This window comes from Hydra vulgaris, chromosome 11, assembly GCF_038396675.1.
Source record: "Hydra vulgaris chromosome 11, alternate assembly HydraT2T_AEP".
Classification (NCBI taxonomy): Eukaryota; Metazoa; Cnidaria; class Hydrozoa; order Anthoathecata; family Hydridae; genus Hydra; species Hydra vulgaris.
Window position 1 is genome coordinate 12720001 of NC_088930.1, and position 57500 is coordinate 12777500.

The 57500-nt window shown below is 28.3% G+C and overlaps 1 protein-coding gene and 1 long non-coding RNA gene across 2 annotated transcripts; one reads left to right on the forward strand and one right to left on the reverse strand.

The window, feature by feature from the left end:
- Nucleotides 1-4843: 4843 nt before the first annotated feature.
- On the reverse strand, nt 4844-6532 carry LOC136087192 (uncharacterized). The gene is made up of 5 exons (XR_010641611.1): nt 6144-6532; nt 5572-5666; nt 5283-5448; nt 4990-5162; nt 4844-4911 (listed from the first exon to the last, which is right to left on the reverse strand). It is a non-coding gene; the product is annotated as an uncharacterized LOC136087192 (long non-coding RNA).
- Nucleotides 6533-36501: 29969 nt separating this feature from the next.
- LOC136086858 (MDS1 and EVI1 complex locus protein EVI1-B-like) lies at nt 36502-36846 on the forward strand. Its single transcript, XM_065809352.1, has one exon. It carries the CDS (start codon nt 36502-36504, stop codon nt 36844-36846), a length of 345 nt encoding a protein of 114 aa, XP_065665424.1.
- The last annotated feature ends 20654 nt before the right edge of the window (nt 36847-57500 follow it).

Sequence of the window (57500 nt, forward strand, 5' to 3'; positions counted from 1 at the left end):
ACTGCATTTCTGCATAACAGCATTTGCATGAGTTTGTTAAAGAAAATTCACAGGAAATAAAAATTGCTTCGAATAAGCAGAAATTTTTAATAAGTGCCATTTCGAATAACCGAGAGTTTACTGTATAATAAATAAATAAATATGTATATATATATATTTATATATATAAATATATATATATATATATATATATATATATATATATATATATATATATATATATATATATAATTTATGTATATATATAGTTTTTATATATTTATATGTAATTTATTTATCTATATATTTTATATATAATAACAATAATCCATTTATTTAACCATAATATATGAAAATTTACAATAATATTTATAAACTCACATAAATAAGGTTAGGTGTCACTCACAAAGTTAAAAACTAGTCAATGGAGTGATACCTGAACCTATAACTATAAATTATATATATAAATAAGTTATATATATATATATATATATATATATATATATATATATATATATATATATATATATATATATATATGTATATGTATATATATATATATATATATTTTGTTTTACTTTTTAAATTTAATAATAATTATACTAATTTAATAACATTATTTTTTTACATTTGCTTTCAGACTAAAGATACAAGTTTTGTTTTTTGATTTAGATTCTGTATCTCAATGATATCCTGGCCTATCGATACAATATCCTGTTAATTGTATTTTTATATATTGCATAAATATATATGCAAACACTCACACACATAAATTTTAAAGTAAATATTTATATTTTTATATATATATCTATAAATTGTATATGTTAAGCTTTTTTATATTTATCATTGTATATTACTGTTTGTATTAAAAATTGATTTTGGAAATATTGCGAGGGCTGAGTTCTACTCACAATTTAGTTTTATTTGCCAATTCAATATATATTATAGCCACGTTTAATTACGTTTAATAATATTTTGCGATATTTTATACAGCGCATTTAAGCGTTGATTCAACGTTATATTTCAACTTTTACTCGACGTCTTTGAGTCACTTTAAATTGACGTTTTACTAACAACGTTACAAATCCTTCCAAAATAGACTGCTTTAACAGCGTTTATGCAACGGTTTTTAGGTAACGTTTTTTCAACGCTAAGTTGCGACGTTTATTCAACGCTTTTTATGTAACGCTTTTTCAACGTTTAGTTGCGACGCTTTTGTAACGTCATTTAGTAACGTTTTTTCAACGTTACGCAATAACGTTTAATTAACATCTATTAAACAACGTTACATATATTTGCAAAATCGATTACTTTTTCAACATTTCCGCAACATCTTTTGCGACCGGTTTTCAACGTTGAATCAACGTTGTCATGTTTGCTGGGTCTAAACATACTTGCTCCAAAGGACAATTATAAAATGCTAAATCATGTATTTCGTGTTTACGATAATTGAAAACTTTGTTTAATAAAATCGTTGATAAACCAATCATTGCAGATGTATAATATATCATGAAATTCTTTCACTTTTTCCGCTGAACACCAACAGCTAAAACAAATAAGACGATAGACATCGTATTCTAGACAATCACACATTGCCAAAATACCAATCTCTTCTTTTTGGTTTTCATAAATTTCTATCACTTGATTTTTAGATAAGTCGAGTTTGTTAGAAGCTCTCGATATAATTTCTTCTACTTTTGTTTCCATTTTTTTTCGTAATTTAAAAAAAATCAATATATTTCATATGCCTTTCTTAATTCTACATGAATAAAACAAGAATTCATATTACAAAATACACAATTAGATGAACATTCACATTGATCAATTTTACATAGAGCATCATATACACTCACGCTTTTTACAAATAACATGACTAAATTGTTTATTATAGCCAAGTTTTCTTGCCGCTTTTTCACAAATTTGTGAATCATGTTCGTCTAAAACCCACCATCGCATTGGGTTAAATAACATAAACAAATATTCCTTTTCCATTAAATACTTTTCAATGCTTTTTTTTCCTTTTCCTCAGAATAATTTATAACTTGTACTTCTTCTGGTTTTATTTTACGAACTTCTTTTACAAAATTATCAAATTGTTTTTTACTCATTTCAATTTCTTTACTTGTTTGAAAATCTTTTATTGGATATTCTAACAAGGCAATTCTAAAGTTTTCATACCTAGCATCGTCAGTAATGATAACATAACCACCAACATTATTTTTAACAATATCCATTTCTGCAAAAACGAAATCTATTTTTAATATGTAATCTATAAATAATTTTACAAATTTTTATATAATATTATAATTTTTTAATATTTCGAGTAGTATTTCTTTAATATCTTCTTCGCGAATATATTGTTGAATGTGATCATAATTTCTTTTACAAGATTCCCAAAGATTATAACCAGTACAATTTTCTTTCGAACAAGAATCTGCACCTTGCATTAACATTCGCATTGCTTGAGTATCATCATGAATAACAGCTGTTTTTAACAAAAGTTGAGTGATGAAATTTTCAACATGGAGTTAAAAATCTGACATTTTTTATTATGTTATCTAAAAAAATACAATATAGATTACAAATAAAAAATACATTATTTGTCATCAAGTTTCTTTGATGTGTTCATCGCGTATGCAACTTAAGTTAATGTTGACAACATTAACAAGGTTCTACATATCAAAATGGTGAGTTTGGTGGCATAATAAGTCTATTTGATGGTCGTACCACTATACTATTTTCCATTTTTTATTATGTAATCTAAAAAATATAATAAAAAATTACAATACTTTTATTTTCTCATTAAACCGCACACGTTGTTATTTCTGAAAGTTTTGTTTTCATATCACCATAAATTAATTCTTGGCAAATTTCTTCAATATAATCACTACATTGTTTACAAAGATTATTAGTTTTACATTGACAATGTCCTACAAAATGAACAAGTGAAAGTGTTTCTGACGAATACATCGAGTTTTTTAGCAGCTTGTAATACAATATTTTCCATTTTTTTATTATGTTATCTAAAGAAAACAATACAAATATTGCATCATATCTAAAAATAAACATTTTAATTTCACTCTTAAGATTAATAATTTTTCAGATTCGTTTTGAAAATGAAAATGATTCATTATTTCTTTACGAAATTCAGGAACATTTTTTTCAATATATTCAATAACGTTTTAATAACGTTATTATTTGTAGTAAATAAATTTTATACAGCTTTAATATAAAGTTGTAAAGTTTTAATTCTTTCTTTAAAATGATCTTCCTTAGCATCTTCTCGTATTAATTTATTCATTTCGTCATTAGTTTTTTTTACTTTGTCAACATTGACATTATATTTAACAAAATATCTCACTAATTCATATTCAAAAGCGATATCAGCATTATGTTTATCGAGTTTTTTTCGAACATGATAAATATATTTTCCATAATGACATTTATCCAGGAAATTCATTTCTATTAGTTAACCTAAAAAACAATTACAAAAAAATACAAAGTTAAAAAAATACTAATTATATAAATCAGTTAAAAAAAATTACAAGTTGGTTATATTTGTAAACATAACAATAAAACAATTTTTAATAACTTTTTTTAAATTCAATCGTTCTTCATGTTTTGATAAATAAACAAATTTTTAAAATCGAGAAATTTCAAATCGACAACAGTTTTTATGTATGAAAGCATAGAACTATCTCTTCTATCGAACACTTTTTTTTCCTTGTTAACAATAAATTGATCTTCATCAATAGCGATATTTGATATAATAATCATGTGTGATATTAATTCAGACAAAAGATTACGAATGTACAAATACTTTTTAATTGTCTCATTATTTTCATTGATTATATTTATGACTTTTTCCATTTCGTGTAATATTCCATCTTGCCGATCATTATTTTTTTCAAAATCAGACAAAATAACAAAATGATAATATAATGCTTTAGATAATTTCTCCAAGTTGCTCCATAGATGTTGATCACTAGTATTGACATTTTCACAATGATCGCAAACTCGATGTGGCAATTTTTAATAGTGATATTTTGTATTATATTTCACAATACTTTAATAGCTTCTTCATTCCAGACCCAGACGGCACATCTGGTTTTAATCTCGGATTTAAAACCCGTATAAACACGTGTTTGTTACGATCCAGGCGTAAACCAAAAACACGTGGATTTCACGGGAAGTTTAACTGGAGTTTTACACGTGTTTTCTGAGGTTTCAAACACGAGTATTTTTATGTTTTAAATACGTGTTTTTGAGGTTTTAAACTCGTGTTTTATGAGGTTTTAAATTCGTGTTTTCTATAGTTTAAAACGGACTTATGACATTTACTAAAGTTTCCAAACGGAAACTTTATTTAATGTCATAAGTTAGTTCAGGCATAAGTTTTCTAAATTTATGCCTGAACTAACAGCTGTTCAGCACGGTTTAATGATAAACCAAAAATACGTAGGTTTTGTTAGACACGTATAGCTTTAAACCGTTTAAACCTTTTTTTATATATACTACATTATATTTACGACAATTTTGTTGTTTTATTTTTGTTCTTTAAGGTAAATTATTTTACAATAATACTACAAAGAAAAAATAAACAAAGAAATAAAAAACCAAATCATTAAAAATAAGCTAATAAAAGACGCTTGGCACATGGTTACCATACATAATATTTAATTTCGATTGATCGCCTCTTCCGTCATTATAAAATCTAAAATCGTATAACAATACGCTTTTGCATTTTTACAAACAATTCCAGTAGCATCAAATGTTCTTTTTAATTTTTCTTAAAAGTCGGGTCTCGAACTTTACTAATTCTTCAATTGAGGTAACCTGTTCAAATTTAATTTCATTCAATTCAAGAAGTTTCGTTTGTCTGATTTTTTGGTCGATCTGTATTGGTAATGGTTTTTGATGATTCGCCTTAATCTATTTAAAAAAAAACAACAAGTTTTATAATTAATAACAAAATAAATGATTATCTTAGTCTATTGTTTTGTATTTTACCTAAATAAATGCACTATAAAAAATACTGTTTGAAAAAACCAGAGTAATGATTCAATGGAAGAGTAAAATTGATTTTTTCCTTATTAATCATGCTTGTTTGTGTCTGTACATTTAAACGGAATCGACCCTTCATTCTTCTTTTCAAATTGTTTTTTAGAGCCACCAACTTCAACCTAAATAAGAGACGCCCTTTAAGAATTTATGAAACCCATTAAGAAACATAAATCATCAAATATACTATTGTACTTTTTAAATATTATAAACTTTTAAATTAAATGCAAATAAGTTATTACTTTGGAAAGACCCAGAAGCCCGAGTATTCACAAGTATTTTCATTAGCATTTGTACCAGGATGTAAATCCTCTCTTAATTGATTTTTGCTTATAAATATAGAAATCTTTAAAGGTTGATTCGAAACCATCTCATTTAGGTTTTGTTGCTTGTTAAAGTGCAAATATCCTGTTTTAAGATAAATTAGACTAATATACACTCAAATATAGGTAATAAATATAAATATAAGTTATACATAAATTTAAAAAAACCAAATGCACACATGCACACTGTTCATTAATAGTCACCTACCTTAATCAACATTAATATTATTATCTTCATTAAGTTTCTGAAGTCTTCTTTAAATATATTGTCTTCATCTAGATTATGTGATAACAGTAAAACTCCTAAAAGATAAAATTTGCAAAATCAAAATTTACCAGAAATATTAGTGTCATTTAAAATTTTTTGAAGTTAAAGATAAATAACTAGAGTTTTAATACAAGTATTTTCATTAACAGTTGTACCACGATTAATATTTTTTCTCATCGTCTTTTTCGTTGAACATGTGAAAAACTTAGTAGTTGACTTTTAGTAGAATTAGTAAGATTCTTTTAGTAGATTATAAGTAAGTAGAAGACTTATAGTAGAATCTTTTCAATTTATTTTTTTTTGCTTATTAAAACCCACATATTCTGGTTTAAAAATGTTATATATATATATATATATATATATATATATATATATATATATATATATATATATATATATATATATATATATATACGAACACACAAACAAAACAATAAAAGTTCAATATGTGCTAATGCATATCACTGGCTAGTGAGTCTAAGAAGATAGTCTGCCTGATAAAAGACCCTTACCTTTATCAGCAAAAAAAATATCATTTCTGCAATCAGATAGACTATGCAAGAAATTTTCTTGCTGGCTTCGGCTCATGCCATATTTTTTATACTGCTGACTCTTTTTTGTATCTTCTCAAACAATTAAAAATTAATTTAACATTTACATAATAATTTTCAAATATAAACAATTGATTTACAGATAAGTAAAGTTACTTACGGACAGTATTTTGCAACAAAGTATTACTAGATTTTGCTGTCAATATTGGTAGAGAAAGTTTATTCAATGAAGCATAGGTAGTATATTGGTGCAGCCTCGTAGCTCGAAGACAAATTTAAACATTCAGGAAATAAATTTCCAGCTAAAACTGATCGATATTTTTTCATATATTCTTTCTACTATGCTGAACTTGTTTTTTTCATTTTTGTTAAATACTTATCATTAATAGGATACCCTATAGCATTTAGTACACACACATTTATATAGGAACAACACTAGTATTTTTCAAATATATATAAATAATAACAATACTAATAGTAATAACAATAATACTATTACCACAAAAAATGTATTTTATATATATATATATATATATATATATATATATATATATATTTATCGCAGAAATACACACACATATACAGATACAAATACACACAAATATACATACGCCGAAATACACACACATTTGTGTGTATATGAGTACATATTACGTATACATAACATATACATTTATTTATAAGTGTGTGTATGTATGTATGTATGTATGTATGTATGTATATACGTATATATATATATATATATATATATATATATAATATATATATATATATATATATATATATTTATACATACATACATAATATATAGACTTATACATACACACATATATACATATGAATACATAAATAAACACATACATATTTTATATATGTATTATACATACATATATAAAATATACATTGTATAAATTATATAGATACACAAGTGTGTATGTATATAGATACACGTGTGTATATATATGTGTATATATATATATATATACACATATATATACACACGTGTATATTTATATATGTGTGTGTGTGTTTGTGTGTGTGTATATATATATATATATATATATGTGTGTGTGTGTGTATATACATGCTAATACTTAACAAAAACTGAATTTATTTAACATATAAATATTCTCGACAAATGTTTTCCTGAAAGTTCTTGTTAGACACTCTAAAACCTTCCGAATTATAAAAATGCAATAAATTTGAAAAATCGCGTGCTTTTAGTAATGGTTTTACATTCGTTGCAAAAACTTTTGATAATTTAATGCTCCATTTTTGTAACTGAAAAACCATCACTAAAAACTTAATATCCAAACTGGTTTTTTGGTAAAATATAGTAGTTAATTTCACGGAATCAAAACCCTATTCTTGACACGTGTTATTCTTAGTGTTTTCGGGAGTTTTAAACACGCAACAGAAACCACGCGTAACTTTTAAACGAATTGTGCCGTCTGGGGAGATTCATTTTTTAATAAGTTTGCTAATAAAAAAAATTTTACAATAATAAAAATGATAATAATATCTACAAACACAAAACACTACTATGAAAATTTTCAGCTTTCATAGTTCTTTTTATTAATTTTGAAAAAGTTTTTCTCAAATATTGTCTACATTTTAAAATTTGTTTGTCTTTTGGTGATAATGACATTTTGCATTTCTGCCAATGATAAAAAATATCCATGAATTTGTTACACTCTGCAAATATTTTCGAAAGGACTTTAAATACATGTTGTGTATTTTTATATCGTCCCAATGATAAGACAATAAACCGTCATCTATATCGCGAATACAATTCCTCATTTCTTTTAACTTTTCTTCATTCATTTCACGAATATCGTTGTTCTGTAAAAACTGAATCAAAGCTTGAAGCAAGTTATACATAGCACCGTTCTCTTTATTAATCATATCCTAAGTCTTCATTTTTGCAATAGTTTCCGTATTTTTTTATTTTAGCTAAAAAATTAATTATAATTCAACAGATAAATTATTAAAACTATATTCTAAATCCTGATTATAAGCAATATGAATATTTGCAAAAGTTGATATTGTTTGCGATCCAGATTTGAAATAGTGTGCCATGCATCCATGATTTCATAGCAATCCATTTTTTTAATTAGTTAACTAAAAAAATTTACAAAATTAATTAGTTGTCTAAAAAAATTACTTAGTCTTACATTTAATATACAAATTATTTTCCAATAAATAATTATCAACGTTTGCTTTTTTCATGATATTACAATAACCAAAACCACATCTTTTGGAGGACGTTAAAAACAAATTTTATTCTGAGTAAAAAAATTTTTTTAAATTCGCCATTAGGACCACATATCTTAAATGATATCATGCGGTTTAAAAAAGGCCATTTTCAAAGAACATCGTAAGGCGTAGATCGCATAACAATATACAGACCAACTTCATTTTCATTGCATTCGTGTTTATCACGTTTCGTGTTTACAGTTAATCTCATCGCAAATATATATTTTTTAAAATAAAACGGAGCACTATAACAGGATTTGGTACCACCTTGAAATTTATTATGAAAATCGTTTATAATCCATATTTTATTACCATATCCGTTATCATACAACTCTTCTAAAAGTGAAATTCTAAAATCTAAATCTTTCATTTTTCCATTGTACATCTCGTTCAATACAAGAATCGGATTATTAGTATAAATGGTCATAGTAGGTCTAACATTTTCTTCTTTCTCTTGTTTAATCTCTTTTACTCGCACTCCGTCAGTTTCGATTTCACTTTAAGTTTTACTATGATTATCTTCAATACCACACGCAATAGTGTCTGCCATAATCTTAGTAATCTAAAAAAACTAACAAAGAAGTTACAAAAAAATTATAAAACTATTTTCCTGTCGAACTAAATCCACCATTTCTTTCTACGTCTTTAATCATCCACCATTTCTTTCTACGTTTTTAATCTACAACCATCAATTTCTGTAAGTATTTTTATGGCTTTAAATGTTTTCAAAAATCCCATTTGAGCAACAGCATCTCCACGTTTAATAATATCATCTTCTTTCGAATAATTACAAAGCAACACTTTAATTTCATCTTTATAATCAGCGTCTATTATTCCAGGTGCATTGAATACAACAGCACCATTTTATAAGCAATACCTGATTTGGAATATATTTGTCCTTGTAAATCTGCATCTATTTTATCAATAAATATACCACTACTTACTAAAATAAGTTCGTTCGGCTGAAGTATATAATACTTTGTGCATCCCAAATCAAAGTAAGCACTTTCTTTTGTTTCATAATAAGACCATTCTTGTGTATCTCTTATTTTTTTCATCTAAAAAAAATTATATACAATGTTATATTTAAAAAAAATTAAACAATACATACATTATTTTTGAGTTCAAAAGAATAAACTATATGTTCCCTCTTTTTTCTATGAGAAACAATGCAATTTTTACAAAAACTTAATTTACAGTAGAAACAATTAAAACAATATAAAAATATATTTTCCCAAAGATTACATTGTCCAAACCAATTATAATAAAAATCAAATCGAGTTAAATCGTTTGCATTTAAATGTCTATTAAAAAGTTCATTTGAATATGGCAACAAAGGAATACTTCTATGAAATTCAGTGTCAATCCTCATTTGATAAACTAAATTATCGACATGTTTTACTAATTTTCGATCCTATTCTTCTACGAGTACGGCTTTTTCGAATTTAATACTACCATCGAAATGTTTATATTTTAAATCAACAATTTCCAATCTTGTTCTCTCGTAGTATTGAATTTCAACATCCTCCTTTTTTTTACAATCTAAACACATTTTTTACTCTACCTTTTGAATTATTTGTCAGAAGAAGTTGTTCTTTGAACAAGACATTTTTTTCTCTTTTTGTATGAAAAGGTTGTCATATCAACTTATCCTAGTTCATTAAAATAGAATTAAATTATCAAAGTACAGAGTTTAAAGTTCAAATGGTGTCATCATACCACACTTTGAACTTTAAACATGTATGACATCGTAATACACATAAAATTAACATTCTTCAAAAACTTGTTTTGTTCTAGTTTTTTAATCCCTCTTTTTCAAGCCAAAACAGTATAAAAGGAGCTCATTTTGATTTTGAATTTATTCAAACACAACTGAAAAAATGGAAGCCGATTTTGAAACTGCTTATTGCAATGATAATAACTATGTTAAATTTGCCGATTTAGCAGCAGGAACTTTGTAGCTTGTAGATTTTAAAGAAGAAAAAATATGAAAGATAAACAATATTCTACTGTGCCACTCAAACCTCTTGCTCATTTTAATTATGTCAAAAAAGAATTTATCTACAAACCTAAAAACGATGGATACGAAGTCCTACTCCCGTGGAAATATAGAGACATGTGCAATCTTAATAAAATAAGTAATTTGTTCAAAGGCGAACTTAAATTAACCAAAGATGACAGGAAATTCAAAATTTCTAAAGGAGAAATTACTTTTAATGTTGTGATTAAATTTAATCACAACAAATTGACACAAAAAATGTTGGAATCTTTGATGGAAAGTATGCAAACTGCTCAAAACAGAGCTTATCAATCCATTGCTTATCCTTAAACAAGAATATTTAAAAAAGTCGATTTTAACGGATATACTATTCGTGTGGCAAAAGAAGATGATGAGATTCATATTACAGAATACGATAGATTGTTGTCTGTAGAACCTTCTTTCATCAACACCATCAATAAAAATGGTCAACATAGAAGTTATATTATGAATTTAAAAAAAGCAGGCGATTCGTTAGCTGACAAAGGAACGAGCGAGATGAAAAAAGCTAAACTTGAAGTAGAGGGAAAAGAAGATTAATTTTTTTTGTAAATTTTTTTAATCGAAATAAAAAACCTGTTTTATTAGTAAAAAAATTGTTTTTAAAATAAATTCCTATATATAGAGTTGTAAAAAAAATTCTAGTTCTTTTTTGAATGAGAGAATGACTAGCAAACAACTCGATGAAAGTCTGATCAAAGCAGTTCAACTTTTTTATACTGATAATGAATTACATCCTCTGCTGTATGAATTTCGTCATTTAAATAACACGTATGAAGAGTGGCAAGATATTATATTTTCTTATTTAAAAAAGTTCAACTTGGAAATAAACTTGGAAGAAGAAAAATTTGTTGATTTGTATTATTTTTTCATAGCTAAAGACTATGAAAATTCTCTTCATCTGTTTGAAAAAGCATCTCGTCGATATATGACTTTTGCAGCACAATCACCTTCGTGGATAAATAGCTTGTTTGAAGTTTGTCGTATGATCAATTACGAATTTTTAAATATAACAACGGTGGAAAAACCAATATGAAGAACAAAAAAAAAAATATGGATGAGTTTGTTAAACTTTATAAATTTTATTACAAGTCAACAAAAAGAAATCATAATAAATGTACTTCGTGGAAAAGCAAACTTAAACTGTCTTTGAAATATTATTTTTGTTTCCTTATATGACCAACAAATGGGAATGTGACGACGTGAGGAGAAATTTTAAAATATTAGAAAACATTTATCCTGCTTGCATGCAATAGCTCTATTTTTCGCATCACGAAAAGCTTTTTCATAATGGATATTATACCACTTACACGCCTACACCTATTTATGAATATTTTATAGATAAAAAAGTTCATTTAGAAGGTGATAAAGTTTCTATTTATAAAGCCTTTGATCGCTGCAATTTTCACGATAAAAGTTTTATAGCAATGTTTCCTCCAGCTCAATGGTTTTTTTTTTTTTAAAAGAAACTTTAACATGTCGATCATTTTATACACGATGTTTATACGAAAGTAATTACGAAAACCATAGAGCAGTATCGAGTCAACCTATACATAAAAACTCTAATTTTGCCAAGTATTATTGGTAACACGTAAGAAGGATTATAAACAAGACATTTATTATTTTTTTTTTTTCTATTTCAAAAAGTTGGTATTCAAGTTTGTTAATACGAAATATATTGTCAAAACATTCACATTTGTCTTTTTTTTAAATAGTCATACAATGCATATTATCGCTAATCAATTTGATAAACCCTCTGTAGTCTTCAACACATATATCTGTTTGTACAAAACCATTAACATAATCTTCTAAAAATATTGAAAACATGAACGTTTCGTAGCAAAGACAATGTTCCAAAACATGTGTTTTTGATAAATAATGTAAAAACTGTTTCATACACAACGGTTCGTTGTTCATATAATAGGTAGCATGCATATTTTAGAAAATAGCAATCGATTCAAATCAAAAGTATAAATTTTACTTTGCGTGTCGAATGAGTTCAAAACGTATTTTTCAATATTGTCTCCTTTGTAAAATACGATATTCAATTTCTATTTATTTAACTGTTCTTTTAAGTAATCGATTACAGAACAACAAAAATAGTTTCGGCAGTAAATTTAAACGATGGGTTATAGCCTAATCCGTGAATATAATTAATTAAGTTTTTTTATATTTTTTATCTAAATTATCAAACTTTAGGCATGGTATCACTTGCACGTGAAAATATTATTTATCGTTAAGCGATCTTAAACAAAGTTCTTATACAATGACACCCCCACGCGTGTTTTTCCTTATTTGATATATATTCCATATCCAACTATTACATCTGCAAAAAAGGAGACTTTTTAAAAAAGAAGCGTATTCTTTTAATAAAACAAATAAAAAAGTATAAAAAACAGTTTAAAAAATTTTTATCCAATTTTTTACTAAAAAAAATGAATCGCGTTGATAGCATCATTAAAAAAATCCACAACAATTGCGCTATTTGCGCGCTAGATGAAGTATCTAAAAGAGTCAAACATCACGAAAACAAGTCTTGAAATTCTTTACCCTCATCTGATCATGTAAAAGAAAAACATTAAACAGATAAAAAATCAATTGAATTTCTACAAAATGTTCTTGATTCTAAAAAAATAACACTAAATTCTTATAGTATTGAATAATGTTTTAAAAACAGTCAATTTAAAAATTTGTTAGAAAATCCACAACTCTGCCCTATTCATCTCAAACAGTTTGACGAATTGAAAAAAGAACATGTCGACAACAACTTTATAGCCAAATACTATAAATCCAAGCTCACTGTTTTGTTGCTAGAAAAAGATATAAAACCTACTTTCGATCAAACAGATGGCGATCAAACAGATGGTTTCGTAGAAACCATCTGTTTGATCGCCGTCATTATTCAATACTTTTATCACAAAAATAATACCTACCGTCTCCTCTTTTGATAGAAAAACTAGATGGAACTTTACAAAAGAAATCTGTTAAGAGAAACATTGAAGGAATTGTAAAGGAAGGAACCAGCAACAAAAAAACTTTATTTGTTAATATATTACACGCTATTGTGACAATATTTACTGTGAGTTTTTTTAGTTTAGAAAAATAAGAATAAATGGCTACTGATAAATCTTTGTCTCGTTTTTTTAAAAACTCTGAATTTAAAATTTTTTTTATCGGAGTTTATGCTTTTGATAAACTCAGTCAAACGCAGACTCATATTCATATTATGAATATGAAAGAAATGGTTCTTGTATTATTTACAACAATGAAACTTCAAAAGAAGCAGAACAGCATTGGAGAGCGTTGATCAAAATCAACAAAGCTCATTTATTTTGTTTTGATAGTTTAGGAGAAGAAAGTGTATCACAACAAGTTCTAAACTATTTAGGATTTAATAGGCATTTTTTTGAAGCAGTAGAAGAAGTAAAAACCAACGTGCAAATCAACGCTATTAATATTACACCCGATCCTAAGTAAAATGTTTCGATCTCATCAAAATCAAATTTCTTCGTGTTTTACGATCTCATCAACCATGTTTGCGCAACATCGCCACACATGCGGCGTTATTTTCTTGATCTCATCGAACTGCGTATGGCTTTTTCCGTTCTGTATGGGAACAAAAATGGTTAGTTTTAATTCTTCTGTTAGATTCACTCTAACGAAAATTGGCTTTTCAAAAAACCAAATTTGGTTTTACGGCTTGTCCCAATAAACGAACCAAATTTGAATATCTAGAAAACCAATTTATTCTGGTTTTACAATAAACCAAATTATTTTGGTTTTCTGAAAAACCAATTTGAATATCCAGATAATCAAACTAAGTTGGTTTTCTAGAAAACCAACGCTATTTGGTTTTCTGGATAATCAAAATTGGTTCGTTTATTGGGACAAGCCGTAAAACCAAAACTTGGTTTTTCGGCAATAACGATAAAGTAATATTTTATGCTTCGCACGAAACGCAATTTTCGCATTTATGATTATTTTACATAACTTAACTTCATGAGTTATGCTTAGCAGAAAATTCGGCCAGAGATTACAATTTAATACAAAAACTAAAGTTTATTAATTTATTACCATATTTATGTATATTTTTGATACGTATTTATATACATTATATAAATAAATGGTGTTATATATAAATCGTATTCTATATAAAAATATTTATGTACTATGGAACATATTATTATACTACTATATCATTTGAAAAAGAAAAAAATTATCTATAAAAACAACTAAAAGTTTGTAAGCGAGTTCAATAAATAAACTTGATTTAAAAAAAGGTTTTGAAACAAATTAATAACATTAGTATATTATTGAGTTTATAATTTATATTACAAGTTCATACAACTAGCAATGTTTTAAATGTTGTTAGGAAGTTTACTATTTCGTTCGAAAACGTAATGTTCTAGAAAAGACAAGGTTTTTTGGAGTTTCTTTGGATATGCGATATCAAAAATATAATATGAACAGATGACAAGACAAAAGCCACAAGTTATAGCAGGAACAGAATTGCTTATTGTCACCCCGTCAACTACAAGACTTATTCGTGTTGGATTTATAGCATCTCCCTCGATTTTCAGAGCTGGGGTAGGATAGATTGGATCCTAATAAAGAGAAGCATAATATTAACAAATATTGAAAATTGCATTAGTTAACTTTATTTAATTATATATATATATATATATATATATATATATATATATATATATATATATATATATATATATATATATATATATATATATATATATATATATATATACATATATATATATATATATATATGTGTGTATATATATATATATATATATATATATAAATATCTAATAGCTTAAGTAAAACTGATGATTCTAGTTTTATGAGAATACTTAAATTGTCATTACATAATAAAAATAAGAATTAAAACACCATCGGCGTTTGTTAGTTTGATTTCTTTAAAAACGTTCAGAATAGAGTATCAGTGCCACAACTGTTTTCTTAAATACAAATTAATATCGATCATTGTGTACCAAGTCGTTAAAATCGCATAATACTCGGCAACCATTTTGAATTACAAAATCAAAACTTTCAGTTTACTTTTAACAAAAGTTTACTTTGCTTCTCTCCTTGTACAAATTGAAAAAGCCATTATGCTTATAAATGCAGAAAGTAATTCTTTTGTTGCTTTTGTTAATTTTACCCTGCTTCTCGCATAAGCCACAAGATGAGTGAGTTGAAGTGATTGAAATGAATTCAGTTATACTTTTTAATCATATATGGCAACTATTTTCATCATGCAAATGCAATGAGTCTCCGCCGAAATGTAGCTGCTTATTAAAAATAAAGAAAGTCACCTTTTTGTAATCTTTGATGAGATTTACATTGAGTTTGATCAATGACACATACAATCAAAAATTTTTCCATTAAGGTTAAAATTTTTCATTTTGATGATGTGATCGACATTTTTAAAACATTTTGATTTGTTTCAAATAAATTTTTTCGACAAAGAAATTGATTTTCAAATAGCACATAACCGTTTAAAGCGCAAGAAGAAATCAATAACGATTTAGATAAAAAGCTGGTAAGATATACGCTTTTAATTGATGGCTCACCTGTAAACATTATTAGAAGAGCGTTTACAAACGAGAACTCAATAACCAAGAGTATCAATCTGTAAAACAGTTGGCGCATTAATAAACTTTTCCTTAACAGCTTTTTATTTTTATTCGCTGAAAGCGTTCAAAACAGGTTCACTCCGTACCATATTGGTTATGATTTATAATAATCCATTTTCCGTTCACAAAAAACGGTATAAATTTGCTATATTATCAATAAATTTTAGTAATCTAAATCATTAAATATACTTATAAAAATACATGTATATTCTCATCTACACTCATTAATTACATTGACATTAACAACTCTTCTTCGAATTTACATATAAGTAAACTATATTTTAATAAAGCCTTCCAATTATACTATAAAAAATATGTGATCCCTTTCTAAAATCGCCGTAAAAGATAGCGAAAAGATATATCTTATCGTTTATGTGCAAGAATGACTCGTGTAAACTTTCAGAAAATAGTTTACAATTTGTCAGAGACTTAGACTTATTAATTCTTATTTTTCGAACAAAAAAATGCAGAAACTTAAGTTAATTTTTTCTAAATAAAATTTACGAATCGTTCATAAATGACATCAACAAGAAAAGTAAGTCCAACATCAAAAGAAATTTATCATTAAAACGATGAGTTAACATTCCCCTGATGACGGTTTAGCAAGCATCCGGTTTTTTTTCGAGGTGAGCAGCTACTAGAGGGTTAATAAATAAGATAGATTTAACACTGATGAAAAAGGTTCATAAAATTGACAGATGCTTAAAAATACGAGTTCAAAATATTACTAAAATCAATTGGGACGCTCCCCATCAAATTAGAAATTATCACTACTTTTAGAAAAATCTACATCGCTGTCATCTGAGTCTGAACCTAATTCTTCATCAAGCTCTCCCAAGAACTGAACATTCGTTTCACTTATAGAGTCTGAAATAAAATACCGAAAAAAAAGCTCAGACAACCAATGTTTTTTACTAACTAAAGAGTCTATTTTTTTCAACAATATAGCTTTCCAACCATCATCGAAAAAACTTTGTTCAAGTGATGCTAGATCTTCTTTGTATTTAATAATGGTACTGTTGTAAAAATCTAATACATTCTGCATTTTATTTTTTAACATCTCGATTTCTTCAATAGCTCCACAATTTAATTGATACAACTCATCACATTTTTGTTTAACAGTTATCGCAATCAAAGCCTCTGGTTCATCATTGAGGGTTTTCCTAAAAGCACTCTCCAAATTGGTAACTTCGTCCCAAACAATATTATTTGGTAAAGTATTACTGGGATATAATAAACTTATAGAGTTAAACTCTTTGATTGCATCTTGCAAACGTTTGTTGTTTTTATTTAACTGTTTACTTAGTTTTATAGCTATTTTCTGTCCATCTAAACAAAAGACTAGAATTACTGATTTGTAGTATTGCAATTTTATATTAGCTATAGTATATTATAATATAAGTATATAAGTTTTACAAAACTTCAACTTTTTGTTTTTTACTTTATAACTATTTTAGTAGACAATTTAAATCAATATATTTAGCCAATTAAAAGCTTTATAACATGACCTTGAATGTTAACTTCTTGCCTGCATTTTTTTTTAAATTACTCAGCAACAACCTTTGAAACGCAAAACTTTAAACCCTTTGTAGAATAAAATTTCTCTTTCTTTTATATACTGCAGATATGATGTCCTTAAAAGTATGAGTGGTTGGATCCCAACGAACATTAATTTTTAATTTCTTTGTTGTTAAGTTCTTTCTCAAGTCTGAAATTATGAAATATAGCTTATATTGTATAACTAATGGTGAATATGTTTTTAAATTTTGCTTTATCTTTAAAAATAAAAAATTACCGCTCTAGTTTCATAAAGCTCTCTAAATTTCTGTCATTGAATGCAATATCATTTCTGATAAATTAAAATGTAACTAATAAAACTCAATCAAACTCCTGTAATGTTATGTAACATATTAACAATATGAACAAGATGTGACATTCTGAGAGTTTTGACCATTTCACTAATGGAGATGGGCCATGAGTACAAAGATCAGTTATTTTTCTATTATAATCATTTTAATTAATGAAGGAGGAGGAAAGGCACGGGCTAAATGTCCAACAGTTACATCATAAAATAATAAACAGCATTTTACCTCAACTTCCACCAATCATCCAAAAAAAAAGCATAAGATTCAAAATCACTCACTAAAAATATTACAGATATTTACAAATATGACCATAAAGCTACAAATAACTCAACAAACAGCCTAAATAAACACAATATTAATCCAGATTAGTAATTTATTATTAAACTGAAAACTTTTTCTATTTTCTGAATTCTATACTCTTCCATATTAATTTCTGCTTCTATCCAAGATTGAATAATATCTCTGTTTGAAACTAGTTAGTAATTAAAGTAACTGGTAATATTTATAAATAAATAAATAATTTAAAAAAAGTCATCACAAATTTTATAGAATATAAAGTTACTTTAATAAAATTAATTTAATACAAACTTATAGAATTAGACAAACCATTAACAGATTTTAAAGTTTGTTCAAGTTCAATATTAGTGGTATCTCTAAATTTTAAAGCTGTATCATATCGAGCACAAAGTCTTCTACCTATAAAAATCCACAGATTGATTTCATAGAATAACAGAATATGGTTATTACTTTTATTATCATAATTATTTTGTAGTATTATTAGTATTAGTAGCTGCAGCAGCAGGAGTAGTAGTTGTAGTAGTAGTAGTAATAGTAGTAGTAGTAGTAGTAGTAGTAGTAGTAGACATGGGTGTATCTGAAACTTGCCTAATGCATTAATAGAGTACTGGGCATAATGAAGCAAACCAAGTGAAATTGTGTCTGCTCTATGACTGGGTGTTTGTCTTTGGTAATTTTTGAAAACCGTCTGAGGGTAGACCACAGGCGCTCCATAACCTCAACTAAATAAAAAACTAATTAATATTATTATACTGGCAAATTTGTAGATACGTTTACCGATTTTTATTTAAATAGTAATCCTTCCATTAATTAAAGCACAACCAAAAACTCCTGGTTCATCAAGTTTTGCGTTAGCTTTTTTAGATCTCAGTGAATTTATTGCTTTAAAATCGTTACATGCCTAAAAAATGTTGTTAAAGATTCAAGTTTTCACATTCTTTGATAAACAATAATGCTGAATATGCAAGTTAAATCAGCTATTAGTGAAAAAAAATACCTTTAACTCTTGCGATGATAGCTTAGAGTTACAACTAACAACAAATTCATCTACAATTGATTGATCCATCAGATAAAGATTTTTGAGAACTGTTTCATAATGACTTTTCCCTAATGAAAACTTTCTTACCAGTCCAAACAGTGCATCGAATGATAACACTAATGACTCCTGAAAAATTTAATTCATACAAATATTTAAAATGTAAATTTGAAAATTATTCAAAATATTTAAATTAATAATTTTTTAACAAGAAACAACAAACATTTACTTAAAAAAATAATAAATGCTAAAGTTTCTTTAAAAAAATGAGATTATATACAGTGTATTTTACACAATCAATGTATTTTACGTACTTTAGGACATGCTGGACATACAGATAACTCGGCAAAGTTCTGAAATCTTGACTTGAAGGTTTGAAAGTCATTTTTAAACATAAGATAACTTAAAAAACACTCACCAATTAAAAGTTTATATACTGTGTCAACCTAATATTAAACAATAATTAATTTTACGTATATTTCATTTGGATATTTTTCTAATTTTTTATCTACCTGCTAAATTTGTATACTTTATTACTTTATAAAAGAATATAGATTAAAAAAAATATGTAAAAAAAAGATTCAAAGATTTGTAAGAAGATTTATATGTATTCATACAATAACTTTAATATAATCAGCCCCTTTTGATTTTGTAAACAAAGCTTTGCAGAATGACTTAACAGCAACATTCCCATCTAAAAACAATGCTTCCATCAAATCCATTAACTCATAGCTGAATGCTGCAGTTGGACGGACAGAAGAACTAAGCCAAAAATTATTTTCCAGCAAAAGATCTACAACACTTGGAGAACACAAACATTCACCTACATATGACTCATGTTGCCTACCTAAGTTATAAAAAAAAGCAAAAGGAAAAGGCCACTATTCAAATTTGTTTCAAAAAGAAAATTATGATAACTTAAATTGATTAACAAAATAATTTAAGTTATAATCATATTTTTGAAACCTATTATCATAAACTAGTATTAATTAACATTAATACCTGAGGCATCAAAGACTATCACTTCTTTATTTAAAGTATTTACTCATTGACAACCAGATGACTTGATGATTTGTCGCTCACCTTTATAAGTCTTATAGTACCCAGCCTTAAATTTGTAAATAGTGATATGTTTAATTACATATAAAAAGTAGATTATTGCATTTCTTTAATCAAAAGAAAAATAGCATATAAAAAAAATGACAGAGTATTACAGTGTTAGTAACAACTATTCTAAACTTTATACTGTTACTTTAAAAAAGAATCTATATATACAAAATTTATCCAAACCTTTGAACACCAAATACGAGCTTTATGAAAGAGAGAAAGTTTATGATGCATATTCTCCCAACAATTGTGGCAATACCAAATATAAAGACAATCTGGACATTGAATTAATTCACCATATACAACAAGGTATATTAAGCAAAGAATCAGAATTAGAATCTTTATTTATATGATTGCCATATCTTGATGTTAAGAGTGATATAGATGAATTATATAACCTAAAAGTTAGAGCTTGTTTTTTCAATACATTCTAATTTTCATCTTGTTTTTTTGCAATATCATAGTAAGGAACTTGCTTTCTCTTTTTCAACAACTGTTCAATGTCAATGCTATCTTGGTTATCTTTACAAGTAAGTGCTACCCCATTGCTTTTGTCACCACTTGCTGTAACATTACAAGAAATCTTCATTATGTTTACTTTAAACATTAATACATTAATGTAATAATCAAAAACAATTCCTTGACAAATTACTCAAAATTCTTGAAAAAAACTTCCATAGAAAACATTTCAGAGTATTTAAAAAAAAATAGAGAGAAAACGTTTTGTGAATAATTTTATGTTTTCCAAAAAAATAATTAAAATTATATCATGTGGGCCATTGACACAAGGCTTCACAAGATTTAGTTTAAAAGCAGATTTATAAAGATCCATTTTTAATGACCGTATTTTTACTCAACTTTTTGTATGATTTTAAAGAAAAGAAATACCGTTAACTTCACCAACTTGACTTTGAAAACTGTTTGAATCATACCACTTTCTTATAATTTTCATTTTATTTTTACCAACAACATTTATTGTTATTTTCCTTCTAGCTCGAAAGCTTCGCGACCCTCTCGAAGACATAGTAACGAAACTGGCAAGAAATATAAACAGCGTGTAGCAAGACAGTTCGATGAAATCAAGAAAATAACGCCACATGTGTGGCGATGTTGCGCATACATGGTTGATGAGATCGTAAAACACAGAGAAATTTTATTTCGATGAGATCGAAACATTTTACTTAGGATCAGGTGAATATTAACTATAACGAAGTTGAAATTAGTTCTTATATACAACAAACAAACCATTTCCCTACAGAATGGACAGCAGACAATCACGGGTTTTATTGGTTTACTAAATTTATTTTGAAATACAGCGCTATGACCGGCAATCAAAATCTGTTTTTTTCATAAAACAAATTTCCTTCTCAATGTAACGATAGCAGTTTATGTGGTGCGTTTTCCGCTTATTTTGTAGCTCTTTTATTTCGCAGTGAAAATGTTTTATATACTGATCAAATTTGTTTACCTTCACTGTGCAGATTGTTAAATTATTACTTCTTCGAAGTAACAAGTCTTCATACTTCACCACTAATTCAAATAAATCTCTATTTATTCTTTCAATTTATAAAAAAAGAACTCTTTCAATATCTCGATGTTACTGCTAAACAACTGTGACAACATATGAGAAAACAGGAAAAACCGGAACGAGAGCTTTTGTCTATGAAAACAAAACAAATTCCTTTGGATTATGATATTTTTAAAAAACAAATATTGGCTCCAAATGCAATTAAAAGATATTTAAAAGATGCTGGGTTCTTGAGAATGAATAACGAATGCACGTGGGATAAAATATCACTATTAGTTATTAAAGTTATTCCTTTTGTCATGAACAAGGAATATATTTATTACATGCAGCAAAATGAAATGAATCTAATTTACTTGAACAATTATTCTCGATTAAAGACTGCCAATCAATTTTTAGATAATCCTATTGATGATGTCATGACTAAAAAAGAAATAAAATGACATGTCGCGCTGAATTTATTCTAAACAATAATGAAGAGATCTTCGAACACGTTACTAGAATAAATTATAAAAGAAAAATGCTCAACATGAAATGGTTATGGAGAATTGTTTTTTATCGTTTTTACAGAAAAAAAAATACAGAACTATTAAAACATTGCACTATGCATGTGCTTAGTAAAGAACTGTGGGTTTTTAACAACGTTACGATAAGAATCGCTAAAGTAGTCCTTCATAAAAGCACTTGCTTAACTTGCAATGGAAGAAAGACAACCAACATAGAACGCTATAAAAAGCAAAAATAGAAGAAAAAGAAAACAATTATTTATTTGTTCATATTTATTCTTTAAAAGATTTTAAATAATATTTTTTTACAATTGTGTTTTTTAATATACTTCAAATACTTTGTCGAGTGGCATGTAGAGGTTGACGGGTTTTTTAACAACAGGATTCGGAGCGCTTGTAACAGCTTTTGTTTTTTTGCCTTTCCATGCTTTTTTTAAACCATATAACAGCGAACCCACTTGTAATGCGTGGTTACATTTTTAGGAGTAATAAAATCAGCTATTCTTTTTCTGCGTCTTCCACGTCCTGTTTTACTAGTATTCTTTCTATAAACTATCTGATTGTTTTTTTAATTTCGTTTCTGATATTTTCTTCTATAAGCCATGTTTCATAAGATTTTTTATTAAAACGTATAAACTTTTCAAACGATATTTCGAAATCTTTTTTTTCTCCGTTTTCATATATAAAATCAAATGTAAGTTTTTATATAAACGAGTAGCTTTATTATATTCGTTAGGATTGAAAATCCAAAAATGACTATCTTCACCACAACCATCAAGTATTTGTCTATAAAACTTTGCCAAACGTGGATAGGAATAAAACTCTTTTACGCAGGTTATAAAATCCATTTTTTTTTAATTAGACTTTCTTCTTCAAGTAACCAAATATCAAATAGCTCTTTAATTACATTAACAAAATCCTCATATAACATTTCAAATTTGTGTTTATTTCACCTTAAATAAAATCAATATGAGCGTTATCATGAGATCGAGTTACTTTAGTTTAATGGTAACAAACCCATCCAATCGAAAAAATAATTTGAAATTACCCTGGACTTGTTTTAAACTATCATTGCCTTTCAAGGTAGAAGCTTCTATAATAATAAGTGATTTTTAATATTCTTGTATTCAAGTAATAAAATTCATTTTTTTCAAATGAATTTTTTTATATAAAAAAACTACATTTATAGTTTTTTTTTTTTTAAAAAAAACAGAAAAAACACTATTTAATATTTTGTTTTAGTAATTTATTTTTGGTATTTCATTACCAACATAAAATACTCCTTTATCTACATGAGAAATAGTATATATCGTATTTACAAATCCAAAATCTAAAATAATTCCATTTAATAAGGTGGATACTTTTGTGTGTCCATTTTTTTTATCACCACTGATAATTTCAGCTGTTCCATCTTTATATTTCACTGTTAAGATATAATCGCCATAATCGCTTGTATCCGTTCTTAAATTTTTCACTGTGTTTTTTTTTCTTTTTCACATCTGCTAGCAAAAGAAGGTAATCCTTCAAGTTATCTTTTACATAGTGATACAACGTCTTTTGAAAACATCTTTGCAGTATTTTTTATTATGCGTTCTTCTATGAGTTTTTTTGCATGCTTGAGGTGAATTCATTTTAAAATAAACAGTACCAGAGTTTGACTTTTTTTATACTCTTTTTTTAATCCTATTAAAATATCGTCTTAAATATACTACCAAGTATGGGTATACCTCCTAATATGTTAGGAAACCTTTACCGCGTTTTGTAAGTATACGTTTTCTACCTTTACCAATTAAAGGATGAAGAGCTCTAGGGTGAGCTGAGTGTTTTCAATGAATAAAAATATATCTTTTAGTTCCCCTATGTCTTCTATGTCTTATTTTTTGAAATATTTTGTTTCTTTGTTTATTACGGCCGACTTTTGTTAAAACTAAACGATATATCGGTTTTCCCACTCGATTCATTTCTCGATTTTGTTTATTGTTTATATATTCGCTTTTTGTTTTTCGATAACACATCAGTGCTTTTCTACAAATTTGACGCTTTATTTTTTCAAGTTTTTTTTTTATATCTTTTACGTCTTAGAGTTCTCATTTCCGTATTATTAGGATCTATTAAGGTGGTTCACCACTAAAAAAAAAAATCCCCAATTTCATAATTTCAAATTAAAAAGTGTATCAGAAAACAACATAAAAAAATAAAATAAAACATAAGTGTCATTTTACAACAATTTAATCCTAAAATTGCTAAAATATGTCAAAAAGGTTGCAAAATCAGTTAATTTTGAACAAAATTTTGAAAAACGATAATTAGGAAACAATTAGAAATTAGAGCTTCATATTTGACAAACAGTTTAATGCACATAAAATGAGGGACCTGAACCAAAATCACTGCTATATTCTTAGTAAAAGTTAAAATTTTTGATTTTTTCGGCAAAAACATTAAATTTTGGAGGGTTGACTAATGAAAGAAAATAGTAAAATGACAATAGTTCATTAACTACTTTGTTTTTAGAATATACTTTGGTTCAGGCCCTCCATCATTATATGTAGAACATGTCTTGAAAATTTGAAGCAAAAAAATTAAGTTATTCAAAAGTTATGAAATTCCATAAATTAAAAATTTCACAAAAAAGTGAATGCAGAAATACAACAATAAACATTTTAGAACTAAAAAAAATATCAAAAACTTCCAGATAAGTATGATTTAAAGTTTCCAGTTGTTGCTCTTCATCTTGTCAACCATTATTTATGGCTATTTAATGCATCCTTCTACTTTTTTTTAAAAGAGTCTTTTTTATTCATACTGGTAACACGTTTTTGATCCCTACAAAATGAAGACACTGGATTTTACACCATTTTCAAGGTTGAGCTTACTCATTACTCTCTGAACACCAGCAGTTTCCTCATTAAAATGCAAACAGGTGAGTTCACTTCCAACTCAAATGAAGCTTTGTGAATAAAAACGTTTTTAGGCCTCTAGACCATACAATACTAATAAAATTCTCATGAGAAATCTGTGTTTGACCATGAGTGTATTTTTTCAAAAGGTTGTCATCACTCAATTGTTTAAACTCTTGCTTAATGATATGATAAATCCATACTGGCAAATTAACTTTAGGTTTGTAAATGCTGTAACCTCAAAAGTTTTCTTTCTTGCTGGAACTAACTGAAACACTCTCAACATTTTCGTCTTCTTTTAGGGTAGGTGTTTTGGTCCGCTGGTTGCCATGAAACGCTTTTTTTCTTTTTAAACTTTTTTTCTGCTGCTTCTATTATATATAATATTCTAATACTTTAAATTATTTAATATAAAACTGATGTTTTATACTGAATAATAAAAAAATATACAAAGCTTTTAAGTTACAATAATAAATTATCAGGAGATAGTATCTGATAAATCATACAAAAATAACAACTTTCATACACTGTTATATTCTAAACTTTTGTCAAACCATGCTGGCCTTCTAAACTAATGCGTGACTAACCAAATTTGACAAAAAAACTTAAATCATGTCAAAGAGAGAGGGCAACTATAAACATGTTGTGTACAAAATGTGTTGCTAGAGGCCGTTCCTATGGAAAGTTGTCTGATAAGGTCTAAATAAAGTGAAATATCTCAAAAAATAATCAAGATACATCAAAATGGACTTCAGAAACGTTTACAGCTATGTTGAATTACTATAAAACAAAAGCAATCTTAAAAACCAACTTTTGATAAAATTTATTTTTTTTTAGTGGTGAACCACCCTAACTCGTTTTCATCAAATGAAGTCCTATCAAAAAATTCAAAAAAAGCATCTCTATGAAAAGGGTATTTCCCATTCACTGTATATTTGGGTAATTTAGATGTACATTTTGGTCTTAAATTACTTTTAAAAGTAGGTTTTGAAAATAAATTTCGTCTTACAATCATACGCGAAAAAACAATATCATCTGCAGCCATTTTTTTGACTTTTATTTTTTTTTTGACTTGCAAAAAACATGGTGTCACCCTGACACAACCTTATTTATTCTTGTTACTTGTCCTGTTTATACCACTTAAGAATGAACTATGTTCTGTTTATCAAAGTGTAAAGTTTTAAATCATATATATATATATATATATAAATATGATGTACCGCTATACAGTCTTGTTACTTGTCCTGTTTATACCACTTTAGAATGAACTATGTTCTGTTTATCAAAGTGTAAATTTTTAAATCATATATATATAAAAATATGATGTACCGGTAATTATATTATCCATGAAGGCCTAAAACAAATATTAGTACATTCTCCGCATATTAGAATTAATGCATTCACAAATATGAAAATAGTGATTATGCTTATTATAAAGATCGTACTTTAAAGCTTTTTTTTTCATTAATTTTTTAATGGGCGCAAAAAATTAAAGTGTAAAAAAAGTTAAAACGTTTGAAGTGCAAAAAATAAGTTTCATCATTCCGCATAAAAAATGTTTTTTTTTGGCTCCTGACCCATATTATAAGCGTTACAATAACCCTCCATTTGTCACTAAACAAGGGATGTTATTTCTTACTAGAATTTATATATATGTACGGTGTGTATATATCAAAAACTTCCAGATAAGTATGATTTAAAGTTTCCAGTTGTTGCTCTTCATCTTGTCAACCATTATTTATGGCTATTTAATGCATCCTTCTACTTTTTTTTAAAAGAGTCTTTTTTATTCATACTGGTAACACGTTTTTGATCCCTACAAAATGAAGACACTGGATTTTACACCATTTTCAAGGTTGAGCTTACTCATTACTCTCTGAACACCAGCAGTTTCCTCATTAAAATGCAAACAGGTGAGTTCACTTCCAACTCAAATGAAGCTTTGTGAATAAAAACGTTTTTAGGCCTCTAGACCATACAATACTAATAAAATTCTCATGAGAAATCTGTGTTTGACCATGAGTGTATTTTTTCAAAAGGTTGTCATCACTCAATTGTTTAAACTCTTGCTTAATGATATGATAAATCCATACTGGCAAATTAACTTTAGGTTTGTAAATGCTGTAACCTCAAAAGTTTTCTTTCTTGCTGGAACTAACTGAAACACTCTCAACATTTTCGTCTTCTTTTAGGGTAGGTGTTTTGGTCCGCTGGTTGCCATGAAACGCTTTTTTTCTTTTTAAACTTTTTTTCTGCTGCTTCTATTATATATAATATTCTAATACTTTAAATTATTTAATATAAAACTGATGTTTTATACTGAATAATAAAAAAATATACAAAGCTTTTAAGTTACAATAATAAATTATCAGGAGATAGTATCTGATAAATCATACAAAAATAACAACTTTCATACACTGTTATATTCTAAACTTTTGTCAAACCATGCTGGCCTTCTAAACTAATGCGTGACTAACCAAATTTGACAAAAAAACTTAAATCATGTCAAAGAGAGAGGGCAACTATAAACATGTTGTGTACAAAATGTGTTGCTAGAGGCCGTTCCTATGGAAAGTTGTCTGATAAGGTCTAAATAAAGTGAAATATCTCAAAAAATAATCAAGATACATCAAAATGGACTTCAGAAACGTTTACAGCTATGTTGAATTACTATAAAACAAAAGCAATCTTAAAAACCAACTTTTGATAAAATTTATTTTTTTTTAGTGGTGAACCACCCTAACTCGTTTTCATCAAATGAAGTCCTATCAAAAAATTCAAAAAAAGCATCTCTATGAAAAGGGTATTTCCCATTCACTGTATATTTGGGTAATTTAGATGTACATTTTGGTCTTAAATTACTTTTAAAAGTAGGTTTTGAAAATAAATTTCGTCTTACAATCATACGCGAAAAAACAATATCATCTGCAGCCATTTTTTTGACTTTTATTTTTTTTTTGACTTGCAAAAAACATGGTGTCACCCTGACACAACCTTATTTATTCTTGTTACTTGTCCTGTTTATACCACTTAAGAATGAACTATGTTCTGTTTATCAAAGTGTAAAGTTTTAAATCATATATATATATATATATATAAATATGATGTACCGCTATACAGTCTTGTTACTTGTCCTGTTTATACCACTTTAGAATGAACTATGTTCTGTTTATCAAAGTGTAAATTTTTAAATCATATATATATAAAAATATGATGTACCGGTAATTATATTATCCATGAAGGCCTAAAACAAATATTAGTACATTCTCCGCATATTAGAATTAATGCATTCACAAATATGAAAATAGTGATTATGCTTATTATAAAGATCGTACTTTAAAGCTTTTTTTTTCATTAATTTTTTAATGGGCGCAAAAAATTAAAGTGTAAAAAAAGTTAAAACGTTTGAAGTGCAAAAAATAAGTTTCATCATTCCGCATAAAAAATGTTTTTTTTTGGCTCCTGACCCATATTATAAGCGTTACAATAACCCTCCATTTGTCACTAAACAAGGGATGTTATTTCTTACTAGAATTTATATATATGTACGGTGTGTATATATCAAAAACTTCCAGATAAGTATGATTTAAAGTTTCCAGTTGTTGCTCTTCATCTTGTCAACCATTATTTATGGCTATTTAATGCATCCTTCTACTTTTTTTTAAAAGAGTCTTTTTTATTCATACTGGTAACACGTTTTTGATCCCTACAAAATGAAGACACTGGATTTTACACCATTTTCAAGGTTGAGCTTACTCATTACTCTCTGAACACCAGCAGTTTCCTCATTAAAATGCAAACAGGTGAGTTCACTTCCAACTCAAATGAAGCTTTGTGAATAAAAACGTTTTTAGGCCTCTAGACCATACAATACTAATAAAATTCTCATGAGAAATCTGTGTTTGACCATGAGTGTATTTTTTCAAAAGGTTGTCATCACTCAATTGTTTAAACTCTTGCTTAATGATATGATAAATCCATACTGGCAAATTAACTTTAGGTTTGTAAATGCTGTAACCTCAAAAGTTTTCTTTCTTGCTGGAACTAACTGAAACACTCTCAACATTTTCGTCTTCTTTTAGGGTAGGTGTTTTGGTCCGCTGGTTGCCATGAAACGCTTTTTTTCTTTTTAAACTTTTTTTCTGCTGCTTCTATTATATATAATATTCTAATACTTTAAATTATTTAATATAAAACTGATGTTTTATACTGAATAATAAAAAAATATACAAAGCTTTTAAGTTACAATAATAAATTATCAGGAGATAGTATCTGATAAATCATACAAAAATAACAACTTTCATACACTGTTATATTCTAAACTTTTGTCAAACCATGCTGGCCTTCTAAACTAATGCGTGACTAACCAAATTTGACAAAAAAACTTAAATCATGTCAAAGAGAGAGGGCAACTATAAACATGTTGTGTACAAAATGTGTTGCTAGAGGCCGTTCCTATGGAAAGTTGTCTGATAAGGTCTAAATAAAGTGAAATATCTCAAAAAATAATCAAGATACATCAAAATGGACTTCAGAAACGTTTACAGCTATGTTGAATTACTATAAAACAAAAGCAATCTTAAAAACCAACTTTTGATAAAATTTATTTTTTTTTAGTGGTGAACCACCCTAACTCGTTTTCATCAAATGAAGTCCTATCAAAAAATTCAAAAAAAGCATCTCTATGAAAAGGGTATTTCCCATTCACTGTATATTTGGGTAATTTAGATGTACATTTTGGTCTTAAATTACTTTTAAAAGTAGGTTTTGAAAATAAATTTCGTCTTACAATCATACGCGAAAAAACAATATCATCTGCAGCCATTTTTTTGACTTTTATTTTTTTTTTGACTTGCAAAAAACATGGTGTCACCCTGACACAACCTTATTTATTCTTGTTACTTGTCCTGTTTATACCACTTAAGAATGAACTATGTTCTGTTTATCAAAGTGTAAAGTTTTAAATCATATATATATATATATATATAAATATGATGTACCGCTATACAGTCTTGTTACTTGTCCTGTTTATACCACTTTAGAATGAACTATGTTCTGTTTATCAAAGTGTAAATTTTTAAATCATATATATATAAAAATATGATGTACCGGTAATTATATTATCCATGAAGGCCTAAAACAAATATTAGTACATTCTCCGCATATTAGAATTAATGCATTCACAAATATGAAAATAGTGATTATGCTTATTATAAAGATCGTACTTTAAAGCTTTTTTTTTCATTAATTTTTTAATGGGCGCAAAAAATTAAAGTGTAAAAAAAGTTAAAACGTTTGAAGTGCAAAAAATAAGTTTCATCATTCCGCATAAAAAATGTTTTTTTTTGGCTCCTGACCCATATTATAAGCGTTACAATAACCCTCCATTTGTCACTAAACAAGGGATGTTATTTCTTACTAGAATTTATATATATGTACGGTGTGTATATATCAAAAACTTCCAGATAAGTATGATTTAAAGTTTCCAGTTGTTGCTCTTCATCTTGTCAACCATTATTTATGGCTATTTAATGCATCCTTCTACTTTTTTTTAAAAGAGTCTTTTTTATTCATACTGGTAACACGTTTTTGATCCCTACAAAATGAAGACACTGGATTTTACACCATTTTCAAGGTTGAGCTTACTCATTACTCTCTGAACACCAGCAGTTTCCTCATTAAAATGCAAACAGGTGAGTTCACTTCCAACTCAAATGAAGCTTTGTGAATAAAAACGTTTTTAGGCCTCTAGACCATACAATACTAATAAAATTCTCATGAGAAATCTGTGTTTGACCATGAGTGTATTTTTTCAAAAGGTTGTCATCACTCAATTGTTTAAACTCTTGCTTAATGATATGATAAATCCATACTGGCAAATTAACTTTAGGTTTGTAAATGCTGTAACCTCAAAAGTTTTCTTTCTTGCTGGAACTAACTGAAACACTCTCAACATTTTCGTCTTCTTTTAGGGTAGGTGTTTTGGTCCGCTGGTTGCCATGAAACGCTTTTTTTCTTTTTAAACTTTTTTTCTGCTGCTTCTATTATATATAATATTCTAATACTTTAAATTATTTAATATAAAACTGATGTTTTATACTGAATAATAAAAAAATATACAAAGCTTTTAAGTTACAATAATAAATTATCAGGAGATAGTATCTGATAAATCATACAAAAATAACAACTTTCATACACTGTTATATTCTAAACTTTTGTCAAACCATGCTGGCCTTCTAAACTAATGCGTGACTAACCAAATTTGACAAAAAAACTTAAATCATGTCAAAGAGAGAGGGCAACTATAAACATGTTGTGTACAAAATGTGTTGCTAGAGGCCGTTCCTATGGAAAGTTGTCTGATAAGGTCTAAATAAAGTGAAATATCTCAAAAAATAATCAAGATACATCAAAATGGACTTCAGAAACGTTTACAGCTATGTTGAATTACTATAAAACAAAAGCAATCTTAAAAACCAACTTTTGATAAAATTTATTTTTTTTTAGTGGTGAACCACCCTAACTCGTTTTCATCAAATGAAGTCCTATCAAAAAATTCAAAAAAAGCATCTCTATGAAAAGGGTATTTCCCATTCACTGTATATTTGGGTAATTTAGATGTACATTTTGGTCTTAAATTACTTTTAAAAGTAGGTTTTGAAAATAAATTTCGTCTTACAATCATACGCGAAAAAACAATATCATCTGCAGCCATTTTTTTGACTTTTATTTTTTTTTTGACTTGCAAAAAACATGGTGTCACCCTGACACAACCTTATTTATTCTATCTTTTGTCTTAGTAGGCTTACTTATGTTTTTCTTATAGTGTTTTATTTTTTACGGCCGTATTTTTATCTTACTTACTTAACCTTACTTAATCCTTACTTAACTTATTTAATCCTGCCTGATTTCCTTTGCCTGCTTACTCACACACTCGTTCGCACACTCGTCCTCACACACTCCACATACGCTACCAAGTTTCATCAACATGATACTACCAATTTTTTTCAACTTGATATTTTAACATAGAACTAACTAGACATACACTACCAAGTTTCATTAACTTGATACTACCAAGTTTCATCAACTTGATATTTTAACATACAACTATCTAGACATACGCTGTAAAGTTTTATCAACTTGATTATTTAACAAAGAACTAACTAGACATACATTACCAAGTTTTGTCAACTTGATACTACCAAGTTTGATCAACTTGATATTTTAACATAGAAGTAACTAAACATACACTACAAAGTTTTATCAACTTGATAATTTAACATAGAATGATATGTTTTTAACATAGAATGATATGCATTTAAACGAGATTTGAACCCACGGCGGGTAAATGTCATGGCGTTTGAAACGTAGTGCGGAATGCGAATGCACTATGCTACGTCGACACGTATTTTTTTTTCCGTACACCACTGGCAGTATCATTATTCGTTGGCAGTATTATTTTAACCGTTTGCGATACGCGTAAAATGCAGATAGAAAAGCGGTTGCCGTAGGTTTTGATGAAGACATAAGCGCTGATTGTGCACGAGGCTAAAAATAAAAACAACATTGAACAGTTAATATCAAGAATCCTATCATATGTGATATAACTCAAGTTTTTGTTTTCTAAATGTTAAAATCTCTTATTTCTTAAATAGCTTTGAAACAGTTGCAAGATGAAATGTCTTCCAAAGTTGGTAAAATCTTATTAAGAAGTGTTGATTATGACATATATGTTCTTTTCATACAACAAGAAACATAAATAAGAGTGTTTTCAATTTACATTAACAGTTAAATAGATTTAAATGGGAACTGCTTTCTTAGAATAAATATTTAACAAGGTTTCCAAAGCAATAACCTATAAATCAATCATTGATGATTGTTTTTTTTTTTAACTATTGCTACCTTTTCATATGCAAATCTGATGAGATTCGTTGATTTATCAATAGTGTAGATATGATTGAAAGATAAACAGTTTAGTCTAAACTATTTAGAATAATTATAGAACTTTACCGTGCGTTTACAACTTTATCACCACAATTTTATACAATTCAGGAGAAGATAAAGAAAATAAACAATGTTTTAACGTGGTTACAGAAAATATAAACACGAAACAAAAAAAAGAACCAGCAACTTGTATATAAAACAAATAAGATTCTGCTTTCCTAGAAACATTTAAATTTCACACACACACACACACACACACACACACACACACACACACACACACACACACACACACACACACACACACACACACACACACACACACCCACACACACATATATATATGTGTGTGTGTGTGTGCGTGTATATATATATATATATATATATATATATATATATATATATATATATATATATATATACAGTAAGCAAAAAATTAAATGGCAAAAACTTTCTTTTTTTTTAAATTTGTATAAAATGATTAAAAAACGGTAATTGATTTTTGTTTTTTAGGAAAAAAACTATGAATTATTTAAAAATAACATTATATTGAAGCATCCTATTCAAAAATTGTCAATTATAAGTTCATATGACGTATAAAAATCCACTGTACTTCTATTGATCAAATAATTTCTCGCGAAAAATATCCTTTTGTCTTTTTTAAGCTCGATCTCCAATTTTTCATTCTAGAATGTACCACAAATGCTCAATCGAATTAAGATAGGGGACTGGGCAGGCTATTCCATCACATTAATATTATTTTTTCCAAAAAAATTCCTTTGTTGCTATGGCAGTATGTTTTTGGTGATTGTCCTGTTAAAAAACGAAGTTGTTTCCAAGTTTAAATATACAAGCAGAGGGTTTCAAATTTTGCTCTAAAATGTCTATATACGAACTGGCTTTCATAGTTGATTCAATGAAAGGCAATTTGCCATCTCCTCACCAAGCCATTGATCCCTATACCATGACATTTCTACCACCGTGTCTTACTGTTTCTCTCATGCAACTCAAATTTTATGCCTCATTTTGTTTTTACCAGACTTTTGAAAATATTTGATCAATATAAGTACAGTTTATTTTTATACGCCATATGAACTTATATTTGACAATTTTTTAATAAGATGGTTCAATATAATGCTATTTTCAAATAATTCATAGTTTTTAAAACAAAAACAAAAATCAACTCCGTTTTTTAATCATTTTATACAAGTTTTTTGAAAAAAAATGTTTGTGCCATTTATTGTTTTGCCTACTGTATATATATTTATATAGAATTTATATCATTACACATATGTTTATATATATATATATATATATGTATATTAGTATGTGTGAATATAAATACATACATACATATGTATATTGTCAGGCCTTTTTAGAGGTTTGAAGAGGCCTGGGCCAGTTATAAATCGGATGCCTCAAAACGAAGATTTGCGTAAAATTTGCTTAAAACACAACGCAAGTTAAAGCCACAAATTACACTCTTCAGGTAGATCTATACCAAATAAATGTGTAACTTTCAGACATTAATTTAATAACTTCAATTCAAACTATTTAGAGTAATTAGAAATTTTGAATTATTATTTTGATGTTTTTTTGTGTGTTTAAAAATGTATTTTAAAATTGTGATGCTCCAACATAATCGGATTTCCAGGCCATACGGCCCATGTGGCTTCCTCTCTGAGAGGGCCTGTTTATTGTAAATATTTACATATGCATATATATGTGTGACTTATATTATATTTTTAATTGTGAATTTTTATTATGTATATGAATATATATTTATATTTAATTGTAGAAGTTAATTTTTTTTTCGTTTTTAACATTTTCTGACTAATACTATATAAGAGTTTTCATTTTTGTGATTCTTTAAATTTTGTTCTGCCCATTACCTCAATTACGAAAAAAATGAATACAAAAAATGCTATTAATATAATGCCGCTTATTTAGTTTTTGTCATTTATTTATGTTGTATAATGTATCAATTATATTAGCTTACAATACATTGCTGGTTATTTGAATTATAAATATTATTTATACAGTCTTGTTACTTGTCCTGTTTATACCACTTAAGAATGAACTATGTTCTGTTTATCAAAGTGTAAAGTTTTAAATCATATATATATATATATATATATAAATATGATGTACCGCTATACAGTCTTGTTACTTGTCCTGTTTATACCACTTTAGAATGAACTATGTTCTGTTTATCAAAGTGTAAATTTTTAAATCATATATATATAAAAATATGATGTACCGGTAATTATATTATCCATGAAGGCCTAAAACAAATATTAGTACATTCTCCGCATATTAGAATTAATGCATTCACAAATATGAAAATAGTGATTATGCTTATTATAAAGATCGTACTTTAAAGCTTTTTTTTTCATTAATTTTTTAATGGGCGCAAAAAATTAAAGTGTAAAAAAAGTTAAAACGTTTGAAGTGCAAAAAATAAGTTTCATCATTCCGCATAAAAAATGTTTTTTTTTGGCTCCTGACCCATATTATAAGCGTTACAATAACCCTCCATTTGTCACTAAACAAGGGATGTTATTTCTTACTAGAATTTATATATATGTACGGTGTGGTGGCGGTTTTAAAGGGCAGAAAATGGTGGCCGGGTCCCACTGGGATGTGATTTTTTCTTTTTCTTATTAGAAAAGTATTAGTCTGGAGGGCTTTGCCACCAGGCCAAAATTGGGGCTCTTTTCTTACTTTGCTGACCGGGTCCGACTTTTAAATCCGCCACTAGTTCGGTATTCATTTTTATTCATACGATAAAAGCAAACAAATTTAAAGATTGTTTTTATTTTTATTTTCTGTAGAATTTAAAAAAAAAAAAAATATGGCTGAAATGAATACTAACACTGTAACCGAAAATTTTACACCAAATACCTCTCTAAATGACTTGAGCTTTGAATTAAAAGGTTAGATTTCAAATTGTTTTTATATATATTAAATACTCATATTTATGTTACTTAAGAAAAACGCGATGGCAGAAGCCGAAAACAATGCATATCGATTACCTGATTTTCCTGAAATGAGCAAGATTGGTTCTGAAAGATGGAAAGCATTAGATGATTTAAAAAGAATGGTGCTTTGAATATTAGGAATTCATTAATTATTTGTAAACGCGATTTGTTATTTTATTTTTTTCGTGTAAGGAATGAAATAAAAAAGGTCAAATGATGCGCGACGATGAAGATTGCGGTTTAGCAGTGGTGCTTGCATGTCCTTCTTGTACCCGGTCATTTAAGAGAGGATATAAATATTGTTTTCATGTAAAAAATTGCGCAGAAAGCAAATGTGGTAATGTTTTTACCAATAATATTCAACTGAAAAAGCATTATGTGAAACACAAAGAATCAATTCGTTGCGATGTTTGCCTAAGGTTTTTCTCTGGACAGCAAGCTCTTAAAAGACATAAGACATCATTACACGACAATGTTAAATTTGATTGCAGCGTTTGTAAGAAACATTTTTCGACACAAGGGAACATGTTAAGACACAAAAAAATGCATACATCTTAAACAAGATATTTTATTTATTTTAACTTTTTGATCAAAATCAGTTAAAATAAATAGTGACTGAAAGTTTTTGCGCATTAATTCAGGTTAATGTAGTTGATTGACAAATTCGCTCTTTGCTCTTCGTTGACATTGTGATTAATTATGAAGATAATAATTTTGTTTTTGACCCCATCGTTCTACCAGCTTTTTTAGAAACAGCCATATTATCTTTAACACACTCAGAAAAACGAATGTGCCCTTTTAATACTGACATCAGATACATTAAATGGGTTATTGCGCTTTACCATTCCTTTTTGAATAGACGCTTTGCTGCCATTTTTTATTTTACGCCGTTTAACTGCCTCAGGTTGAACTTTTATCTTCACCTCATTTCTTTTTTTGCGCAGTGTTGACTATTCTTCTAGAATGATAAGAATCAATACCAAAACAATGCAATGATGAACTTAAATTGGAAATATTGGTTTCATTTTGTTTCAAGCGAGTACAGAATTTTGAAACACCTTTCAAAAACGCAGCATTGCTAGAATGTTTTTCTACTAAAATGCTCATTGTATTGAATGCTTCCGTTAACTCTTGCTGAATATTTTCTGTGTTAACAGTTTGAACGGAACTGGCACAGACGCCTGTAAAATAAATTCTCTTGATAAATTTAAATTTACGTTTATAAATTTATAAACTTAATATAAAATGCTATATTTTGTAAAAGGAAAGCTTAAAATTAATATATATTTAAGAAAACCATTGAAAAATTTTTTTTTTTCTTAGAATCATTTTAAATCATTTTGATCAGTTTTTAAAATTGATTAGAATAAAAACATTGTGAATTATTTTTCCTTCGACTTTTTACATGTTCACTGCCATCTATTTGAAAATGAATTTCCTCGTTTGTACTAATATCTTCGCAACTAGTAGGTGTACTATAAAAAAAATTTAAAAGCTCTTATTTTCTAAAACTTTTTTTAACAAAGATTAAAATTCATTCAGAAGATTTCTGTTCATAGACAAATATTGAATTGTTCAGGGAATATAAACATTACCAACATCTAATATATATATATATATATATATATATATATATATATATATATATATATATATATATATATATATATATATATATATATATATATATATATAAATATATATATATATATATATATATATATATACATACAGTGGTGGCCAAAAGTCCTGGAACATCATATTTTATGTTATGAAATCAATATATTTGTGTGAAAAACAATTTATTAGTAAATTTTTTTATTTTTTTCAATAAAATAAGTGATTATATCAATTTTAAAGATGATAGGTACATGCACGTACATGATAAAAGTTCAATATTTAATGGAAGCATAGTTATTGTCAATTACCATTTGGATACGTTTTGGCATGCTGTTAACAAGTTTTGTACAATAGTCTGGTGTAATTTCATGGATCCACACTGATTTGATTGCTTCAACTAAATCATTATAGGATCTAGGCTTTTTGGCAGCAACTTTTACTTTCATAATATGCCGACAATTTTCAATAACTTTAAGATTTGGTGATGACCCAGACCGATTTTCAAGGGTTTGAATTCCTCCATCAGCAAACCACTTCTTTACAATTTTAGCTGTGTGGCATGGTGCATCATCCTGTTGGAAATAAGTGCAGTTCAAGATCTGCATGAAAGGTGGCAACTTCTCCTTCATAACATCTAAATAGACTTTGCTGTTTATTGTGGTATTCTGGGTATTATCCATAATGGCCCACGTCCTTTGGCAGAAATAGCACCCCAAACCATACAAGACACAGGAGCCTTGACACTGCTAACTGTATATTTTGGCATGTATCTACAGTTTTTTGGTCTTCTTACAAAGTTGTTTGTAACGTTAAATTGTTTAATACATGTTTCATCAGAAAAAAGAACTTTAGACCAATTTTCTCCAGTCCAATTTTTGTAGCGCTGACAAAATGTTTTTCGATCTTTTAGGTTTTTTAATGATAAAAAAGGTTTTTTTGCTGGTTTGCATACCTTCATTTTGAAATCAACCAAAAGCCTTCTTCTAACTGTTCGTTCACTTACTTTTTTCTCAATAAAAATTTCTTTTGAAATCTCGTGTGCAGATAGCCGTGGATTTGCATGGCTGATCCGGCCAATAAGTTTGTCAGTTTTTGAGGTGGTTGCTCTGGGCCTGCCTCATCTCATCTTTGAAGTAAAATTTAATTGGGGCTCTTCTTTATGCCTTTTTAAAGTTCTACTTACAGTTGATAATGAACAACCAAGCTTTTCAGATATTTCTCTTTGAACTAAACCTTGTTCATATAATGCAGCAATAATTCCTCGTTTTTTAGGTGAAAGTTCTGGCATAATATAGCTGAAAAATTACTTATGAATAATAAAAAACGACAATAAATTGCGCAATATACAAATATTTAACTATAAACATATTGCTATGTAAAAACAAAAGCATCAAACTTTCAAAATTTATACCTTTGATCAAAAATAAATTTTTTTGGTCGTTAAATGTTTTGTTCCAAGACTTTTAGCCACCACTGTATATATACATATATTATATATATTATATATTTATATATTTATATATATATATATATATATATATATATATATATATATATATATATATATATATATATATATACACATATATATATATATATATATATATATATATATATATATATATATATATATATATATATATATTATACCTCGAGTTTTCTTTAACGATAAACTCATCATGCTTATCTCTAACATAATCGTGTAGGGTCGGGACAAGTTTCTCCAATAGCAATGTACAAACACAACTGTCTTTCTTTATAACTTAGATATGGAAGAAAATTTGTGCTAAATGAATGTTTTTTCCAAATAATGTACTGATGTTTACAAGGTGACTCATTACATCCTACAAAAGAAAAACATATACCTAAACTCATATCAACATTATATTGTACACCAGATGACTTGAAATTAGGTATGGTATACAACTCTAATCCAATTTTAGATATCTGTTTTTCAATTTTTGTAAGAACTTCCTTTGAAGAAAGGGAAAAGCCAACACCTATTTTTCCTTTGTCTCTTCCTAAAATACATTTTTTTTCTCCTTATTAATAATATATAATAAAAAGTATAAAGTTCAGAAGAAAAAGAATAAATTTATTTTTTACATCACCATCATCGTTTTACATGATGATGATAATGATGATGATGATGATGATGATGATGATGATGATGATGATGATCATCATCATCATCATCATCATCATCATCATCATCATCATCATCATCAACAACAACATCAACTTTATCATCATCATCATAACACCATATATGCTATTTTCATTAACATGAAAGCTATTTTACCCATAAATCGGTTGCTGTAAATACCATCGAATCGACGATTTGGAATGCTTAGAAGTTTAGCCTTATAGTGTTCATTGAAATCTTGAGTAAGTATTACCATAAGTCCATTGATATTAACTTAAAAAATGTAAATAAAATATTATTAAAGATTTCTCTTTTTTTGTAATGATTCTCTATTTTTTAACGACACATATTTCAATTAATTGTAACTACAAAAGCAACGAAGAGAATAAAGTATTTGATTTAAAAAAAGTTTTTGCATTTAAGAAAGGGGCGTCTGTTAAGGATGTATGCAAATTCGGGGGAGGGGTTAACTAAATACATTGAAAGTGTATATTTGTGTGTAAAAAAAGTATATAGCATTTAAATAAACTAGCATTACCTCTTTTGTTCTGTTTAGTACGTTATACTTCAATACAAGAAATTGAGATTCAACATAACTGTTGGTATTTTTACCCCTAATTGTTAGGTTTATTCTAAAGCATATTCACCATCGTTCTTTTATATCAAAAACGTTACTCAGGTACAATTTCAATTGCGCATATTTGTCTCCATATAAAGTAATGATGTTAGTGAAAGCGTCTTCACATTCTTTAATAGACTGAGCGTCAACAACTTTTTTAAACTCGATATATATATATATATGTATATATATATATATATATATATATATATATATATATATATATATATATATATATATATATATATATGTATATATATATATAAATATATATATATATATTTATATATATATATATGTATATATATATATATATATGTATATATATATATATATACATATATATATATATATATATATATATATATATATATAATATATATATATATATATATATATATATATATATATATATTTATATATTTTAACAAACAAGTCAAACTTTTTAATTAATAAAACCATTTTAATAATTCTAAAGAAAACAATATATGTTTCGACTATCAATAGTCATCTTCAGTTGAATTTTAATTTTTTAAATTTGTTTAAATACCTAAATAGGTGATTTTTTCAATACCAATACAAAAATTGGTATTGAAAAAATCACCTATATAGGTATTTAAACAAATTTAAAAAAGTAAACTTCAACTGAAGATAACTATTAATAGTCGAAACATGCATTGTTTGTTTAGAATTAATAAAATGGTTTAATTAATTAAAAAAATTGTCTTGTTTATTAAAATACTTACATTTTTTGTGCTAAAAAGAAATTTTGGATGTATATATTTTTTTATTTTTTGAGTGTTGTCGTATTTTTACATGTCCAACCCTAAAATTTAATTGAAATGCTTTTTTTTATCCCGAGGGGGCTAAGAGTAATGGAAAATAGTTATAAATACCTCTTTTAAAATAACGCTGATAAATTATTCCTGGCAAAAATTATTTGTTTAAAGATTATTTTTTAATTATTTTTGTCAAAAAAGTGCTTAAATTTTGGTTTCTTCAAATTAATGATCCGACTCGCGAATCAATACCTTCGATCCGAAACATAAAATGCTGATTCGAAGGGCCCTAATATATATATATATATATATATATATATATATATATATATATATATATATATATATATATATATATATATATATATATATATATATATATATATATATATATATTTATATATATATATATATTAGGGCCCTTCGAATCAATTTTTTCAGTAATAAGTAAAAAAAGAATTGCTTAATAGTTTTCAAAATATTCCAGGTACTGCTATTTTCATGCTCATAACTTCATATATATGTATATATATGTATATATATACAAATATATGCAGTTATGAGCATGAAAATAGCAGTACCTGGAATATTTTGAAAACTATTAAGCAATTCTTTTTTACTTATTACTGAAAAAATTTATTGCATTTACTTTGACACTTCAATCTAATAGAACAAAAAAAATTACATCAATAATAGTTTTACATTTTATTTCAGAAAAAAAAAAATGTCAAGAAAGCTCGCAGTATTGAAATAGCTGTGGTATCTGAAAAAAGAAAAAAAATTATTTTTTATGGTATTAAACATTAAAATTGCAAATTTTTTAACATTATAAAGTTAAAAATAAGTATAATATAACAATATTTACCCTTAGTATTTCGTTGCAAAACCTTTGTTTTGGATAATGGCTTAACAATGCCAATGCATTGAGTCAATTAGGCATTGACATTTTTCTGCAGGTATTGCGTACCATCCTTGTTGAGAAGCTTCCCATAACTGCTGAGCATTAGTTGGATTAGCAGTAGAAACTGCTTTTTTAACGTCTCCCCATAACTTTTCAATGGGGTTTAGGTCAGGTGAATGAGCAGGTCACTTCATAATCTCATCCCCATTGACCTGAAACCACTCTTTTGCCTTGCAACTAGTGTGTTTTGGGTCGTTGTCTTATTGAAAGACCCATTTTAACGGCATATCTTCATTAGCATAAGGCAGCATGACATTATTGAGGATATCGACATATATATGTTGGTCCATGATACCATTAATCTTATAAATAGGTCTGACACCATTATATGAGAAACAGCCCCATACTATGACTTTGGCTCCACCATGTTTTACAGACTTAATGGTATATTTTGTTCTACGAACTATTGTTTCACTCACCTGTAGTTCAAGATCATCTTTGACTTGCTTGGCCGAAGAAATTGGTTTGCTTTTAACAAATCTAACGATTCTTCGGTCTTCTTGCGCGGTAGTCTTACGTTTCCCCCCTCGTTTTTCAACTTTTGCTATATAATTTATGGCATTTGAAATAATCTTTGCTGAACATCCGAGAATATTTTGTATATATGAGTAAGATTTACCCTCTCTATGGTGTTTCAAAATAATGTTGCGTTCTGCTGGTGTACCATGATGTCCTCGGCCCACTTTGAAAGGTTTAGAAAACAATTTTACCAATACGCATACTCAAATAAATAAAGGATATGTTATAACTGAAGTAGTACTTACTTTTTCTACGAAAAATACTAAAATCTCTTTAAGTTTTGTTAACTAACTTTAAAATCAATACAACCACTGCTATTTTAATGCATTTTGTCAATTATAATATTTTTATTAAAAATAAAGATATTCTACAATGTAATGAATTCTCATTTGCTCAATTCATTTATCTCATTCTAGTACATACACACATAAAAAATTAGTCCTTCTGTATTAACAGAAAGAGAGTAATAATGAAAAAACGAATAATTTTTTAGTACTGCTATATGTATATATATGTATGTATGTATACATGAGAAGAAATAAATATTATTATATACTTGGTCTATTCTGGTTCAAGATGCCATTATTCTTATCAAAAAGCCACCTCCAAACTTGTTGCATTAAGTGAAACACACATAACAATAAGTTTGACTTCGGCCATACAGCATGTAGGACATCTTTTAATTCGTCACAGTTGTCCGTCATTATTACACCAGGACCCAAAACTCCTTTACCATAAAATGCATATTCTAAAATAATATTTATGTGTTTAATTTTATCAAATATTAAATCAACAGACAAAGCGGGACGTGACTTGAATAATAGGGTTCGATCTCCACATTTTGTATTTCTGAGATAAAGTGATTTAAAAAGACCACTTACACTGGGCCCATAAGATCACCTAGACAAAAAAAATACACTAAAACACGTATAAAGGCTATATTTCTTAATTTTAACAAAATCTTCTAAAGATACAAATTAATTTCTTAAAGAAATTGCTAAAAACTTTGGCGTAGTTTATTGATTACTATAATATGTTTCTAAAGATACCACAGTGAGCTTTATGGCTTGTCAGGTTTAAGCTCGTCAGCTTTATGACCGTCAGGTTCGAAATCGTCAGGTTCGAAATCGTCAGGTTCGAAATCGTCAGGTTCGAAATCGTCAGGTTCGAAATCGTCAGGTTCAAAATCAGCTTTATGACCGTCAGGTTCGAAATCTCATCTTATGGTAAACGATTAAATTCTGCCACTACCACTTATTGCATAGATAAGATGTAAATATTACAATATATAAGTAGTTGTTTAATATTTTTATTTCATTTATGGTTTTTTTTTCTTGTTATTTTTTCCTTTGTATTATAACTATAATAGACTCTAGAATGGTGTATTTTAAGTTTAAATCATTTTAAGTTTTAAGTTACAGGTTATATTATAATACTTTAAAGAGGATAATAAAGAATATTGATTTAGAAAAAAATCAATTGAAGGAGTTTCCTGTAAATAAATTTCAAAAATTAAGTTATTTTGGTACTTCTGATCTACTTTAGATTTATAAAATACAAAAAAATAACATATTTAGGCAGTATTTATCGTTATTTGAAAAAAAAATAGAGGTGGGGAGAAGTCAACCTGGCGGTCTTTATGGCACACAGTGATACGCTGTGTTACTAAGTTTAATATTATTTGATTAAATTTACAAATAAAAAACTTACCTGGTAATAAAGAAACAAACATTTCTAATGCCTTTGTTAATGTATCAGTGGTTTCATCACTTGTAACAATAATCCCTAAAGGAAGTGCACTAGAAAAACAATGGGTAACCATAAGAAATACCCGTAGGTTATATTCTTCCATGCCACCACTAGAATCTAAAAAGAACATTTCGCCGGAACTTCTTATCTGAAATTTATATATATATATATATATATATATATATATATATATATATATATATATATATATATATATATATATTGTAACAATACTTGTAACAATAATCCCTAAAGGAAGTGCACTAGAAAAACAATGGGTAACCATAAGAAATACCCGTAGGTTATATTCTTCCATGCCACCACTAGAATCTAAAAAGAACATTTCGCCGGAACTTCTTATCTGAAATTTATATATATATATATATATATATATATATATATATATATATATATATATATATATATATATATATATATATATATATATATATATATATATATATATATAAATATATATATATATATATATATATTTAAATAAATAGTTGTTTTGAAAATGCATGACAGTTATGGGAAAATGAAAGTTAAATTCAATATACTTTATATAATATATTCAATTACAACTAGGGTTGGCATTCAAAATCGTGCCTAATAAAATCCGCTTTAACCAAAAAATATTTTTTAGGTTTCTGACTGTCAAAAGGGCCACTTGTAGCAGTGAATAGTAATTTTATCTATATTATTTTATATTATTTGCAGTGTAACCTATTTTTAATTTAAATAATACAAAATGTTGCCTTGGCTATTCAGTTCGTAAATTAGACTTGTAATTAAAAGTCTAACTTACTTAACAAGAAGGTAAGCCATAGGACTTTGCACTTCGTCTGTAAATTTCATTTTGCTTAAGGTTAACACTCTATTTCTAGATTATTCCCTTTTTCTGGCATGCATTTTTGCTAATTTTTGTGTATTAAATTTTACTGCCTTTTTAGTTGTCATGTTATGGTTTTTACACATAACCCAAATTTTGCCAACCCTGACTTTAACCTAATAGCTTTATTCTCACACTTTATTTAGGTACAATAATTGTTATTATAAAGCGTAATAATAAAAACACTAAACTATATATTAAAAGTAAAAAAAAAAGTATGCCATACCCTCTCATGGACTCTTTTCATAAGAGAAGCTATTATAACAAGAATAAACGGAGTATTCTCTATAGCATCAAACTTTTGAAATTTGATAATAGAATCTGCTTCTTCTAAAGCCTTCCTCTCAATTAGACCTTAAGTAGGGAAAATAAACACATTTCAAAATAAATTTCTCACAAATTAAAAATTAAGTGTGTAAGAACACTTAATTTTTATGTAGAGATGCATATATGTAAATGTACTTAAATGTAAATATAGTAATAAATATAATAACTATGATTAATATAACTGATATACATAATTTAATGAATATAATAAACATAATATATGTAATAAATGTAACAAATAAAATAAATGTAATACATATAATAATTATAATAAATATAGTAAATGTAATTTATTAAATATAATTAATACCAACAAAAATAGAAAACACACAAACTAACTAAATTAGAGGTATAATATTACACAATGAGAACATCTAAATTCCCCTTGGAACAGCTGTTCTGAAAATACCTGCTTAGGCGTTTGCTTAGAAAGGCAAATAAACAATTTCCTTAGAAATATTCTGTAAAAAACAACTCCAGTGGAGCCGATTTCAGCTGACCTGTCTCTAAAATAAAACCAGGAACAATAACAAAAAACAAGTCTAATGAAAAACGTTAGAAAAACACACCTTAAGATTTATCTAACTTTAGTTGTGGAGACAAACGAATCTCTGATGCGTAAATCGAACAATAGACCATTGAAAACTTACAACGGTAGAACAATGGATTTTTTTTTACCAGAAATTCTAGATTTTTATGTGCGCACATTTCACTGTAATCAGAAATTTGCTAACAAGTGAGGTGAAAACATAATTTTTTGAAGTGAATACATAGATTTTTCAAGATATATATATATATATATATATATATATATATATATATATATATATATATATATATATATATATATATATATATATAAATAGCAAAAATTTGATATTTTGTAATGAAAAAATATTATTTGCATTTATGTTTTGCATTTTTTTTAAAGATTTTTAGAATCTTGCTGTCTCAGGTACAATTCTTACATAAAAACTTGTTTGCATTTCACATATAAGATCATTATGTTTAATAGCTAAAGGATTTTCTATTTTCAAATCTTCAAACAATAATTATTTTAACATTGTTTCTTACAAAACTAAAAAATATGAATGATAAAGAAAGATGTTCAATTGGAATAATAAAGAAAGAAATTTGTAACAAACAAACTTTTGTAAAATCCCATGATATCAAGAAAGTTTCAAGTACTAATGATGTAAAAAAAGACATGATAATTAGTCGTTCTGGCATTCAATTTGATGAAAATGCAACGGTTTGCCTACACCATGAATATGTTTATTTAAAACGTTATTTAGCAATCCACATAACTTGCTGTTATTCATTTAATTCACACAAAGGAAAAGAACTTGGAAAAAGGAAGAAAACTAAACTTTCTAAAGAAAATTGAGATCCCAACTTTCTAAAGAAAATTGGGATCTAAAAGATAAAATAATTTACACCCTAAATTAGATGAAAAATTGTAACACGTTGTTATCCATACAATCCTACGTCAAAAATCTGCAATCTTTGCTTATATGAAAAATTTTAAACTTTAACATATAAAGGTGGAAACCTACTAAATAAAAGAAATGAGTAAGTTTCAAAATGCAGACATAGAAATAAATTACTCTTAGGGTTTTATGACACCAGTGATTCTCTTTTTCTTTATCCTTGGTTTCTACTGTATTTGTATATATATATATATATATATATATATATATATATATATATATATATATATATATATATATATATATATATATATATATATAAATATATATATATATATATATATATATATATATATATATATATATATATATATATATATATATATATATATATATATATATATATACATATATATTTAATTATAGCTGAAATATCAAATAGATTTCTAGCAATTATAACTAACTTACAAACAAACTAGTTATAAATTAAAACTAATGGCTGGCTATGGCCAGATCAACTACAAAAACAGTTTTTGACACACAAAAATGAATTCTTACCACACAAAGCTTCAAACATAGCATTCATAACTTTTGAACTATACTTTGACTGATGATAATCTGTATATAAAAAATTATAGTCTGTTCTTCGTGGAAATACTGTATATCGATCAGAAATAAATTAATGAAATTCTATATCATTTTTACACATATCTTTTGTCTTTTTATAAAACTCACAATATGCTAATCCTGGTGTATAACCATTCTCAAAAAGATTATAAATTAAAGATAATTTATCTGTTTGTATGTCCTTAAATGACAAGGATTAGAAAGAATTTATGGGATGATTGTGTGTCCATTCAAGATCTATGATAGTTTTAGTTTTATCATACCTACAATACTTTAATATTAAGCTAAATGGGCAATCAGTATTTTTAAATCGTGCAAGTGTGCAAGTGTGGACTGCCTCTATTCTGGAACTCAATTCTCCACCAGAAGTCTACAAGTTGTCCTCCAAACACTTCGGTGTTACTGCGTATGAATTTCATCAGCGCATTGACTCGTATCATAAAGTGTCGGCTCACTATTACTGGGTATCTTTCGACCAGTGCTTGTGTGGTGAATGAATCCATGTGGTGAATGAATTTTTAGGGTCATCATTTGGTCTTCCATTGGCTATGAGGAGGGCTTTTCTCATATCAAGCCAGTTCAGATCATTGCAGCTGAAGGTGACGAAGTAGGTAGGTGGTCCAAGGCATCTGATTTGTGCTATCAGATCATTCAGTGCGGTTCTCCAGTATGCTGAGGATCCTCTCAGACTTCTGAGGTTGAGGTGTACATCTTCTACTTGTCCATCTTGGCCTTCAATTTTCTTTGCACATGCTGCTATTGATGACTTGACTCTGTAATACTCAAACATCGACAACGCGTAGAACAGGTAGTCGGTTCTTTGGAATCTGGTGTCTGTGCCGAGTATTCGATATTGGAAGTAGTCGAGAGGTGTGATCTTAACCGGTCGTTCTTGTTTCAATCCGTTGATTCCATACGGGAAGAGGAAGTACCAGGCATATCTTCAGATTTCAATTCGTGAGCCTCATTGACGATGTTGTCTCGTGTAATCTCATTCAAATTGCTAGACACTTCAAGTTCATCTTCAACATCTGGTTGAGCACAGTCGATAGGTGCCATCACTGATGTTAATATCGGCATTTCTTGTCTGGTGATAGTATCAGCTTGTCCTATTGGAATGGTGTCTGCTTTCTCCAATGGAACTCCAGGATGTTCTGCTACATAATCCTCCAACCTCATAATATCATTCTTGGGATGAACGGCGATGTAGTCTAGCTTATACTGCGAGTTGCGTGATCCAGTTGCACGCTTACACAGTCGCGTGAGTTCTTCAATCGTGTCGCACTCGATCACACTTGCTCTTCCGTTTGCTGATCTTGTTGAAGAGCCTTTTGCTCCACATGAGTGTGAATCTGTGAAGTAGAACTTGTCATCATAGTTTAGAACTCCCAAGGATTTCGATTCTGCTATCAATATTCCTGCACTGTGTTCAGTGAAGAGCAGTTCAAGAGATCTTTTCAATGATCTTCTTCCGAATACACCATCTTGCAGGGTATCATCATCATTCATATCATCCTGCAAACTACCGAAGTATGGAGAGTCTTCTTCGATATCGATACTGAAGCTGTTGTCATACATGATAAAGTCTCTCTTGATTATATTGAAGTGTTGCACCATAAGATATCCATCATCGTATATCGGAAGGCAATTCGGGTCACCATTTGTCATTATTCGAATGGTTTCATACATTCCATCACCCTCTATCATGTTACTGTTGAGTGTTAGCGTGTTTCATTTGCTAGGCGATAGAATGGCGGCTCTCACGATGTTAGCTAGAGCCATAGCGCAGCATTGAACTCCTGCGTATCCCGATTAGAATATTAATTCGTCTCCTTGGTGCCATGAAGCTAGAATTATTCTTGAGGCATCTCCGATCGATATGTATGCACTTGAATTCTCGCCTTGATCAGCTTCTTCATGTTCAGGCTGTTGTGGTACGACTCGTACAATGTCACTCTCTTCGATTCTTGCGAAGTGGTTGATGCCGACATCTTTGTATAGCGGATTGTTAGTGATCAACCACCGCAATGCATCGTACAGTCGTAATCTCGTGATTGTGTACTCCCGAGTGATGTTCAAGTTCTCTAGTACTTCAGTCACGACTACGATTCCAGCATTGTCAGTTGATCGAGGTAGCATGTTCGGTAGCTTCTCACTGACCTCAAAGATTTCCTGGGCGAAGAGCACTGCTTGGCCACGAAATCCATACTGTCCAAAGATTCCAGCGAGCTTGATGATCTTAACGAAGGGAATTACTCTGGACAGTAATCGTTGCTCTGGCTGTGTGAGCTTGAGAATCACATCAGGAGTAGTACCAGGATCGAGATTATTCCAATACGCCTTCAGCGGCGATGTCTGCTTCTTGCTTGTGATGTGACTCTTGCATCTGTGGCAGACAGTGAGCGATGAGGATGCTTTCAGTGCTGCAGGTAGGTAAATCAATGCATCTTGGCTAGCACGGCAAGTTGTGATTTGCGTTGGATAGCATCGCTTCATGCTGACTTGGCAGATCTTATCGCAGAATGTGTTGATAGCTTTATTGAATGTTGCAATATCCGCGTTCAATCGTTGTTGCAGCTGTGAATTATTCTGTCTCAATTGTGCGAGCCGTGCTTGTCGTTGTTTTGGTGTTTCTGCAGCTATTCGTTGTGACATGTTATGCGATAGCTGAGCGAGTCGTACTTGTCGTTGTTCTGGTATTTCTGCAGCAATTCGTTGTGACATGTTATGCGATAGCTGAGCGAGTCGTACTTGTTGTTGCTCTGGTGTTTCTGCAGCTCTCAGTTGTATCATGTTCTCTCTTACTTGAGAAAGTCGTACTTGGCGTTGCTCTGGAGTCTCTGCAGCTCTTAAGTTTGACATATACTCTCTCTTCTGATCTAAACGTGCTTGATGTTGCTCACACGTTTCTCTTTCACGAAGAGATTTGTCTTTCTCCAGTCTAGCACGTTTCGATTCTCCACTTTCCCTCATTAGTTTTTCTAGGCGTTTTTGTTTTTCCTTTTCCAATCGTCTTTTCCGTTGTGTAGCGGTTTCAGTCGTCGAGGTTTAGCAGGCCGGTTGTTTGTTTTGTTTTTCATATGTGTTCCCACAAGTATGGCGGTAAATGACGGTCCATCCTCCCAGTGACCCATTAGAAAGACAAGGCTCTTAATACAACAGGGTGTGCCAGGTGCCCTGAGGTCGTACGTTAGCGACATATCATATTTATCCACCCTAATGCCATTCAGTCCTCAGCACGCATCTCACTTTGACGTTGGGTGCGAGTAAGAAATAGTTCTCAATACTTTAACCGAGATTCGAACTCGGAACTTCCAGAAGAATTTTGAAATTTTCCTACAAATTTCGAGTCTCTTCCCAACTAAACCACTGAGGCTATTTCTTACCTAAAATCTTATATAACAGAAGGTATATATATAAATAAATATATATATAAAGTAAAATATATATATAAAGTAAATATATATATAAAATATAATATATAATATATAAGTAAATATATATATAAAGTAAAAATATATATATAAAGTAAAAAACATATATATATATATATATATATATATATATATATATATATATATATATATATATATATATATATATATTTATATAAATATATATATATATATATTTATATAAATATATAATATAAATTATATAAATATATATATAGAAAGTAAAATATATATATATAGAAAGTAACCTTATATAAAGCATGGAAAAAAAAAGCGCTCCTCAACTGGCCAGACTATGTATATTATGACTATATAAATATGTATATTATGACTATATAAAACAACAACTGCGTACAAACTAAGAAAAAATTTAGTTTGTACGCAGCTGTTATTTTATGCTTTATATTTTATTTTTATTTTATATTTAACTTTTATTTCTATAATAAAAGTTAAAATTCAACATAGTTAGATTTTTGGTTGTCTAGAAATCATGGTCCAAAACCACAAAAATTGAAATTTTGCCCTTACTTTGAGCTCTAATATCTCATAAGGCCAATACTTGCTCGTAGTTTTCTTAATTGTTTTTGAAAAACACTAAGGCATACATTAATTTTATGGGAAAAAAATCATCTGCATGCAAGGATCCGCGAAGGAGGAACCTGCCAAAAATCACTTTTTGCGTTCAACGCGCTTTGATAGATTACCCATTACAACCGTGGCCTTAGGTTTGCCATGAACAGTATAAGTTATTTAGTTCCTTTAAACATGCATCTTCCAATATCTGAAAAAAATTCTATGTGCTCGGATGATAAAAAGCCTACAGAAGTCCTAGAAGTAGCGTTTTATTGCCAAATATTTACTAAAAAAATACCCTAACAACGATATAGATAAGCTTAGCAATGGCTACTTTACAACCTTAATAATTAATACTGTAATTATAATTTTTAATATAACACCCTTTTATAACAGAACTGTACAAGAGCACTTGACAAAATACATATAGCAATTAAAATAAGTACAACTTAAAATTATATATAAATATTATTTGAAATAATTATAATATTAAATATTGTATTTAAAATACAACTACCTATCTAATATAATAAGGTAAAATAGGGTAATTTCGGCATCCCTTCAAAAGACACCTAATAATATTTATTTATTGGAATATTTAAATTTTAATTAGGTATTGTAGTAAGATAACAATTTTCGGAAAAATATTAGTTTAAACTTTTAATTTTACATTACAGGTACGTTAATTTATGATTATTAGCGTTTTTTTCACATTTTTACCTTTTTGAAAATGTAGGATAAATGATTTTTTCTCGGCAACTTTTATCAAAAGTTATTATTTATTCAAATATATAAACTGATTAAAATGTGAGCAACAATAAGATGACACTCAAAATATGTTACAAGATATAAAATTTTCCCTAAGGACTGCTCTAAGGATAGAATTTCGGCTGATAAATTTTTAATTTTGGCACACAAAATTTTGTAAAGTAATAAATGTTTTTATTAAATTATTGTTCCAATTCAAAAACAAACTTAAAAAATAGTTAATTAAAAATTTTTCAAGTTGTAGACCCCTCCCCTTACCCCCTTCTTCCCTCCCTCTCCTACCTTGAATTTTCAATGAATTTTTTTTTAATTTTTAGATTCTGGAAATTATTCTAAAAATATTTTCTAAGTGAAAACAATATTGAGCTTATTTTTTAAGCTTTAATATGTAATCCCTGATTATATATACTGATAAGTGAATTTTTACATGAAAAAGTTTAAATTTGAAAAGATAACATTTATTAAGAAAAGAAACAACTATTCATCTCCTCTGAGGAGGTCCTGTACGTCAGGATCAAGGTTAGGACGAGAAAATGTGTTGGGGTTCCTGAAAGCAACTGAAGAGATGACAGTGTCGCTTCTTATTAGTAAATAATGGAATTGGTTCTGCATCACATTAATTCTAGATATTTTGCATGTGTGATTGAGTCTTGTATTTCGTATGGCCTTATTTTGTGCTTTCTGAGCCTACTCCAAATGCGCTTCAATAGGAAGATCCAAATCCTCAGGAATTAAAAATCCATGTTCCAGAACCTTATGAAATGTAGGTGGAATAATATACCAAAGATATGTTTTCCACTATCAGCTCTGAAGTTTTATAACAGTATGCTTTAAAGGCATCCAAGTTCAGTTGGAATCCAGCGCAAATGGCATTCAATATGTTTCTTAGTCTTAAATTGATGTCCAAACTAAATCCTGTTAATGCATCATAGAAATGCCCTTCTTGCATTGTTTTCTGTATTAGTATTTCCAAATCCCTGCTAAGGAGTATCAACCACTAAGCTTAACACCTCTCTAATTTTTCTTTTGATTTCTTTTTTTCAAAATGTTACAGATAATTTATCTTCTGAAGATCGGGACTGGTATATTTTCATATCCATTTTATATCCCAAGTGCAGTGCATTTCGTATCCAAAAGTGCAGTGTGAATAATCCGAAAGCTATAGTTTGCTTACTGCAAACTTTTTCTCTAATTATATCCAGCTTGTTCATTCCACTAGGCTTGGCAGAACAAAAATTGCAAGATTGAGTTGAGTTTGTCAAAGAATCAAGAAAAATCCTAATCGTTAAAAACATACAGAAATTAGTCCTGCCCATTCTTACAACTAAATTATAAGGTTTTTAACTGGACTTTGCCCTTTTTGATAATTAATTGCTTAATACTTACTCTAAAATAATCTTTTTGCATTTTCAATTAGGGTTTGACGGCTTGAAGTGTTCCAAATAGTGACTAGTCTTTTGCTCTTGTTGCGAACATTAATAAAAACAATATAATCACATCATGTTAACAACATCTGTATTCAAGATTCAAGAAATACGGATGAAACACTTTTCCAGGCATGATATGAATTCCCAAACTTTTTATTTTAAAACTATTGTCAAATGAGGATGTGTTACAAAATATTACGGTTATTGGAGCATGGGAACATGGAGAACCCAAATAACGGCCCCCTCCAACCCTTTGAGAGATGGGACAGTATTTTAAACATAATTGTTTCCAAAGCTTAAAATAAAATTTAATTATATCAATAGAATTCATGTTTCATAAAAAAATCTTTTGGCGTTCTGAAGTAATGACCACATACAGTTTACAACCCCCTCGTTGTGGTCGAAAAATATTTTACACAGATTTTTATTTTTTATACTTAAGCCCATAAATCCATTTCGGGCAAATAGAATCAGCTGATTCTTTTTTTAGTCATCCATGATAAAAACCCCTAGGATAAAAAAAGTCATTTCAGGGTGGAACTCTGCGGAACTTTTGAGATATTGTTATTTTCAAAAACAATATTTATCGGAAAATTTGAATTTTCACCTAATATTTTATTTACTCATTTGGCAAAAGCTATATTCAATATTTTAAGCTTTTTACTTTTGAAAAAGATAAAACAATGCCGAAATAAAGTTTTATAATAAAATAAAAATTAAAAAATCATCTAAATGAGTAAAAAATATAAAAATTTCTTTACCTTCTACTAGGTAAGAAAAAATGCTTCTCTTACTAGGATAGTAGACATGAGAGAACCAAAACACATATTTGTCTTATCATTTGATATTTTTTCTAATAAGTTGTAAAAAAAATACCAATGAAAATAGTGTATTAAAAAAATTCGCTTTTACGGTCACTTTTTGAGCTTTTTGATTCATAGTGCGGCAGTGCCGAATTTGCCGACCTGCGCTTTCTTTGAAACCTAAATGGAAATAAACGTTTCAAATACCGTGTTTAGAAGAAGTTGATTTTAGTAATTCAGATAGTAATAAAATAATAACAAGTTAGTAAAATAGTGAATTTGTTAGTGTCTCTGTGAAACTTAATAAAATAGTTTTCAGCAATATAAATTAAATATATATCATATTTAATAATATTTTATTATAATTTAATAATTCATTATATACAATATATATATATATATATATATATATATATATATATATATATATATATATATATATATATATATATATATATATATATATATATATATATATATATATATATATATATATTCAGTATCGGACAAAACGAGTGCAACCAAATAATGCTAATTTAGCTTCTTTATATAAAAGTACTGCATTTTTTCAATTTAGAGAAATAACTATGTAACTGTTTAGAGACAAAGTTCTTCAAGTTTTATTCATCACAAAGTTCATTATTTGAACACGAAAATTAATTAATTATTCAAAAGTATTAAAAAAAGTTGATTTCCTTCTGGACAAAACAAGTGCAACTCGACAAAATGTTGACCAAGCTGTATTTCGCTATCAATATTTCGTGGCGAATCCTTTGTTGTCAATCGCAGCCTTGCATCTTCGAGGCATAGATTCGATCAGGTGATCAATGAAGCTTTGTGGAATCTCTGCCCAGGCCTTTTGGATTTGTTCAAACTGTTGATTTTTATTACGAACACCTTCACGATCAATTCTGCGGTTGACAATCTCCCACAGGTTCTCGATAGGGTTGAGATCCGGAGATTGAGGCGGCCAATCCATCACCGATAGGTGGTTGTCTTGAAACCACTGCTTGACTACTTTTGCTGTGTGTTTCGAATTGTTGTCTTGCTGAAAAACCCATTTTATTGGCATATTCCATTCAGCATGAGGTAACATAACATCTTTCAGGATATTTTTATACATGAAACGGTCCATTCATCCATCGTTTCGATGTATTGGACCTAGACCGTTAGCATAAAAACACCCCCAGACCATTACATTGCCTCCACCATGCTTCACGGTCTTATGGCAGTAACGTATATTGAGGCGTTTTCCGGCCGGTCGACGTACACGTCAAATCCCATCGCTCCCAATGATGTTGAACTTCGATTCATCACTGAACAGGACAGTTCGCCATTTCTGCACATTCCAGTCAATATGAGATGTAGCAAACAGGAGTCTTTTCTTCTGGTTTTTGAGTGAAATCAGCGGTTTCTTTGCAGGGCGTCGAGAAAACAATCCGCCTTCAACAGCACGTCGTCTAATTGTTCGGTCCGATACAGGCAGCTCTAATTGCTTTGGTATCTCGACTGATGATATCCAGGGGTCCTTCTTGATGGATCTGATGATAATAGAATCCTCTCTAGAAGTGGTGGAACGCGGTCTTCCACCTTTGTTATCTGCTGCCAACTTCCCCGTAGAACGATATTTGGAACATAGTCTTGATACGGTCCATTTTTTCACGCGATATTTATCACAAATACTTTTTTGTGACATTCCACTTACGTAATCGCTAATAATTTTCTTTCTTAGTTCCAATCCAAGACTGTCGGGAGCCATTTTTGCACTTGAAGTCATAAAAATAATAAAAATAAATAATCACGCTTCTCAAGGCTTACCGTGTTACATTTACCTTGTGATGATACAATAATGCTCTGTGGAACACAGCGTCTTGGTTGGATGTGGACTGTATTGATGTAATGAAACACTTGTTGTATTTCACTTCTTGTATTGATGTTTTTTAATAAAACACTTTGATAAAACTCACTTCGATAAACTGTCTTGATAATACTGACTGATTGACATCTATATACTGACTGAATTACATGTCGATTTTTTATGTCTCTTATATAGTAAAATAAACCTGTGTGAAGCTGTTCTGGAAGATTCTAGATGCTTCTTTTCGATGCTTCTGGAAGCTTCTGGATGCGTCTGGATGCTTCTGAATGTTTCTGGATATTTCTGAATGCTACTGGATGCTTCCAGATGCTTCTTCTGGAAACTTCTGGAAGCTTCTGCATGCTTCTGGAAACTTCTGGATGCTTCCTTTAATTATTAAAAAACTTCCGTGACGTTGACACGGACTAGACTTAAGAAAATGAAGCAAACCAAAAAAGTTGCACTTGTTTTGTCCGCTGCAAAATTGCACATGTCAACGAAATTCTGCCTGTGTGCTGTCACCTGTCAGCTGATAGCTCATGTCATGGCATGCTATGACTCCAGACTTCTGAACTGTTTGCTGTGGTAGTATAGTTCGTTTTGTTTTTAAGACATGTAAAATTAGGAACACTTTTTAACATTGTGCGATGTTGGTTGCA

Excerpts from the sequence above, each read along its gene's own strand:
- LOC136086858 (XM_065809352.1), top strand. The coding sequence starts at position 36,502 with ATGATGCGCGACGATGAAGATTGCGGTTTAGCAGTGGTGCTTGCATGT.